This window comes from Muscardinus avellanarius, assembly GCF_963383645.1.
Source record: "Muscardinus avellanarius genome assembly, chromosome: 6".
NCBI lineage: Eukaryota > Metazoa > Chordata > Mammalia > Rodentia > Gliridae > Muscardinus > Muscardinus avellanarius.
The window spans coordinates 101,607,172-101,679,260 of NC_137791.1; the positions used below are offsets into that span (position 1 = coordinate 101,607,172).

Consider the following 72,089-nt stretch of genomic DNA (forward strand, 5'->3'; position numbering starts at 1 on the left):
AGCTGTGCAGCTCTAGTAGTATACAAGTTGCCACCCTGCCCTGCAATCCTGGGATTTATGTTTAGCGGTTAACCCCCCCCCCACCCCCCCAAGGGATGCACAACTGAAATGAATCAGCACCTGAGGGAAGGACTGACTGGTGGCTATTTTTTTTTTTTAATTTTTTTTTTTTAATGCCATCTGGTCATGATGCCAGAGAGTTCCTTGGCGCCACAGCAGTTTGGATCTCCAAGGACTGGCAAAAGCCAGAAATGGCAAAATGTATAGACCCCTCCCCTCCCCCCCGTGAGTTGATTCATTTAGGATATTTGGAGGTAAACTCTGCCCTCTGAACAGTTTTAAGAAAGCAAACAAAAACTTGCTCTTACCTTGGTCTGAGAGACTTGCTAGAAACTTTGCAATGAAAAGTACGATGTTTTCTTCCAAATTTAATACAATTTTAAGAATTGCCTGTGATATTTGTATAGATTCCTTGGGCTGTTTCAGATCCATTGAAACACTGTTCAGGGATAGGGATGTGAGAACGTCTTTTTTAAAACAAGCATCTTAAGTGATTCTTAATCAGAAAGGGGTTATTTAGAGCATGGTTCTTTGAATCAGACATACTAGTTTTAAATACAGCTCCCTGTAAAATTTAATAGCTTTATAACTTCAGCACCAAACTTCTACATCTGAAAATGGATTGTAATTTCAATGTCAAAAATTGTGAAATTAGTCTTATACCATTTAGTAATAGAGTCCTTATCTTAACCATATTTGTGTCTGTAGAACCTACCATAGCACTTAGCATAGAGTATATCCTTATAAGTATATCGAACTGAAGAAAGACATAGTATGCCCAGGATGTAGAAGACACTTGACAAAAAAAGGATTGAATCCTTTTATTTTTATTAATCAGTTTTCTGAACATTTTTATTAGAAGTAAGTATGTCTTTAGTGGTCATAACATCCAGCAATTGTTTTTTATTATTTGGTGCAACTAAAATTATTTTTCATATTATTGATATACTTCAGTGGAAGCTGAGTTCATTTGTTGGGCTTAATTTGTAAATGCTATTTATCCCTTGTTACTGTGTCAGAATTCTAGAGTATAGTGAGCATAATTTTTATTATTTTGCCAGAATTCTAAATCATTATGTTCTTAAGTACATCACTTAAATTCTATGTATTCATTGTAATAAGACCCTCTACTTCCATTAATTTAAAACATTTGACTTAATGCTCTCTTCAAAGTGTGTGGGTACAGAACTCTGAAAAGCTCCCGTGTGATGAAACAATTGGTGTTGGTGACCCACCCATTTAAATAAAAATCTAAGAATTAAAACTTGAGAATCGTGTTTATAGAATACAGTGTAAATTATATAAATCTTGACAATATAACGTTTCTTACAAAATGGTAACTTTTACATAAATCAGATGTGAATTAGTGTAAGAATTCTAAAGCCCACATCTTTAATAGTAGTGGGTTAGTCCACAATTCTCATCTCTTAATATTCAGATAATTGTTTCTTTACCTTGAGTGATCTTTTAGAAATTAAAATTGCTATAAAATTGAATAAGTTTTCTTCCAAAGAGCAACAGTTTCTTTACTTTGCTTTCTTTTTCTTCTGTTGAATTAATGTGTGTGTGTGTGTGTGTGTGTGTGTGTGTGTGTGTGTGTGTAGTATTGGGGATTGTACTCAGGGTTATTCTACTTCTGAGCTATACACCCAGCCCTATTTTTTATACTTTATTTTGAAACAGGGTCTCACTAAGTTGTGGAGGGCCTCACTAAGTAGCAGAGGTTGGCTGCGAACCTGTGATACTTCTCTCTCAACCTCCCAAGTACATGTGCTACCATACCTGGCTTTTGATTAAAAGCATGTCTGCTATTATCTTATTCTGAAAATTGTTTCTGTACAAACTATATGTATGCATTAGATATATGGAATAATCTATATCTAGTTAATAATGAGAATTACTTCTGAGTGGTGGGGGATGGACATTGTTTAATGGAGGGTAGATTTGATTATTACATTATTTATAGAGGAGGAGAGTTTTACTAAACAACCTAAAAGTTACTTAGTTATCATTATTTCCATTAACTTAAAATCAACAAATGACTGAGGCTTTGTTTCTAGTTAGGATTGTTTTAGTAAGGTTATCTCTTATACCTCTATACAAGGTAGAGTGATACTTTTGTAGAAAGAATGCATAAATCTGAACTCTTGCTTTGTCATTCCTTAGGTGATCTTAAATTTTGTGAGTCTATTTTATCATAATAAACTGGGCATTTTAAAGCCAGGTGTGGTGGCTTGTAATCCCAGCATTTGGGAGTCTGAGACAGGATGATCTGGGTTCCTGGCTAGTTTCAGGTCCTTAGTGAGGCCCTTTGCAACTCAGTGAGTCTCTGTTTCAAAAAAAATATATATATATATATGGCTGGGGGCATAGCTTGGAGGTAGAATGATCCTGGGCTCCATCCTAGGTACCACAAAAAAATAAAAATAAAAAAATAAAGCCAAGTGTGATGCTGCATGCTTATAATCCCAGCATTCAGGAGGCTAACACAGGAAGATTGTGGTTTGAGGACAGCTTCAGCTACTTAGTGAGGTCCTTTGCAACTCAGACCCTGTTTCAAAATAAAGAATAAAAAATAGGGCTGGGGGTGTAGCTTGAAAGTAGAATGCCACTGGGTTCCATTCCTAGTACCACAAGGGGCAAAAATGGGTATTTTATTTACTTCACAATAAAAGACCTCACCCATTGCCTAAATCCACAGTCAGCTCAAAAAAGAACAGCTATCATTAATTCTATGAAAGTACAGATCATATTTTTATATGTGCATGCCTTTCTTATTAATGTCCTTTTAAAAATTATCAGTATATTTACATTTCTGTTTGTCTTTAAATGACTTACAGTGCTCTCTGTAATGACATTTCTTCAGGTTTGAACTTCTTGTGCTGAAAGCTGTGTACCACAATGAGGCTTGTAATTCTCGATAACTATGACTTGGCTAGTGAATGGGCAGCCAAATACATCTGTAATCGCATCGTTCAGTTCAAACCTGGACAGGACAGATATTTCACACTGGGCTTACCAACAGGTAGTAAACTACATTTTCTTTTTTATATATGCAGGTTATCTAAGGTTGTGGAATTGTCAGTTTTCTCTTAGTAAAATGTTTTTCTTATTCATTTCTCATTATAATATTTATTGAACATATTAGTATATAAAGTCATAAATTTAGAAATTATATATATAATCTATTATCTACATGTTTTTACTAGTTCTTGCATTAAGATTCTGTTTCACCCAATACTCTAAAAATGCATAGGAAATTTCCTAACTTAAATGATGGTTATAAGTTTTTTTTTTTTTTTTTAGTGATACCTTTTTCTAAAAGTCTTTGTTTTTAGGGGCACTGTTTTCACTGTTAATATTTCTTCATGTTTTACCTTTCTCATTAATCATCAGATGTATCAAAGTATATACTACTGCCTCCATTTCACCTCACCTGCCTTACACACTCTCATCTTATTAGCCTTTTATTATTTATTTCCTGTCTATTATAGAAGTACTGAAAGGGGAACTTTTTTGGACTTCTATTTATTTACTACAGGATAAATATATGCTTTAATTACATATTTTGTTGGATTTAGTTTTCTGTTTGGAATTGTCTTCAAAAATGACCAGGTAATGCCATTTGATCTTAAGGCACTTTATGTGACATTGTGAGCTTTAGAAAAGGGTATTAGATGTAAAATTAGAATTGCTTCTTGGTTATTGCAAGGCATTTATTCTTTATACCTGTGCCTTGGTTTTCTTACCTATAAAGATAATGATAATAATAATTTAAAATGCTGTTTTCAGGCTCAAGTAAGATAGTTTATAGAGCCAGGTGTGGTGGCACATCCTTGTAATCCCAGTATTTGGGAGGCTGAGAAAGGATGATTGTGGTTTGCAGCCTTAACTACTTAGGCCCTTTGCAAATCAGTGAGACCTTGTTTAAAAATAAAGAATTAAAAGAAAAATAGGGTTGGAGGTATAATTCAGAGGTAGAATGCCCCTGGCTTCCATCCCCAGTATCACACACACACATCCACAAAAGATAGTTTATATGCAGGTCCCCTGTGTACTGTAAATACTGTATGAATTCAATGTTCTCATCAGTGTTTTATTTAGGAACAGACTATTTCTGTTCCTCCCCCTAAGCATTCCAACTACGTAAAAGTTATGCATAACTTTTTTCTGCTTGGGTGACTTACATGAATGAGGTTCTTCAGGTTGACTTTGTTTGTTGTTTTTGCCTTTTCTCTTTTGGTCTGGAGCATTAAATCTTGATGAGAATAGTAAAGAGGGATTTTTATGAATTAGGCACATCCATATTATATATCCACAACAATACCCTCAGTTCTGTGATGTGGACTGTGGTGGCTGAACATGTCTTTTGCATCCATTTTCATACTATTATTGACCTGGGTTACACTCAGCCTCTCTGTGTCAACTGCAGTGCCTTCATTGTGATGCAGAAATAAATAGTAATTTGAGTGTGGGGACAGATAGGCTTCAGAATCCTAAATGCTAGCAGTGGCAAACATGTTTTTATTTACTTAGATCTGCAATTTTAGCTTTCTTTTTGGTATTATAACTGCTTAGTAATATGCTAATGAAGTATCTCTGGAAAACCTTTATTGACATTTTCTGCTTTTCTTCTTCATTGACAATATTGTTTCCTTCTCTCTGAATCTTGAGTATGTGTATTTATGATTATAGGCAACATGCTGTATCATAATTATTCTCCCATCAAGCACTATTTTTGGAGAATAGCTGTTCAGTATATATTTATTAAAGTGATCTCAGTGAGCTTGAGATTTAAAGGCTTGTGTGCAGTGTGCTTGACCTTTCTTCCAGGCATATTCCTATCATTCCTGTACACTGAGTTGAACTAAGTAAATTGGACTGCTTGCAGTTCAAAGAATAGACCTGAGATTGCTGGCTTCTTTGCTTTGTTTTCACTCATATCTTGTTACATAGTGAAATGTATGTGTTTTGAAACTAGGCAAATCTAGACTTAAATCTTTGACTTTACTACCATTTGATATTTTGCAAATTCTTTAATCTTTTTGGCACATGGTACATATACAAATGTCATCTTTGGAATTTTTTCCCAGCCATTTATCAGTTTCCAATTCCAGCCCTTATTCAAGGCTCAACTGAAATGCCATCTTCTTTGATCCTTCCCAACAAACAAGATTGTAGTCATTTTTGACTGACTGCAGTATTTCGGATTTCCTTCTTTCTTTCTTTTTTTTTTTTTTTTTTTTTTTTTTTTTGTGTGTGTGTGTGTGTGTGGTACTGGGGATGGAACCCAGGGGTATTCTACCTCAGAGATACACCCCAGCCATATTTTTTGTTCTTTATTTTCAAGCAGGGACTCACTGAGTTGCAGAGGACCTCACTAAGTAGTAACTGAGGCTGTCCACGAACCGCAATCCTCCTGTCTCAGTTTCCCAAATGCTGGGATTATAAGCGTGCGCCACCACGCCTGGCACTCCAAATCTTTTAGATTATGTTTTTCTTTGTGTCAAGGTTATTTTTATTATCACAATATTATATATGAGTTCCTATTAGGCAGAAAAAGTCCTGATAACCTTTGTTATATCTGACTCATAGTAAACATTTGATAAATGATACTTATGCTAGTGAATGACTATTATAAATATGAAGTTAAATTTAAGCAGTTCACTCTGTACTATAAATTTCATTTTTTCTTTATTTACATTCATCAAAAAGTAGAAAATTGTTTGTTGTCATCACTGTTGTGACAGCTTGTCACTTTTTTATTCATATATCTTCAAATTGAGGGGTGCTTCTAGAAAGAAAGAAAAAATATATATCATTTAGATAGTTTTCATGTTAGTGGGCTATAGTTCTCTAAGGAAAGATTTAAGGGCATAATTTTTATATAGCCACTTGTATCATTCTGACATCTCATATTAGTCAGTTTTTTAACTGTTTCTGAATTTCCTTTTTATTATTTATTTTTTTATTTTTTATTGGTGCATTATATTCATACATCATATTGGAGTAAGAAACTTGTGTGTACATACATGTCACATCACTAATTTAACCCCTACCCAATTCCCACCCCATTCCCTCCCCATCCATCCTTCCCTTGCTTGACTTAGTGGATGACTTCGATATGTTTAAGTACATTGTGTGTTTTAGAGATTTTCCTCTTCCCACCTCCTTTCTCCTCCTTTAGGTTGCCTTGTTTGCTCCTCTATAGGATTTCCTTTTTCATCTAGAGTTCCTCCTATGACCCATTTCTCCCTAACTCTCATATATTAGGGAAAGCATCTGATTTCTTATTTTTTGTGACTGACTAATCTCACTTAGCATAATGTCCTCCAGTTCCATCCATTTCCCTGAAAATGATGTAATTAAGTTTTCTTTAATGGCTGAGTAAAATCCCACAGTTTTGTAATCCATTCATCTGTTGATGGACATCTTGGCTGGTTCCATAGTTTGGCTATGGTGAATTGTGCAGCTATGAACATAGATACACATGCATTAGTTTAGTAGTTTGGTTTTCTTTCTTTTGGGTAGATACCCAGAAATGGTATTGCTTGATCAAATGGTAGATTTGTTCCCATTCTTCTGAGGATTCTTCATACTGGTTTCCAGAGTGGTTGCACTAATTTGCAATCGCACCAACAATGTCTAGAGTTCCCACTTCACATCCTTGCCAGCATTTGTTGTTGTTTGTGTTTTGAAGGATGGCCATTCTAATTGGAGTTGGGTGAAGTCTCAGAGTAGTTTTGATTTTCATCTCTCTGATTGCCAGTGATGTTGAGCATTTTTTCATGCATTTATTGGCCATTTGAATTTCTTCTTTTGTGAAGTGTTTATTTAGTTCGTTTTCCCATTTTGTTATTGGATGCTTTGTTTTCTTAGTGTTAGGTTTCTTGAGTTCTCTGTATATTCTAGATATTAGTCCTCTATCGGTGGTGTAGGTGGCAAAAATCTTCTCCCATTCTGTTGGCTCTCGATTGAGGTTGTTGATAGTTTCCTTTGCTGAACAGAAGCTCTGCAGTTTCATGTAATCCCACATATTGATTCGCCTTTTAATTTGTTGTGCCTTTGGGGTCTTGTTGAGAAAGTGTTTATCTGTGCCTGTGTGTTGCAGTGTTGGACCTATGCCCTCTTCAAGGAGCTTCAAGGTCTCTGGTTTGATTTGCAAGTCTTTGATCCATCTTGAATTGACTTTTGTACAGGGTGAAAAAGTGGGATTAATTTCCAATTTTCTGCATATGGTTAACCAGTTTTGCCAACACCATTTATTGAACAGGCTATCTTTTCTCCAATGTATGTTTTTGGCCCCTTTGTCAAAAATCAATTGGCTGAAAGGGTGTGGACTTGTTTCTGGGTCTTCTATTCTGTTCCATTGGTCTATGTATCTTTTTTTTTTTTGCCAGTACCATGCTGTTTTTATTACAATGGCTTTGTAGTATAGTTTAGAACTACCTTGGCTATTCTGGGCTTTTTGTTATTCCAGATAAATTTAAGGACTGATTTTTCTATGTCTGTGAGGAATGATCTTGGTAGTTTAATGGGCATTGCATTAAATCTGGAGATCACTTTTGGAAGGATGGCCATTTTAATGATATTTATTCTGCCAATCTATGAACATGGATCCTTGCATCTTCTAAGATCTTCTATTTCTTTTTTCAGTGTTTTATAATTTTCTTTGTAGAGATCTTTTACCTCCTTGGTCAAGTTTATTCCTAAGTATTTTATTTTTTTGTGGGAGATCCTGAGTGGAAGTGTTTTCTGAATTTCTTTTTCAGTGGATTTATGGTTGGTGTACAGCAAATCGTCTCATTTTTTAAGATTGATTTTGTATCCAGATACTTTGCTGAATTTGTTGATCAGTTCTATAAGTCTTTTGGTTGAGTTTGTTGGGTTTTCTAAATATAGTATCATGTCATCTGAAAATAGTGAAAGTTTGAGTTCTTCTTTTCCTATTTGTACTCCTCTGATTTCCTTTTCTTGCCTTATTGCTCTGGCTAGGGTCTCTAGTACTATATTGAAGAAAAGTGGAGATGATGGGCATCCTTGTCTCGTTCCTGTTTTTAGGGGGAATTTTTGAAGTTTTTCCCCATTTAATATGATATTGGCAGTGGGCTTATTGTAGATTGCCTTAATAATGTTGAGATATGTTCCTTCAGTTCTCTGCAGTGTTTTGATCATAAATGGATGTTGAATTTTAACAAATGCTTTTTCAGTGTCTATTGAAATGATCATGTGATTTTTGTCCTTGGTTCTGCTTATATGGTGAATTACATGGATTGATTTTCGTATGTTGAACCAGCCTTGCATCCCTGGGATGAACCCTACCTGGTCATGGTGTATGATTTTCTTGATGTGGTTTTGAATGTGTGTTGCTAGTATTTTGTTTAATAGTTTTGCATCCAAGTTCATCAGAGATATAGGCCTGTAGTTTTCCTTCCTTGAACTGTCTTTATTCGGTTTGGGTATTAGTGTGATGTTGGCTTCATAGAATGTATTTGGGAGAGTCCCGTTTTTTTCTATTTCACGAAATAGTTTGAGGAGTATTGGGGGGTTAGCTCTTCTATAAAGGTTTAATATCATTCACTTGGGAAACCATCGGATCCTGGGCTTTTCTTTGATGGTAAGCTCTTTATTGCTGTTTCATCTCTTTGATTGTTATTTGTTGGTTTAAGAGTTCTATATCTTCTTGACTCAGTTTAGGAAGGTTGTATTTATCTAGGAAGTTGTCGATTTCCTCCAGATTTTCCATTTTGTTGGAGTATAGTTTTTCAAAGTAGTTTCTGATAATCTTCTGGATTTCTACACTGTCATAAGTAATTTCTCCTTTTTCATCCCTTATCTTCATAATTTGGGTTGATTATCTCTCTTTTTTTTTTTTGTTAGGTTGGCTAGTGGTTTATCAATCATGTTAATTTTTTCAAGAAACCAGCTTTTGGTTTTGTTGATTTTCTGTATTTTTTTTATTCTCTATTTCATTAATTTCTGCTCTCATTTTAATAATTTCCTGTCTTCTACTGGCTCTGGGGTTCAGTTGTTCCTGCTTTTCAAGCGCTTTGAGGTATGTTGTTAGGTTATTTATTTGAAGATTTTCTGTTTTACTTATGTGAACACTCAGTGCTATAAATTTTCCTTTAATACTGCCTTCAAAATGTCCCAGAGGTTTTGATATGTTGTATCTATTTTCATTTGTTTCTAGAAATTTCTTGATTTCACCTCTTACATCTTCTATGACCCATTCTTCATTCAGAAGTGTGGTGTTTAGTCTCCAGACTTTTATGTTGTTTCTCTGGGTCTTATTATAGTTGATTTCTAGTTTCATTCCATTATGGACTGAAATGACACAGGGAAGTATGTAACATTTTTTAAATTTGCTAGTGCTCATTTTGTGTCCCAGGATGTGATATATTTTGGAGAAGGTTCCGTGGAATATGTTACTCCAAGCCCTTCTGGCTTTTATGACTTGTTTTGGGAAGTCTGGAGTGATTCTAATTGGTTTGCCTCTGAATATCAATTGGCCTTTTGTTTTTGTTGCCTTTAAGATTCTCTGCTTGGCTTCCACATTGGTCATTTTGACAATTATGTGGCGTGGGGAACCTCTTCTCTGATCCTGTGTAAAGGAGTTCTATAAGTTTCCTGGACCTGTGTATCAACCTCTTGCTCTATGTTTTGAAAATTTTCTGCTATTACTTCTTTGAAGATATTATTGATCCCTTTGGTTTCACCTTTTTTTCCCTCCTCTATTCTGATTATTCTTAGGTTAGCTTTCTTAAAATGGGCCCTATTTCTTCAGTGTCAGATTCCTGCTGCCGGATTTTTTTTTTTTCTCAATTAGAGACTGTGCCCTCAATTTTGGAGTGATCTCTTCTAGGAGCGAGATTCTATTCTCCATGTGGTCTAATTGGTTGTTTATATTTTGAATTGAGGCCTTTACTTCAATGTTTGCATCTTTATCTCTTTTTGACTCTCTGAATTCTTTTCGAAAGTCCTGTATTATTTCGACAGTTATATTCCTGATTTGATCTTCTGGAGATCTCTGAATTTCTGTGTTATCAGGTTCTGATGTTGTGGGGTTGTGGGCATTCATTTCTCCATTGTTATTTCTCTTTCCCATGATTTCGGAAGTTTGTGCCTTCTCTGGGTTTTTTCCTGGGTCACTATGACTTCACTTAAGGTGCTCTGGATCTCGAGTCTGTGGTATCTCAGTCTCCACTACTCCTTTACTGGGTTGTATTGCAAAGTCTCAGACCCAGGGAGTCAATCGAGGTTGCTTTAGACCATGGGGATGCCAGGCTGGGCCTTCTCCCAAGGGAAGCTGCAACTATGTTGTGATATCTCTGCCACCACCACTCCCCCACTGGCTTGGACTGCAAAAATCTCCTACCCAGGAAGACTATCTGCGCAAGTCCCTGGGAGTGCAGTACTGTGATTTCTCCTCTAGGGGCCACGATTTGACTCACTGTTATTGAATGCGCTGATGGAGCTGTAGTGGACTCAGTGAACTCGCTGCTGCCGCCGCTGGCAGTATAACACTGCTGCCACGCCCTGGGCCATGAGGCTGGCGTATTTCTTCTCTGGTTTTGAGTTCCGCTCTGAGTCCCTGCAGGGTGTGCTGAGCCCGGCTCCTGGGAGCTTTAGACGCTCCTTGTGCTGAAAAAACAGTTGAATTCCACCCCGTTGTTCTGCAGCTGCTCATCTCAGCTCACTGTCCACCCCTCCTCTCTGGAGCCTGGTGGGTTGTTGAGTGAGCTGATCTGGAGGCGTCTGGTGAATTTGCCGCTGCCACAGGCAATATGGCGCTGCTGCTGCATCCTCGGCTGTGAGGCTGGCGTATCTCCTCTCTGGTTTTGAGTCCCCCTCCTCTCTGGACCCTGGTGCTGCAAGGGAAGATGGTGCTGGCGCGGCTCTGCGCCACGGCTCCGGCTGCGGCACTGCAGGCTGGTTTCTTTTCTGGTATCTGGTTGTTCTTCCAGCTCTCTTTTTCTCTGTCCCTTATATTTACAGTTTTTATTTCTCTGCTGATAGTGTTTTATGGCTATGAAAGGTGCTGCTTTTGTGGTAACAGAGATTGATTGTTAGCGGCACTCGTAAATGCCACTTTTTTCTGTCGCCATCTTCCCGGAAGTCCCTGAATTTCCTTTTTTAAATTTTGGTTAGAGACTAGTTCTAGAAAACTTCTATGTGCTACTTGAGTAGATATATTGTATGTAGGCTTCATTTTATAAACTTAAAATAAGATAAAATACTCAAATAAGTATCTGATGCCAGATTCCATTACCTAAAATTTTTTATCTTAAATAACACTTCTCTCTTTTTTTTTTTATTTACACACTTTACCTAATAGATACTGAAGGCAACATGAAAGGAGAACTGGAAGCTCCAGTTGAAAAGCTGTAGGGCTTAAAATTCCTCATTCAATCTTTGTCAGTTTCAGAGTCAAGTATGATGGTAGGGGCAATATTTAAATTTAGCTCTGGTTTTTCTTTTGATTTGGTATATGGTCAACATAACTTATTTACATATTATTTACTTATCATTTATACTAGAACTAATTTTTTTTAAATGGTGTGTTTATTTTTTCAATTCATATGTGCTATCTAGAAGATTGTAGTCTCAGAATTTGAAGTAACAATTTTAAATAATCAATTCAGGAATAATTTTCCAAAGTTAATTTTTATTGACAGATTTCCAGCCTTACTTAGCAAATGCTGGTTTATTAAATTTTCAAGATTCCTTGTAAAGAAACAGATTCAATATATATTTGTTAATCAAATATATAATTAAATTGTTTGCTTAATAAATTAGAGATGTAAATTATTAAGAAAATTTTTGTGTGTGTGTGGTACTGGGGGTGGAGCCCAGGGGCTTTTCTACTTCTAGGCTATACTCCTAGACCTTTTTTATACTTATTTGGAAACAGGGTCTCACTAATTAGCTGAGGCTGGCTTCAAACCTGTGTGATCCTCCTGTCTCAGGCTCCCAAGTGCTGGGATTACAAGCAAGCGCCACCACACCTGGCAAAGAAAATGTTTTTTAAAATAGATTTCAAGTTACATTATAAAATGGAATCTTCATCTGTTTCAGGGAGTACACCTTTAGGATGTTATAAAAAACTAATAGAATATCACAAGAATGGAGATCTTTCTTTTAAGTATGTGAAGACATTTAACATGGATGAATATGTAGGTAAGCTGTATTTTAAATATACTAAATTTTTAATTTGAAAATGTTATACTTTGAACAAAATGAATGTATATTATTTGAATTTATTTTGATTATAATATGAATATATTTCTAGAATGTACTATAGTGTTTTGTTATAATATTCAAAATTTATTTTAAAAAATCAGTATGTTTAGCCGGGTGTGGTGGCGCACGCTTGTAATCCCCGCGCTTGGGAGGCAGAGACAGGAGGATTGCGCAGGTTCGAAGCCAGCGGTGCGCGCTGGCTTAGGAGACCCTGTTTCCAAATAAAAATATAAAATACGTCTGGGAGTGTAGCCTGGAGGTTCAAGGGCTTCCAGGAACCCCAGTACCACCAAAAAAAAAAAAAATCAGTATGTTTGCGGTGATAGCACAGTATAATGGAAAGAATACAGGATGAGAAATAAAAAAAAAATCTGCATTAATTCTGGTCTCTGCCACTTACCTATCATGTATCTTTGAACCAATCTACTTATATTTCTCATTCTCTCTTCTTCTTTTTTTTCTCTAAGGCACCAGTACTACTGACTGGTCTTGTAGGGATAAATTAAGTAATATATATGTAAATATAGTGAGTAAATTTTTTTAAAATTAAAGACTGTATAATAGATGTGAAGCTTTTATAATTTTTTGAGTGTTAATGTTTTTAACTAGAAGTTCTCTGATTTGTAGAGATTCTGTGTTAAAATATAAATATAGATATACTTTTTCTTTTCAAAGACTGTATCTTTCTAGGTTATAGGCTGGGCTTGAACTTGTGATCCTTCTGCCTCAGCCTCTCAAGTAGCTGAGATTATAGGCATGCACACTGTGTCTGGTAGGAATACATTTTGAACAGTAAAATGATAGCCAAAAAACATTATGAGTCGGTATACTTTGCACACATATAAGAAGAATAGAGGAGGAACATGCCCAGTAGAGGAGGAGCATGCCCAACAGAGGAGGAGCATGCCCAATAGAGGAGGAGCATGCCCAACATTTCAGTTGAGCAGTTCATTTCCTTTGAGTGTGTTATATAAATCAGTTCCATTGGTGAACATCTTGTGCATTTGAGAAGTGTGTAGTGATTACAGCACACAAACTAGACTTACTGTGTTTGCAGTCCAGGCCCTTTGAGCTATATGACCTTGGGAAAAGTTCTATTTTTACTTGCTCTACTATAAAATGGAATGATAACAGTATTTCCATGGATTTTTTATAAACTATGTTATTACATATACATAAGGTGATAGAATTCTGGACATATATTTTTCACATTTTAATTTCTTAAATATGGTATAGAAAAATTAGATTTACTTCTATAAATAGTTACATTTTTATTTATTAACTTTATATTTAGGACTTCCAAGAAACCATCCTGAAAGCTACCATTCTTATATGTGGAATAACTTTTTTAAGCATATTGATATAGATCCTAATAATGCTCATATCCTTGATGGGAATGCTGCAGATTTACAAGCAGAATGTGATGCATTTGAGAAGAAAATAAAAGAAGCTGGAGGAATAGATCTTTTTGTTGGAGGTATGTAACCCGATTTTGTTAAAAATCATTTGTTTGCAAATATCTGAATTGGGTGTTATAAAGTTTAAAAAGTCTTACATTTCAGCAATGCAAAGGATACTTAGATTTATATATAATACCCAGGTATAAAAATAAAAATAGACTGATTTTCATTTTACTTTATTTTCATCAAAAAATAATCTTAAAATTCTAACTTAACCACAAGAATTGCATAGATACTCTAGTACAGCCTGCTTATCAAATTATATTGGAATCTAAAAGTTTTCATGAGAAACAGGTAGATTTAGCTAATTATATAATTGCTTTATTGCATTGAGAATAATCAGTTAAGAATGACATAAGACTTTTTGTTTATCAACCTTTAGTGTTAGCTAAATTGTAAATGGTCTTAATAAATTCCAGAGTGAATGAATATTTAATTGACCAAATTCCACTTGCAATTTATGTGCACATACTCATATATATATGCATATATATACTTATATATACACACATACCCACACAAATGCGTCTGTACATGTGTGTGTGTAATGTACTAAAAGTAAATGAACTTTATTTCTTTGTATTAACAACATGGCTTTCTATTATAAATACAAAGCATCTGTGACATAGTTAATTGCCATCAAGGTACTATAATAGCAGCTAAACTAAAGCCAGAGTTTTTTGCCAGATTACTTAATATTTAGCTAAAAACAATACTGTAAATTAACATTAAATATCTATGTATCTTATAATTTATTAGAAAACTCAGTTTCATGAATTAGAACTATATTGAAGTCAATTTATAATTCAAGTGGCTATGTTACAGGTAGGTAGTAAGTTATTCTTTAGGAAAATTGGGGTTTTGTAGTCAGACATAAATTTATATGTTGTTTTAGCCATCTGCTATCTGTATGTCTTTGATAAGTTTATTGAAGTTGAATATAAGCAAATCACTTGTAAAACAGTACTAATTTAACCATTCCAAAAATCTGTGAACATTAACCACACTGTGACATGTTTAAAATGCCAAAAAGCAGTGGTTGGTATATAGTTCATAATCTAAATGTTACTGCAGTCTTGTCCTTGAGAAGTTTTTTTATCCCTCTATAGCAGAGACAGTACTATTTATTTTCTTGTGTAAATAGGATGATTATATGAGCAAAAACGCAAATTATCTTGTTTTTCAAAATAGAAAGTTATCTATGTTTTAAGCAAAATTCGCTAATATTATTTTATATTGTTAGAAAGCAGCTGCACACCAGTTTTTTTTATATAGCTTATTTTTTATATAATTTTTATTTGAGCCTGCTAGTGTTAAGGTTGAGACAGTTTGAGTATACTAACCACCAATACTTTAGATTTTCTAAACTTTATACCACAATGAAGTAAATTTGCTGACCTAAACTGTTTATCTTAATTTTTTTCAAGAATAATTCTCACTTATTGTTTGGCTAAAGAAAAGCATGTCAGTTGTTGGAGGTTGTTAAAAGTGGCACATTGAAAAGTATCTTCATTTGTGGATATTTTTTCTCCTTAATTTATTGAGGTTATGTAAGAATCCAGTGACAAACTCATTATAGATTTAGTGCCAGGGGGAATATTTATTGGGAGAATATACCTGATAGGGACTCTCTTTTTTTTTTTCCTTTGCCTACTTTCCAGTAAGTATTCATAGCTTAATGTAATTTTTAAGACTACAACTCTCTTATCCAAAATTTCTGCTAGAATTTTCTTCATTTTCTATAGCTCTAAGTCATTTCTCGTGTCTTTTTAGCTGTGTTTTTGGTATTTATTTATTTATTTATTTATTTATTTATTTATTTATTTATTTTGGTGGTACTGGGGTTCCTGGAAGCCCTTCTACCTCCGGGCTACATTCCCAGGCCTATTTTTACATTTTTATATGGAAACAGGGTCTCCTAAGCCAGCCACGCGGCTTCGAAGCTGCGCTATCCTCCTGTCTCTGCCTCCCAAGCACGGGGATTACAAGCGTGCGCCACCACACCTGGCCTTGGTATGCTTTGTTACTGTGAACCACCTCAGTTCTCTCTTCACAGTACATGGAGTAGACTCTTATTACTAAAAAGAACTTGACTTCGTTTTTTAAACCAATTTGTTTTAAGTTTCCTGTATGTAACTTTCTTCTTCCCACTTTACCTATTTTAAGAGTTTCATTGTCTCCTCCATTAACATCTTCACTGTATTCTGATGATCCAGGGTCTGACATTTTATATGCACCATCTGAAAAGAAATAATTACTCTCTGCATGGAGAGAGACAGGTCAGCTTATTACATTTTCTTTTCCTATTTGAGATAACCTGTTGATTGGCTGTACACTCCTGAAAGAATTTCATTTGATTCTTTGCATTTGTTGATCTATGTAAGTTTGTTATCATTGGATTTTTCAAAATGAGGCTTGGTAGCTAGGTCTTACCACTTGCCCTTCTTTTGTTCCAGGGTTTGGTTAATAAAAACACTAAGAACTGTGCCAAATGGGATCAAAATATCTGCTTTATTAAAGGTAAAGTTGGACTAGAGATTGCAGGTGGGCTTGAAGTCAGAATAGGGTTTTCCTCCCTGAACTGACAACAGACATAGAGCAGCTCAAGAATATTAAACTGCTGTTGCTCACCCTAAGAAATTAGAGCAGGAAGGGATTTTCTTCTTTTGGTAGAAAAAGAGAATGGAGAAACTAAATACCCTTCAAAGTTTTACTTCTCTAATGGCAAAAGTATTGAGAAAAAGAGTAAAGTATGTTATTAATTCTTAACTTCATCCCAGCAATAAACTACACAAACATGAAATTTTATAAATAAATATAAATATGTTAACTTAAAAATAACTTAAGGGATTTTGCTTTTGGAAAGTAAAGGCAGTGGGAAAACTTTAACTTTTTTTTTGTTTCTGTTACATGAGTAAACTCTTTGATTTGCTAGTAACATGAACTAGAACCAGAAGAAAATTAATTGGAATGATTCTGGAGTAACTGAAAAAACTGAAGGAAGATTTGAAACAATTGAGTCTTTGAAAGAATAAGAATCAGAGAACCTCAGATATCAGAAGCAGGAACTCATGCTACCATCTAGTGCCTCGGTTTTAAATGTCTTCTTTTTGTCTGTATCCCAGGTCTAGAGTCAGATTTGGATAGCAATTCCGAATGATTCATCTTGGGAAAATACTTATCTCTAGATTGCAATCACTTTTCCTTAAAGAGACATGGGGAAATATAATTGTTTGAAACTCTGTGGTGAGGGGAATAGAACAAAGAAGTGTTTGTAGATGTTAGAAAATATTGAGCCAACCAAAGAATAACAACCATCTCTTCATTTATCCAACCACTATTTATTAAGTGCCTACTATTGGTATTTTGTTCTCATGAACTTTGCTTTCTACTCAGAGGACTATAGTAACACAGAAAAGAACTGTAATTGAAATCTAAACATGAGTTTTTGACATGTTTCAGAGATACTGGTACTTTATATAAACTTTATATAATGCTCAGTAAACAATGCATTAGCTCTTTGTTTTCCTTCGTCATAATTTTAGCTTAGCTGTACACTTCTGTATGGTCTATATCACCAGTGAAAAAAACTAATGGTGCTCTTAGTAGACATCTTAATTTTTCCTGAGCTTGTACTTTCCTGATTCTATCCTTTCCACTTTACACGTGTAAAGAGAAATATAAATATTTGGACATATGTACATTTTTTGTGCTATAATGTTCTTTTATTTTGTAGTACTGGGGATGGAATCCAAGGGCATTTGACCTCCAAGCTATACCCCCAGCCCTATTTTTTAGTCTTTTTAAAATTTATTGGTGCATTGTAGTCATATATCTTAATGGGATAAACGACTTGTGTAGATATATATGCATACATCACCTAATTAGCCCTTACCAAGTCCCCAACCCAGTCCCTCCCCATCACTCCTTGCCATGCTTGGCTTAGTGATTGACTTTGATATGTTTAAGTACATGTGTGCTTTAGAGAGTTTCCCTCTTCCCCCTTCCCATCCCCTCAGGTCGCCTTATTTGCTCTTCTGTAGGATCTCCTTCTTCATCTAGAGTTTCTCCTACTACCCGTTTCTCCCTAGCTTTCACATATTAGGGAAATCATCTGATTTCTTCTTTTTTGTGACTGACTAATCTCACTTAGCATAATGTCCTCCAGTTCCATCCATTTTCCTGTAAATGATGTAATTGCTTTTTTATGGCTAAGTAAAATTCCATTGTGTACATATCACATAGTTTTGTAATCCACTTATCTGTTGATGGACATCTTGGCTGGTTACATAATTTGACAACGGTGAATTGTACAGCTCTGAACATAATATGCATGCATTAGTTTGGTAGTTTGGTTTTCTTTCTTTTGGGTAGATACCCAAAAGTGGTATTGCTAGATCAAATGGTAAATTTATTCTCATTCTTCTGGGGATCCTCCATACTGTTTTACAAAGTGGTTGCACTAATTTGCAATCCCACCAACAATGTCTTAGAGTTCAAACTTCTCTAAATTCTCGCCACCATTTGTTTTTATTAGTGTTTTGAAGGATTGCCATTCTAGTTGGAGTTAGGTGAAATCTCAGGGTAGTTTTGATTTGCATTTATCTGCCAATGATGTTAAGCATTTTTTCATGCATTTATTGGCCATTTGAATTTCTTTTTTCGTTAAGTGTTTAATCCACTTGCCCATTTTTTGATTGGGTTATTTGTTAGTGCTGCGTTTCTTGAGTTCTGTGAATATTCTAGATATTAGTCCTCTATCGAAGGAGTAGGTGGCAGAAAGGAGTAGGTGGCAGAAATCTTCCATTCTGTTGGTTCTTGATGAAGGTTCTTGACAGTTTCCTTTGCTGTACAGAAGCTCTTCAGTTTCATGCAATCCCATGTATTGATTCGCCTTTTAGTTTCTTTGTGCCTTCGGGTCTTGTTGAGAAAGTTTTTTTCTGTGCCTATGTGTTGCAGTGTTGGACCTATGCCCTTTTTTTTTTTTTTTTTTTTTTTTTTTTGGTGGTCCTGGGGTTCCTGGAAACCCTTCTACCTCTGGGCTACACTCCCAGACCTTTTTTATATTTTTATTTGGAAACAGGGTCTCTTAAGCCAGCAAGACTGACTTTGAACCTGAGCGATCCTCCTGTCTCCGCCTTCCAAGTATGGGGATTGTAAGTGTGCACAAACACGCCCAGCCTACCTATGCTCTCTTCAAGGAGCTTAAAGATATTGTCTAATTTCCAAGTCTTTTATCCATCTTGACTTGGCTCTTGTACAGAGTGAGAAAGTGGGATTTATTTTCATTTTTCTGCATATGGTTAACCAGTTTTGCCAACACCATTTGCTGAACAGGCTATCTTTTTCCAGTGTATGCTTTTGACCCCTTTGTCAAATATCAGTTGGTTGTAAGTGTGGAGATTTGTTTGAGTCTTCTGTTGTGCTCCATTGGTCTATGTATCTGTGCCAGTTTGTGCCAGTACCATGCTGTTTTTATTACTATAGCTTTGTAGTACAGTTTAAAGTCAGGTATTGTGATCCCTTCTGCATGGTTTTTGTTGTGGAGAACTACTTTGGCTATTCTACATTCATTGTTGTTCCAAGTGAATTTAAGAACTGATTTTTCTGTCTGTGAGGAATGATCTTGGAAATTTAATGGGTACTGTGTTGAATCTGTTGATCACTTATGGAATTGTGGCCATTTTGATGTTATTTACTCTGCCTATCCGTGAACAGTGTTTTATAATTTGTTTCGTAAAGGTCTTTTACCTCCTTGGTTAAGTTTATTTCTAAGCATTTCATTTTTTTGGGAGGGGAATCCTGAGTGGAATTGTTTTCTGAATTTCTTTTTCAGTGGATTTATGGTTGGTATACAGAAAAGCTTCCGATTTTTTAAGATTGATTTTGTATCCAGACACTTGCTGAATTTGTTGATCAGTTCTATAAGTGTTTTGGTTGAGTTTGTTGGGTCTTCTAAGTATAGTATCATTTCATCTGCAAATAGTGAAAGTTTGAGGTCTTTTCCTCTTTTTACCCCTTTGATTTCCTTTTCTTGCCTTATTGCTTTGGTTAGAGTCTCAAGTACTATATTGAAGAGAAATGTTAATAATGGACATCCTTGTCTTGTTCCTGTTTTTAGGGGGGAATTCTCAAAGTTTTTCTCCATTTAATATGATGTTACTGTGAGCCTATTGTAGATTGCCTTTATAATGTTGAGGTATGTTCCTTCTATTCCAATTCTCTGCAGTGCTTTTTATCATAAATAAATGTTGGATTTTATCAAATGCTTTTTTAGCATCTATTGAAATGATGTACATTTAGAAGGACAAACAATACTTTTTGCAAATCTAGAGATAGATATGTAGCTATAAATAAAACATATTTACAAATATATATACTTAATAGTGGAAAAAATCTATACATAGTAATTATATGTATGTCTCCACATTAAAAATTTCTACATTGTTGTGCTTCGGTAATCGTATTTTCTTTATAGAGTCATCATTTCTTCCCTTACTTTCACAACTAGGGTACCCTGTCATATTTTACCTTGTGTCCTGGAAAATTTTTATTCTTATTGTTTAATAAGTATCAGAAAATACACTTATCATCAATAAATATTCGAACATAAATGTAAAATATGTTTTAGTGACTTAGAAAATTCATAGTTTTAGTTTTTGACTAGTTACTATAAATCTTACTAACTACCAGAATAAATATATATAAAACTTGATTAATTTATTTTAGAGATTTTTATTTTGATTGTTAATTTTATGAAAAGAATTGCTTCTCATTTTTCTGAAATAATGAGCACCATATTTTATATATTTTAGAAGCAGTCTTTAAATATTAGAGTTGTGTATTTCCTTAAAGCAGTGTTTTTCAAAGTGTAGTTGTCATCCATTATTAAGTCACAAAGTCAATATAGCCAGTCACATCCAGAATTTTCTTTTGTTTATTTTGTTATTGGAATAGAATGTAGTAGGAAATAGCTTATGTGGCTCCTAGTAAGGCTAAATATAATTTTATGCAATTTTTTAAATTATATATATTTTTATTGTTCTATTTTATTTGCGGTACTGGGATTGGAACCCAGGGGCATTCTACTGCTGAGTGACACCACCAAGCCTAATTTTTTATATTTTATTTTTGAAATTGAGTTGCGAGGGGCCTCACTAAGCAGCTAAGACTGTCGACAAACCACAATCGTCTGGTCTCCGCCTCCTGAATTAGGGGATTAGAAGCGTGTGCCACCATGCCTCGCCCTGTTTTTTTAATGCATATTTTTAATTGAAAATAAATGGTATACATTTAAACTGTACTTGGTGTCCTCTCCCCGTTTTAATTATATTTTAGACAGACTGTGTGATGTGTAGTACTCAATTTAGTGTCAAAATATTTTTTGCAGTAAGCTGCAGCTCAAGAAGTTTAAAGAATTTCTGTACTTGTTCTTTTATCATCTTTTTTGATGTTTATTTATTTTGGAGTGATTATGATGCAGAATAAATGATATTTTAGTTGTATACTATTTGCAATAAAAATTTTTATTTAATGTACACATTTTTGTAAGTGAGGAAACTGCAATGAAGAAAGGCCCACTAATTAGTTATCCCATCTGGACTAGAACCAAGTAAATTAAAGTGTGAATCAGAAGACTAGACTTGAGACTATCTCCATATTTATTCTTGTGACCTTAAATGAGTCTCTTATTTGCCTTGAGCATCAAACGTTCCTTTTGTGTTAACAAAAAGATCAAAGAGATGAGGGAAATAGATGTGTGTAATCCTATCATTTTACAAGATTATTAAATATATTGGTTGGGAAGATGCATGGGAAAGTGCTTTTTAAACTATAAAGTGTTATATTAAGGTGATGCTTAATTTTATTACTATTATTAGAATCATGCCAGCTCAATCATATGTATATAAAAAATGTGGAAGTATTTTGTGGACTAAAATAAAGAAATATTTTAATGTAGCATTAGAAATTTACTTATCAACCAAGGTAAGTATTTATGATTATTTTTTGTTTATAAAACCATGTTGAACCTTGAGACAACTTATTCCCTATGTGTGAAAAACCTTAGTAAGTTTATATTTTTATGTGTGTGTGTATATATTTATTTCTTTTGAAAGGAATTGGTCCAGATGGACATATCGCTTTCAATGAGCCAGGATCCAGTTTAGTATCAAGGACAAGATTAAAAACTCTAGCAATGGACACCATTTTGGCAAATGCTAAATATTTTGATGGAGATTTATCAAAAGTACCAACTATGGCACTAACTGTTGGTGTGGGGACAGTGATGGATGCTAGAGAGGTAATAAGTGTTTTTTTTTTAAATCTTTTCTTTATTGTTCATATATTTTGGAGTGATTATGCCAAATAAGCATAATTTTGGTTGCATCTTTCTTGCAATGAAATTTTTTGTTTTCAGTCACTGACATGCTTAGAATCAGCCAACTTCAAGTCTTTTGGAGGTATAAACCAAAAATTAGGTGCTACCTTTTTTGACTGTGTAAACCTGGAATTAGGTACTATCTTTTTTGATGTATAACCAAGAATTAGGTATCACTTTATTTCAGGTTCTGCTTCACTTGCCTATTCCTGCTTCACAGTTTGAGGTCCTAAAATCTTACCAACCATATGGTTGTTTTGAATTGAAATAATCTTATGAAAGGACTGTTGGGACAAATATGCAATGCCATCATATATTACAATAGCTTTGCAGTCCTCAAATGCTTTAATATAGAGTGTTTCTTGACTATATTTAGAAAGATAACCTCGTTAGTGTCTAGCTGAAAAGGAAGCCGCCTAGGTCTGGATCTGTTAGAATCAGATGGCCTAAAGTTAGTGTTTCAAATAGTGTTTTGCTTTTCCCTTAAGAGAGACAGCTTTAAGTAAATCACATAAACCATATGATTCCCAGCTTTCCCTCATCTAGGAGAGTGTTGAAAATGGTACTGTTTCTACATTGTTATGCTTTGTAATAACTAATAGCTAGACATAGTCATCTGACATATTCACTGCAGAATTTGGCCCATGTAGATATTCAGTAAATGGCAATAATGATTAATAGTGCTGGTGCTGACTAGTCAGGTGTGACGTTGTAGGAAGCTGAGGAACAGCATGCAGGATAGGAATGTCGAAGTATCAGCTAAAGGCAGAAAAATAAAAATAAAGCAAATATATTGTTGTTGAAAAAAAAGAATGCACAAGCTCTGAACATTTTTTAAGTTTGTAGTTGAGCTGTTACTCCTTTCCTTGAGAGTAACAAGTTAAGAGTCGATTTATGATTATTTGTGGTTGTTTTATGGAAACCCAAACTCTTTTCTCTAGCAAGAATAGACAGGTTCAAAGAAAGAGGAGGACAGACAAGATAGGATGAATAAGTAATTATATTTGGATTTGAACTTACGTATCAAACTGTCACTTAAAAATATAGGAGTTTCTCATCTAAAAATCTCAAGTATTTGAAAAAAGACCTTTCAAGGACTGAAATTTTATAGTAAATCAGTTGGAAAAAATTTCAGGATCAATCCTATTTCTGAAATATAAAGCTGATGCTTTGCTTTGCTTTGCTTTGCTTTTGGTGGTACTGTGGTTCCTGGAAACCCATCTACCTCCAGGCTACACTCTGAGACACATTTTTATATTTTTATTTGGAAACAGGGTCTCTTAAGCCAGCGAGGCTGGCTTTGAACCTGCATGATCCTCCTGTCTCCGCCTCCCAAGGGCGGGGATTACAAGCGTGAGCCACCACGCCCGGCTAGGTTATTATTATTATTATTATTTTTTTTTTTTTTTTTTTTTTTGCGGGTCTGGGAATGGAACCCAGGGGCATTAGAGCTACATCCCTGCCCTATTTTTTATTCTCTATTTTGAAACTGGGTCTCACTGAGTTGCAGAGGGCCTCACTAAGTAGCTGAGGCTGTCTGTGAACTGCAATCCTTCAGTCTCAGCCTCCCGAAGGTTATTTCTTATATTTAATAAGATTTAAGTTTTAATGCAACTCTATACTAATTTTTGGAATAAACAAAATTATTCAAGTGTTTATTTTTTGGTTAAATATTCAAACAAAATTATAGCACCACTCACCTATCAGTATTTGTTCCAAAAAATAACTACAAGGAAAAGCATCATGGCAAAACTATTCTAGAGCTTCATCATTTTTCTAAGAACCTTTATTTTTTGTTTTTCCATAACATTCTTTTGAAGCAAGTTTTTATTATATTTATTGATTTTCCTGTCTTCAGTTGTAATAAGTCAATTGATACAGAATCTCTTTTGCAAGTGGTTTTAACTGTGATATGAACTGTTTTCAGTTATTTTAACAACACATATACTTTATTACATTTTGAATCTATGCCTGGAGAAGATGCTACAACTAAGTGGGAAGATTACAAAACTAAAGACCATACAAATGCCTTGAAGACTCACAACTCTGCTTTTGCAAGGCAGCCCTTTTGTTACTTTTCATTCTTCCAGGACTCTGGCATAAAAGGCTTTTCACTTAGTTGGTTTTCCCTATGCTGCATCCTTACCAAACTTCTAGCTTGTTATTGAATACAAAACAACTATTTGAAATTGCTCCCTTTACTTGGAGATTTTTATTTATTTGTAAATTTGGTTTTCAAGAAGAGATACTTCACAGCTTTTCTAAACTTGCCCAGAAAGTTTTACCTTTATGTCATAATTGTGTTTTATTACTCTATATTTATTGTACATGTTTATATCTTATACATTAAGTATAATAATTTGTTTATGTATCTGTTCAGGCTGGCATCATTGCCAATAAGGCTGTTTGGTAGGTGAAATCTTAAAACTTAACAGATAGAAATTCAGTATTTTCCACTTTCTAGCTTTTCACTTTAGGCAAAATCTTTAAGCCTTAATTTCCTCATTTATTAAAAATTTCATTTGATTTTAAAGTATCTACTAGGAAGGTATATAGAGTATTAAAAGTGTAGTTTTTGTAACCTGTTAAACAACTGCTCATTTGTACAATAATGGCTTAATTATGCACTGTCACTCTTAAAAATCAGCTTATCTCATAGCCCTTTAAAATATTATTGTAATACAGTTATTATTTAAGTAGCGTAAAGCTGTATCATTGCAACATATGCCTGAGCACTGGTTCTCAAACATCAGCACATGTATAAAAATCACCTGTAGTTTTTGCCAATAATCTGCTTTTGGGTTTTATTTTTAGTTCCTTCTATAACACATGTATCAGTCTTAAGACAAAAACTTTGGTTAATAATGTCCAGTAAGGAAATTAATTTACAAATTGTTTTTTTACCTTACTATATCATAGTTAATTTTTGTTTTAAAAGATTATTGCTTTTTATTAAAAGTGATAGCATATTAAATCTTTTTTGAACTTGGAAATCTTGGATCCCTATGCTTAAGAATAAGAAGTTATCAAAAGAGAATTAGTGGAAAGTCATGCATATCTTAATATATTCATGTACTTTGATTTAATAAAAATGTAACTTCATAGTGGAAATCAAATAGTGGATTATGTGAAAAAAAGTAATGTAATATCCTGATCCACTAACTTTCATTTCCTTTTGTTTTAGCTCTAGTTAGAAAATATGCATACCTAAGTCACACAAAATTTATGATTTTGAAAACTGCAACCACATTAACATTTATTTTTAACAACTAATAATAAAACATATGCTTAAAGATTTCCTTTTTTAAATCTCACATAACAGATTTACTTGTCTGATATCAAACTTTTGATCACTTAGAGATAACATTTCAATATTTCTTTTTGCTTTCTTTCTTACCAGAGGATATTTTTTTCTTTTTTTTTTTTTAAGGTGAAGCTATCATACCTTTTTTTCCAGAAAAAAACCTATCATAACACGAAAATTGAACTCTAAATACCCAAAACAATCTCGAAAAAGAACAAAGCTAGAAGACGTACATTTTCTGATTTCAAACCTTATAAAGCTACATTAATTGAAACAGTGTAGTACTACTATAAAGGCAGACATATAAACCAGTGGAGTAAAATAAAAAGCCTAGAAATAAATTCTTCCATATTTGGTCAGGTTATTTTTGACAAGGTTTCCAAGAACATTTGTGAAGGAAATAATGATCCTTTCACTAAATATTGTTGAAAAATAATAATTACATAAAAAAGAATAAAGTTGGATCCTTACCTAAAACCATATTTAAATATTAACTCAAAATAGATAAAAGACCTAACTGTAAATCTTAAGACTATAAGCTTTTAGAAGAAAACTTGGGTCATAACACTTCACAACATTGAAATTGGCAGTGATTTCTTAGATATATATTCAAAGGCAACAACAGAATAAACAAACAAACTTTCTAAAAAATAAAAATATTGTATATCCAAAGACATTGTAAACATAGTTAAAAGTTACTGAGAGAATGGGGTAAAATATTTCCAAATTCCATATCTGAAGGTATATTAATATTCCAAATAGAAATCCTAAAAATTAGCAACAATAAAAGCAAACAATACAATTTAGAAATAGGCAAAACACTAAAATAAATAATCTCCAAAGATTTTAACCAATAAACACATGAATATATTCTTCTTTGCTTAGTTGTCAGCTGGATAGAAAATCTTGTTTCTCTGGTTCTGGTGTGTATTACCTATTTCTTCTTTGTAGTTAATCTCTTTGAGTATTTTCTCTAGTGCTGGTTTTGAAGACATAAATTCCTTCAGTTTCTGTTTGTCACGGTAGCTTCTTATTTCCCCATTTAATTTGATAGATAGTTGTGCTGGGTAGGAAAATTTGGCTGGAAGTAGTTTTCTTTCATAGTTTGGAATATGTTACTCCAAGCCCTTCTGGCTTTCATGACTTGGTTTGGGAAGTCTGGAGTGATTCTAATTGGTTTGCCTCTGAATGTCAATTGGCCTTTTGTTTTTGTTGTCTTTAAGATTCTCTCCTTGGCTTCCACATTAGTCATTTTGACAATTATGTGGCGTGGGGAACCTCTTCTCTGATCCTGTCTAAAGGAGTTCTATAAGTTTCCTGGACCTGTGTATCAACCTCTTGCTCTATGTTTGGAAAATTTTCTGCTATTACTTCTTTGAAGATATTATTGATCCCTTTGGTTTCACCTTCTTTTCCCTCCTCTTTTCCAATTATTCTTAGGTTAGCTCTCTTAAAATGGGCCCATATTTCTTCAGTGTCAGATTCCTGCTGTCAGATTTTTTTTTCTAAGTTATAAATTATGCGTTCATTTTTGGAGTGATCCTCTTCTAGGAGCGAGATTCTATTCTCCATGTGGTCTAATTGATTGTTTATACTTTGAATTGAGGTCTTTACCTCAATGATTGCATCCTTTATGTCTTTTTGACTCTCTCTAAATTCTTTTCGAAGGTCCTGTATTATTTCAACAGTTATATTCCTGATTTGATCTTCTGGAGAACTCTGAATTTCTGTGTTATCAGGTTCTGGTAATATGGGGTTGTGGGCATTCATTGCTCTATTGTTGTTCCTCTTTCCCATGATTTCAGAAGTTTGTGCCTTCCCTGGATCACTATGACTTCACTTAGTGTGTTCTGTATCTTGAGTCTGTGGTAATCTCTGCCACCGCTACTCCTTCACTGTGTTGGACTGCAAAATCTTAGACTCAGGGAGATTATCAAAGCCCCTGGGCTGCTGCAGTACAGGGATTTCTCCTTTAGGGGCTGCAATTTCACTCACGGTTATTGTGTATGTTGATCAGGGGCTGTCAAGGGCGCGGTGAACTCACTGTTGCTGCTGGCAATATGGCGCTGCTGTCGCGCCCTAGGCCGTGAGGCTGTTAAATTTCTTTTCTGGGTTTAAGCTCTGTTCTGAGTCCCTGGAAGACGTGATGAGCTTGACCACTGGGAGTTTTAGACGTTCTTTGCGCTGAAAGAACTGCTTATGTTTTTTATTTCTCTGCTGATGGCATTTTCTGGCTATGAAAAGCGCTGATTTTGTGGCAATAGAGACTGAGTTTTAGCAGGGCTCCTAAACGCTGCTTTTCTCGGTAGCCATCTTCCTGGAAGTTCTTAAAGATTCCTAATATTATTCAATTTATTTGCATATTCTGAGTTGAAGAATGAGATTGGTTTACTCTTAAAAGATGATAATGGTAAGATTCATTCTGACAGGTGCATATTCACAATTTACATTAGAATATGTCTTTGAATTCTATGAGCTGTTGGGGATTTAGGACCAATAGCTTGGCTTTTCTGTAGATGGTAAGGGTGATCTCAGTCTTCTTCACTTAAAAGGCAGTCCCTGTGTTTAAGTAGATCCATAATCCTTTAAATTCAGTTTTTGTTGGAAACACCTTTGGATGATCATACAGGTAATTGATTTAGCATCTGTATTTATTGCATTAACAATAGTACGTCTTCCTGCTCATCTGAAAGATGTCTTGGCTATTATTTCACATTTGGTGTTCATGGATTTTCAGGTGATGATCCTCATAACAGGTGCACACAAGGCATTTGCCCTGTACAAAGCAATAGAAGAAGGAGTCAACCACATGTGGACTGTTTCAGCTTTCCAGCAGCATCCTCGAACTATTTTTGTATGTGATGAAGATGCTACTTTAGAATTAAGAGTGAAAACTGTAAAATACTTTAAAGGTGAGCATTGAATCTCAGAAGCAATGTGAGGTGTTTTGTTGTAGATGATGAAACTTTATATGACTGGGTTTAAATTCTACACTGTGGCTTATTAAAAACTGGCATTGTTCTGACACATGGCCAGTTTCTTCAAGAATAAAACTTCTCAGCTTGGGTAATGGTAGCTTTCAGAGCAGTTTCCTACTGTTTTTGTGAAGATAATCTGTTTATATTTTCAGTAAACAATTTTTCTTGAAATTCAAAATTTAATAAAAATATCTTACTTTCATATTGAATGTATACAAGATGTATAATCCAACAGGAACTGTATTTATGTCTTTTCTGAGTTTGTTTAATGTCTACCAGTCCCATCTCAACCCTCTACTAGAATGTAATCCATGTTAAAGATGCATCTGCCACTTCTGTCTTAATCTTTACAATTTCAAACAAATCTGTTGCCATTGAATTTTCCTTTCTCTTTTTTTCTTGTAGTCTAATTCAGTAATTCTCAAACCTTACCTTACCAGGTTGTGTATAAAACACACACACACACACACACACACACACATACACAGACACATCATATGCTTGACATAATGTGAAGTTTTGATTTCTAGGAATATTTGATTATACTAAATTTAGAAGCCATTCCCTGTATAATACTGAGCTCAAACCCAAGCACATTAGCAAGCATATAAACAGGCATTTCTTTGTAAGGCATCTATATATATATATAGGTGATACTGAAAATTACATAATTGGTTTTGCAGGAAGGTCAGTAATTCACAAAGTATATAGTATGCCTGCTACTTCTGCTACATAATTGAATAAACACTTATAATCTTTTACTGTAGTAACTGTATTTAACAATGGAAAAATGTACTGAACAAATCAAACCTATATTTCATCAATATCATTAAGACAAGAAAATTTCAGTATTTTAATTCCTCTAAGACACATTGATTTTGTCTGAAATTGGGATGTACATTAAAATTATTGTCATATCATAGCTTATCTGATAGCATTTTATTTTAGTGGTACATAAAATAATGGTGTCTTACAGTGTATAGCATTTTATACTCAGAAATAAAGTATGTATTCTTTAAAATTGTAATTCTGTTTAAAGAAAATCAGTAACCTAGTAGTTTATGTAAATGTTTAAATATGGCAAAAATATTGAAGGTGGGGTACAAGTGATTGAAGCTTGGCAAGCACTAGAAATAATCTCATTTTTAAAAATTTTTTAAATTTAAATTTTTATTTTTTGGTGGTACTGAGGTTCCTGGAAACCTTTCTACCTCCGGGATATACTCCCAGACCTATTTTATATTTTTATTTGGAAACAGGGTCTCTTAAGCCAGCGCAGCTGGCTTCGAAGTAGTGCGATTCTCCTGTTTCTGCCTCCCAAGTGCGGGGATTACAAGCATGCATCACCACGCCCTGCACATAATCTTATATTTTTAAAACAAAATTTTGATTATACTTTAGTTTTGTGTTGTATTATCTTTGTGAGAGCATTTTTTTGCTAAATATTCTTCAACAGCATTTTTAATGGATATGTAATCAAGCAGATATATCATAATTTAAACATTTTCCTATCGGTTAATACTTATTTCCTATTTTATACTTTTATCATTTAATTTACTAGTTTTTACCAAGCCACAGATAGATCTGCAGACACACACATTGTTGCCTTCTTTGTATTTGGCAGGTAGCAGTAGAGAGTGCCTCAGTAATGACCTGTGAGTAAGACAGAACTCTGGGACAGTAAGCCATGTATTTCCATGGAGTCTCAAGATTTCATACATACACTAGATTCCTTCAAGTTAATACAAGCAGCCCTCATTCTCTACAAATTTAATGCTGCTCTTAAGTCACTATCTTAAAACATGTCCATTTTCTAGCATCAGTAATCCTAAGATAAACCTATACTTGTCTGATTTTGTCACAATTTTTTATCACAGGATTTGTACTTATTGAATACTGAATAAGATATTTAATAACAGACATTTATATGACTAGTAACTATTCTCAATACATTATATTTATTGATTTACATAATTCTCATAGTACTGCTATGCGTTTTTATACTGTCATTTTCAAATGAATTAACAAACTTAACAGAGATGTTAATTCAGTTATCCAAAATCGCATAACTCATAGATAGAGTTGGGAAATTGAAATCAGCCTCATCTGAAATATAGGCTTTTTCAAAACTTGTTTACTGCCTCCCATAAGAGGAATAAGCACCAGGTATGATATCTAAGTCAAAGTATATTAGTCTTTTTTTTTTTACCATATCATAGTCATTATTTCCAATAATGCAGACATATATTAGATAATTTAAATTAGAAATCAGTGTTTATTTGTATTTAATCTCTTTATCTGTCTAAATTTTATTCTTCTGAAACATTTACAAGTATAGACTATTCATGAGAGGGTTATTTGGATAGTGTCCAATTAGACACTGTATTTTCCAATTTGGAAGTGTGTTTCTGAAGAGGTGTCAGGATATCAGTGCCTGATATCAAAATGGAATTGATATATTATTCTAGGTTATATATGCACTCAGAACTTTTATACAAAAATATTTTGATATAAAGTAGTATATTCATATACTTATACATACTTCATAGTTTTATCTATTTGGCATTTCTCATTAAATTATTATTGCATCACAGCAGAATATAGGATGGATAGTAATCCTGCTTGAAGTTATCTGTAATCTTTCAAATTCCATTGACATCATTGCCTCTGTCATCACTAAAAAGTTATCTATACCTTAATAAAGGTTCTAATTACCTAGTTCCTGAATAAGATAGGGGTTAACTAGGTCCAAAATTGTTAGTAAAAAGCTTATTTCACTGTATACCTTTTGAAACATAGAAGTTAATCAAAGGAAAAGTTTAATATCTGGGATTTCATTAATTTTAGCTTTTTGGTTCTTTAAATAGACTATATCTTTGAGGTATATTTTCATAACATCTATGGTGTTGAACTTTTTTTTTCTCTTACTAGCTCTTTTGGCCCCACCCCAACAGCTTGACAGAGTCCAATGAGTTCATATTGAGCCCAAAATGTAAAAGTTACTTTGTAAATATAGTTATATTTATAATCTCTGACATTTTAACATTTTCCTGGCAACATTTTTAGGAAGTCTGTTGTATTTTTATCAGTACTCAGGAATTTACTTTTTTATGCCTTAAGGAAGTTATTTATTCATAGACTTAATGCAGAAAGTTGCCAGTTTTTACTTAAAGTTATAATAAATTCTTAATCAGCTAAAAAGCAGTTAACAATTTTCAAAATAATTTCTGGTTTGGAAGCAGCACTCTTATGTATAAAAGATATATACAATGTATAGTTTTTTTTTTAAAAAAAAACCTTTTAAAGGAACTGGATTTTTAATGTTTATCTTATGTTCTAAGTTGTATGTATTTGAAAGCACTGTTCTTTCCATAATCAAAATTGTTAGCAAATAGTATATGGAAAAATTATCCTTTACAAGGTGATTCTCTAGACAATGAGGCATCTTCTTAGCTGAAATTACCCTTATCTGGGCCTTATAGGTTCAAAGTGCTCATTAAACTTTAAAGTAGGTTGCTGAGAAATTAATGTTCTGGCACTTTCAGTAGTAGAGAATGGAATACTTCCCCCTAGACTCCTCCTAGAGTTTTTTTCTTCTTTGCAGAAACTTTTCTGATCGCTCTTTAACTTATCCCCTAGAAGTATTGTCTCCCTTACAGTTTAGATTTTAGAGTGTTTCTTGTAGCACTGAGATGGAATATCTACTTACATACACCGTGTCTCCCTATTCTAGTAATATAATTTTTTGAGGAAACCAAGTTATGAGTGCCTTTCCTAGCCTCTTTGTTTATAATGACCTGGAAAATTTTATTTCTCTAACTTCTAATGTATAAAGTCTTTTTTTTTTCACTGATTGCAAAGACAAATCTTTTTAGATTTTTTTCTTTCAAAGAAACAGTACTTAAATATTGGGACATGAGTAGCTAAAAGATAATTTATCTCCTAAGAAGCCTTAATAGGTAAGAACAGTTCACAAGAAAACATATCCATCACAAAATGAAATTTATAATCTATAGAAATATAACATCTAAATTTCTGCTCTAAGTTAGTATTTAATATGACATCTTTTGTACATTTTTAGTAATTTTCCCTAAGTGTGTAATGGATAAGTTTATAATCAACCTTTTTTTGTAAATACACATTTCAAAATAGTGGAAAACAATTGGGCACTTGGATGCATGGGAACATACTGGAGGACCAAAGCTGTCTGACTGTAACAGTAGTATGGAGCACCTTGTAGTCTAGTAGATGAACTGCAGGAAGATCAAAATCAACATAGACCTCAGATGAAAGTAAAATTTACCAAATTATTTTCAGACTTGTTATCTCATCATACTGATGCTCTCTGAATATAAGAACTGCTCCCCTTTGTATAGTTATTCACAAAGTATCTGTACACATTCTAGAACAATACTGGTTCATAATTATAAATTGATATTTGCTATGTAGTTTAAATATTCTGGAACATTTTTCATTTTTTCAGTAAAATTATTGTGTATCAGATGGGAACCAGATATATTTAATGAATCTTATATATCATTTGTTTTCTAAAGTAAATGAGATGGTTCAAAATTAAGAAAAACACAACTAGAACTGTGCTTTTTTTCTTTAAGGTTTAATGCATGTGCACAATAAACTTGTGGATCCACTATACAGTATGAAAGAAGGAAATTGAAGGAGATTGAAGCAAAATTCTACTTGAAAGAAAGAACACTTTTTTTATTAGATGTATTTTCAGCTATGCAATATGATAAAACATGGGAAATTTTGAAGATTGTAATTTTCAAAACCCAGTATTTGTGTTAAACATTCCATATTTATAATGTATCTGTTTTACACTAGGGTTTAGGAGAAATACTTGGCTCTCAAAATTGGTTGGCTGTTTATTTTGAAGTACAGAAGCTACATAGCAATGTCTGCCTGTTTAAGTCATTTTAAAATGAAAGATTCTGCACAGCAGGTACCATTTGTGATGTGACTAGTGACATAATTGGTTTTTAATTTTTAATTACAAATAGACACTCCCAGACATCCAGGTATCAACTATCAGTGCGAACCTTCACTGTTGGAATGCTTTTTGGTTTTTGTGCATTACACACATGCTTTCCTGCACGTAGTTGCCTTAGTCACTTTCCTGCAGCAGCATCTGGACGTCAGAAGTCCTGCTGTATATTGTTGATGAAGGAAACTTGAGAGGTGAGTGCCTAAAAAGTAGTTTATATCCTTTTGGGAAAGTGTGTAAGGGCATGCTTTTTGCGCACTTCCTTCTATAGCACTTTTTTACAGAGATGCTCTTATTTTTATTTAATGCCTTGGGTTCATGTTCTTAATATAAGTATCCGGCAGTTATGAGCTTTATACCTAGCTGTTCTTTTGAAGAATATTTTCTGACTACTGTTAAACTTCATAAATGATGAGTTTTCTTATATACCTAAAATGATAATATGAAGTATATATAAAAGGAATTACTGTAAACTATTTTAAATTGACATGACAAATTTCATTGCATAATTAAATTACAAGTAAAAGCATATTGTTGCCTTCAACTCAAATAAAGCTTATAATAATAAATCATCCAAAGTTTATTTTCTGCAATGAAATAAAGAACATAAGCATTTGGGAGATTCCAACAATTAATAGTACCTGTGTACTTCCTTTTACTTTTGGACTTTTTGCTACCAAGCAATTAAGAGATTTAAAACAGTATCTGCCTATAGTTTCTCAGTGTTGATCCATGAAAAGTAAAAAAAAATACTCCCTGATCTTTGCATACTTTGCATTTTATAAGCCCTGTTGTAGAAGCCTTATTTGCTTAATTGTCTGTGGTTGAAATGTATTTAGTTAAGTTCCTTAAAATATTTAGCAAATAAATTAAAAATGAAATAAAAATTAAAACTTATATAAAATAATGTTGCTTTAATTCCAGATGATGACATCTTAATAGTTTTATTAATTGGTTTTAAACTAACCAGTAAATTAATAGTGTCCTGCACTGACAGTTATGGTAATTTTCTTTTTTAACTACAGAGTACCCAACTGACTTAGAACATGTGGTACCATAGTGAAAAAGTTAGACGTGTTTTTGTGTACCATTCACAGGTATTTCTGTACCTTAAAGGTCTAAGATATTTCATTACAGCCATTCTTAAAAGGATAATTTAGGTCCAGCTCCTTAAACCCTTCAGCACGCTGCTGCTCTCTGGCCACCATAGCTCCCTAACTCAGAAGGTGAGATGCTATTAAAGGAATTAGAAACCTATTGAAGACATGTCACAAGAAGCAATGGAGTTGTTGGGGGGGGGGGGGCACTGCTTGAATCCCAGTTCTGTAACTGTGACATTGGCAGTAAATGTCAGCTTCTTCTCTAAATGAAATGTCTGTTAAATAGACTGAAGGAAGCTTACAGAACTCAGCACAGAAGCTAACATATACTAAACTTAATAAAAGGTGGTTATTTTAAGTCATATAATTACAGAAATCTAAGCTAGTATGGAAAAAGTATATGCACCAATCATAAAGTAGGGATAAACAGGGTACTTCTCCACGATCTACACTTAAAATTAGCTAATAAAAATAAGATGTTTACTATAAAATTCATGACTGACAGTATTTTCCTGAAAAGACATTTTTCTAATTTAAGGTAAACCAATGACTAAATTATTTTATCTTGCTATGATATATCCTGCATGCTTTCACAAACTGTGTGAACATGGGAGTTCAGAGCACTGAATGTCTATTATCATTTACTGGTTGTGTGATCTCAGATATGAGTAACGTAGAAAAAAATTATAATAATAACTGCTTCTAATATCAAACATTTGTGACTTTGCATAAGATTTTGAATGTCAGAAATAAGACAGCCCTCCCTTAAATCTTAATTTATACATACTATTACAAGGCACTGAGTTTCAAACTAATACTTGTTAAAAATGTATAAACATAAAAGCTAGACATATATGTCCAAGTAGTAATATTATTTTTTACTGTTAAATAAGTAAATCATATATATAAAATGTTCCAGCTAAGAAATTTGGCACTTTAAGTGATTTTGAATATCCTTTAACTTAAGGTAGATGGGATCGTAAATAGGGGCCTTTAGTGTTCGTAAGGAAAAACACATGAAAACATGGTTAATTAACTTGCTTAACTGTATCATGTACTCCTCGAGAATATTTAAAATGTACTTCATTTAATCTTCACAATAATGTGTAGAGTTAGTAGTGTAATCTCAGTTTTACTAAACATCTAAAGGGTCATTGGCCAAGATTACTAACAGTTGGTGGAACAGAAATTTGAGACTAGGCCATAAGACTTTATACTCTTGTCCACCTACTATTCCCTTTCAAAGAAAATTTGGCAGGTTCCTCAAACTTCAAAACTCTGAAACAAATTTTTTCATTTTTCTTTTGTTGTCATAAGTTACTAAAGGTTTTTCATTTATTAAAACTCTTGTTTTCCACAAATTATTTATTTTAAATTATTTATTAATAATTACTCTTGAATATCTCAAATTATTTATTAGATTGTGTTTTCAGAACTTTTATAAAAGCATCTTTTGGAACTTCAATGTTGCCAATTTTCCTCAGCTTTTTTTTGCCTTCTGCTTGTCTCTTCAAAAGTTTCATTTTTCTTGTAATATCACCACCATACTGAAAAATATTTTTAAAAATTAGAAGTCCAAATAAGTACACAGAATAATAACCATACAATTAAATTGAAGCAACAATACAGTCATTACCAATCTTAGGAAAATTATCTGCAAAGTTCCCTGTTTAATCTCTTTATTGGCAGATCCTGATTTTACTGCCTTTTCAAAGAATTATACAGGCTTTATTATTTATTTATTTATTTATTTTAGGTGGAGATGAAGATCCTAACAGAAATTTAACACTAAAAGGAAGAATTAACATTCTCATTACTGGTTCAGGGCTTGGAATTTTGGGTTATATGGCTACAATGTAATGTAGAAACTTTTACTTATGCATTAATGTGCCAGAAACTATACTAGGCATTTAGATAACCATCTAGTATTAAGAGTAACTGAATTAATAATTGCTTAATAGCTGACATAGCAAATTGTGGATGTGGATTTCAGTTCTCATGCTCTTTAATAAACCATGTTGCCCAAATCATGAAAATAACTTAAAAATCCTCCCTTAGTGTTGCATATAAGAAATTTTTATAAGATTAAAAACTGCTCAAGAATGTATTCAAAATTAACAAATTCTGTGGTCAAGATGAAATTTATCCACTTAAAAAGAAAACTTGGAAAGCCAGGCATGATGGAGCACACTTGTAATCCCAGCATTTGGGAGGCTGAGACCTGGAGGATCACTGTTCACAGACAGCCTCTGCTACTTAGTGAGGCCCTCTGCCACTCAGTGAGACCCGGTTTCAAAATAAAGAATAAAAAATAGGGGAGGGGGTGTAGCTCCGAGGTCGAATGCCCCTGGGGTTCCATCCCCAGTCCCTCAAAAAAAGAAAAAGAAAAAAAAGAAAGAAAGAAAACTTGGAGATAAAGGGTGTATAAAACCTAACAATGGACGCCAATGTATTTATAGTTACTTTGATTTTAAACTCATAAACCAGAAATATTACAAAGTAGAATAAAATATTACAAATTAGATACGTACACATTTTGCCAAAACATTTTTTCTATAGGCTTTCACACTGTAAAAGAGAAAATGTTAAGTACAAAGTTTCATTATACTGTTTATTTCTAAAAGCAATTCCCTTTTTACTAAAATATTTTAATAATAGGTCATTACCTATGTAAAATTTCTATAAGCAAATCATTAGCTTAAATGTTCTTGTACTCATTTTTCTTAGCATAAGTTCATATTTGTCAACATGTATTTATTAAGAAAAAAAGGGTCAAGGTTTGTGATAGGCTTTTTTATGCCAAAGTTAGCATGATGTATCCTTGATCAAAGAATTAGATTAATTATGGCTCAACCTAGAAATACTACCACATCAAAAAAAACTGTTAACATATCTCAAAGCAAACTAATTTTAATATATTAATTCTATCAGTTATACCTATTATAGAGCTGAGAAATTTCCACATCCCTCTAATTTTGAAAAACAGCTTCCCTTTTTAGAGCTTTATTCTTTTCTTCCTTAAGGTAATCTCTTCCAACACAATTCTGGTAGAATGACCATCTGCTAACTAAACTGCATTTTCCATGATGTTCCCTGGTATTCAACTACATTCTTTTAATCTGTTTTTATGAAACACAAAATAATCGAAGCAAAATAGTGTTATAAAATCAGTTTCATTGCAAATAATGGGCATAAAATTTATTTCAAGTCTATATAGAAATGATGGCTGCATTTCACCATTTCTGATACTGTAGGTTTGGGTTAAGCTAGAATTTAGTAGTTATTTACAAATTTAATAACTGAAGAGGTATTTCTCATTTCCCAGAAGTCTTAGTATTAATAAGGTGGCAAAAAAGAAGTGCTACAAGAGATGCCCTGTGCTTGCTGTAAGGAAAAGAGCAAGGTACTCAGTGTTCTTATGTATACATTGCATTTCTTGAAAACAACTAGTTTCCTACAGAAATTAACCTATCTCCCATGTCTACTATAACCTACCTGAGATCCTTAATCTAAAATGCAAAACCCTAATATGATACATTCTATTCTGATGTTCAATCTCCAGAGCTCTAAGGAAGTGTTATCAAATGTATCCGGTGAACAAAATCCTAAGTTTGTCTTTCATTTTCAATTTCCATTACTTATAAACTACCTGAGTAAATTACGGTCTACCTAAATAAAACTTTAAAGAAACTCCTTGCCCAGGAAATTAAGTATACTCATTAAATGGATATAAGTGAAAATTCTTCAAACCCATATACATTAACTGCAACATTATCCAATGGTGTGTAAGTAATTCAAAGTTATGGTCATCATTTAAATCACTCAAACTGAGAGATAGTTCTTCATACTGTTATGAGGCTAAGGTTAAGATTTTCATTATTAAGTGGTACAACATCATTTCTAAAATCAGCCTTGGAACAAACAGGAATTTTTAGCTTACGTTTCTCTTGCAATGATTTTACTTCCAATGGCAGCTTGAATTGCTATCTCAAACAACTGTCTAGGAAGAGAATCTTTTAAACGTTCACATATGGTTTTGCCAAGAGATTGTGCTTTATCTCTGAGAAAGAAAAAAATACAACTATTTACATACCATAAATAAGAGCATTTAAAGTATTTTTGTAGTGTATGTTCTTAATCAATGGAATGGTAATTTGAGGCTGAAATAAAACTTATTAATAAGTAAAAAGGTAAGACATACTCTATGATTACTTAATATATTTATTACTCTGTTTACTTATTATAAACATATCCTAGTCTCTGAATTGTGAACAATATTTTTAATTTAAAAAGTAATATCCATTACAAAACATTTAGCAACAAAGAATAAAACCCATTCTGATGCCCCTTCCCTTGCCACAAAAACCAATTATTTTACTCAGCTATAAAGAAGAACAAAATTACATCATTCACAGGGCAATGGATGGAACTGGAGAATATTATGCTAAGAGATTAGTCAGTCAAAAAAATCAGATGCTCTCCCTAATATGCAGAAGAGCTAGGGAGAAAATGGATCATAAGAGAAACTCTAGACAAAGAAAGATAAACAATAGGTGAACAAATAAGGCAACCTAACTGAGGGGGGATAGGGGAGGAAGAGGGAAATTTCCTAATGTACTTGATGTATATTCGCAAAAATATCAGTCTTTCACTAAGCCAAACATGAGAAAGAGGGAGAGGGAGTAAACAGGGTGGAAAATGGGTAAGGGCTAGTTGGGCGATGTGTGCATGTATGCCTCCATCTTGTACTTCATTAAGATGTAAGACTACAATGCACCTATAAAAGAATTTAAAACAATTAAGATTTATTTTAACATAGATTATTCTAGTCATATTTCTGCATATACATTTACTTAATTTCAGTCATTGAACATATTTTCTTTTTACTTAATAGCCATTCTGTCACTAAATGCTAATTTACAGTATAATTTAGACATAAAATCATTATATAAAATAATATAATAGCAATATGAATGTTCCCATTTGTGAACATGTAGAAAACCTGATTTTTCATTAATGTAATTTTTATGAATATAAAAACATTTCTATTGTCAATCCTAATACCATAAATGTATTGTCTTTAATTTATTTTTTTATTTTCATTGGTGCACTATAATCTCACATATTTAGTTCATAATGAGCATGACATACATGCACAGAGTTTTCCCTGACTCCTTCCCGAAAGGTGTAAGTTTAAAGTTAAAAAAATTTACATAGTAAATAGTAAGGAACACATTTCTTTTTATGACACTATTTTGTTTTTGCTATTGTGATTCTATATTCTCTCTATAATTTTACTAATCTAGAAAGTGTAGAAAAAAGAATAGTAGGGTAAAAGCAATTTTTTTAAAAGTCTAATTGCTCAAATAAAAATGAGCAACTTATAATTAATGAAAAGTATCAAAAGCAATTATTTCATATTTCATATTTTACAATTAGTTTCTATCCAACTTACTTGTGTACAACAGTCACTAGCTCCTCTACAATATTTCCATTCAGTAGAATATCCATTTTTACAAGGTCTGCAGTCTGGTAACCTGCGTCTTCATAATCAAAACTAACAAGAAAAAAATGTCCAAATGATATACAGTATACCTTCCAGGAAATTAATATTTTCTTTACAAAATATCTTTTCCCCCTTTACTATCTCCAATCCCCCAAAACCTCAAGCTCTCCATATCAAAACAATACACATAGTTTCATGTGAATGGACCTAAATGTCCACAGTAAGTAATAAATTGTCTTATCTTTATAAAATAAGGGGCACAAACGAGGAGAATGTATCCAGAGAGAAAAGGAATAGAAAATGGTTAGTTCAAACTAGGAAAATGGGTCAATGAAGATAAATGTCACCTACTTCCCAATGTTCCTAGCAGCTGGTGGGCTTATGTCTCATTCTATATAGCAATAAGGCCGATCTCCAGACAATGAAAACCCTTTGTTTAAATAAATGCTATGGCACTGATAAACATCCATTAATAAAATTTCTGGGTTTCTTATATGGCTTTTCAGATTATATTTTTGTGAGCATTAAATGAGTTAACACGCATAAAGCTCCTAAAATAGTGCCTAATTCATGCTCTTAAGAACACAGCATAGGCTCACAGAGAAGCACTTAGTTCTAGCTACTACTGTCAAAAATAAGGTCAAGCTTACAACACAAACAGACAAATAATTTATAAAACTAACAAATCCCAATTACGCTTACAAATCCTCCCAATCTTAAAACATGGTATATTCTTATTAATTTTAAAAGTTAGTGTCAACAATTGTTAATATACTTGGTTTCTAAAAAAACTTTAACTGTAATACCAGATTGCCTGAAGTGTTACAAAAACACTTTATTCAGCAAATATCACTTACTAAAACTTAAAACAGTGGCACATACCTGTAGTCCCAGTATTTGGGAGGCTGAGACAGGAGCATAATAGGTTTGAGTCTGGCCTTAGCCACTTAGTGAAATTCCCAGCAACTTAACAAGACCCTATTTAAAAATAAGGCTTGGGCTATAGCTTGGAGATAGAATGCTTCTGGGTTTATCCTCCAGTACCATAAAAGAAAAACAGAACAAAAACCCTCACTATATGAAAAATACATGTTAAGTACTCTGTAGAATACAGAAATAACAAGACATAGTCTCTGATGTTACTTACAGCTCCAAATTTTGTATGTTCAGTTCCCCCAAATTTTAGAAATTAATTCATTTCTCCCCCAAAAGAAACCATTAAGCCAGGCCTGGTAGCACAAACCTGTAATCCCAGAATTTGGGAGGCTGAGAAAAGTATCATGAGTTCTAGGCCATCCTCAGGTCATAGGGAGCTCCTGATTCCAAGCCATCCTACGGGAAACCTAACTTCTGTTCACAACATTGGTATTCTAGTGTTACTTGAGAATAGGAGAACACATTTGGAAATCCACAAGGATATTAGTTTGAGGGACTGTTTAGTTTGGTAATGCCAAACTGCAGTATATTTTTGCCACACATGGTATAAAATAAAAATTTCCAGATGTCAATCCATGGAAGGCTTACGACCTTGTTTAGAGTGCCATGGACTATAATAAATTTATTATGTGTGGAACTGACTAAAACTTTGAAAAAACATCCATCTTGAACCTAAGAATTATCTTAATTTTAGAACCTAGAATATTTTTTATGTTGTTCAAAATCACAAAGTTTTCAAGCTAATTTTTTTAAGAAAACTTAGAAAGTATTACCCAAAGCCAAACTACAGTTGATACATTTCTTGCTAAAAATGTCCATAAACAATAGTAATTGTTTAGCATGCTACCTCAATTTAAATTCCATTATACTTACTTGCTCAAGGTCTTTCTCAAAGAAGACAAAAGAAAAAAATACAATAAGTGACAAAAGAAAAATTAAGTCCTCAATATGAGTACACTTAAGATGCTTTCCTTGGTATATAAAGAGTTATCCTCAATGCTGGCTCTCTTCGCTGAGAAGCTCATTTACCATAAAGTTAAACTGCCTAGGTCACTGTAGCATGCTGAATTATTGGAGTTCTTTGAATGCTAATTTGAAAATGCATAGCTTGTGATTTGCAGATAGATTCACTTTTTCTATCTACTTCCCCAGTATGTTTTGTATTTCTTTTATACTCTATTACATACTGTCCAATATAATGTTAAGATTTTTAATGTATTGAGATCATTAGAGTTTATTTGCACCAATGGAAAAGACTACCGGAATGCTTTTTTGTTACTTAAATATTATCTTTACTTTTATATGATTGTGCTACTATACTCCTATGGGATACATATGGTTTTTCTGATGTGGACCTTTATTCCTGGGAAAACCAAGTTATTCAAGTATTTATAAATAAGAGTATACATCTATTTACTGACTGAATACCTATTTTTTCAAATGTGAAAAAGATACACCTGGGATCAAATAACATAGAAATATGTGTTAAAAGTACCAGTAAAGTCATAGTAGCTTTAAAAAATTATGTACAATTCTTTTTTGTGTGTGATACTGGGGATTAAACCTAGAGGCATTCTACCTCAGAGCTACACCCCCAGCCTTATTTTTTATTCTTTATGTTGAAACAGGGTCTCACAAAGTTGCAGAGGGCCTTACTAAGTTGCTGGAGCTGAGAACCCAGAATTCTACTGTCTCTGCTTCCCAAGTCCTGGAATTACAAGCATGTACCACCACTGGCTGTAAAATTCTTAAGAGAGGGATTACAAATCTTTTCATGAAGAGGGTGATGTTATTTTATTTTTATTGAAAGAGAATAGTTTTGAATCAAGAGAATTTTTCTCCTGTAAACAAATCACAAGTATGTTATCTAATACCTACAATATTTTTCTAATCCTTTCTAACTTTAGAGTATGACTTTCAACTACTATTCAAGACAGTTGAGATTACTAAATAGGTGGAATAGTAACACATTCTTATCAATATTTCAAAAAGTTACCCAGGAATCTAAATCTCTCCATTACTTTTTTTTACCTTGCATATCCAGAAGACAGGGATTTCAAAGAGTCATAAAAATCTACCACAATTTCATTCAAAGGGAAGAGGTATTTAAGCATAACTCTATTTTGATCAATAAACATCATGTTTTTCTGAACTGCTCTTCGAGCCTAAAAAGAAAAAAGTGTTCAATGATCACCAACTCAAATGTTGATCTAAACTGACAGGTATCAATTACCGGGTTATAAATCTTACTAATAGTGGATAAGATGAATGAATATTTCTTTCATAGCCTAGTAAAAACTGATGAGCAGTATTTTTTAGTACAAGAGGAACCTTTTGGCATTTTGGTTACATTATGCTTCCTACCAAAGCTTTTAGTGCCTTGTGTTTGTCTAACAGTTTTAACTTTAAAAGTATGCATCATTCATTAAGCATTAAATCAAATGTAACTATAGATGAAGAAATCAAAGTGCCAATTTCTTTATTAGTACAGAAATTTGTTCCAGAGAAATTGAATGACCAAAATTTTAGCCTAGTTTTATGATAACAGAATTAAAACTCAAGTCACCTTTTTATTATTAGACACACTTTACAATATCAATTTCAAGTAGGTGGTTTTAAGGAATTTGATTTTATCTACCACGTATAAAGTAGTACAATACAACAATATGACAAGAACTATAAAATAAAAGAGAATAATTTCCAATCTAGGGTCTCGAAGCTTTACAATTATCTTTCAAACTATTCAAAATTTCAACTGTTTAAAGAAGCTATGAGAAATCATATGTTTAGTCACTTCATGGTAAGTATTAAGTTTCCTTCCTCTTGGCTAAAATGTCAATTCAGTAAGTACCATAGATAGTCATAAATACTGACTACATTTTTCTTTACAATAGCTGTAAAAATACACATAAAACACACTCACATATATAACAATATCTTGTTAAGTTCAATCTGTTCATCAGAAGCAAATCTTTCATAACAAGTTGGAACCTACTTCAAAGGACTAAAACCTACTTTTATATTAAGTTGTATTCTATTTATACCTGGCAAAGCATTATTATTTTTCCCGTGTATTCATCTGGTGTGATAATAGTGCCCAAAACAAATGGCTCCAAATATTCTGTTACTTTTGATTTATCAGGGAATTGTGCAGGGTTGATGATTGTAATTTCTTTTTCTCTATATTCCTAAAATTAAGAAGCCAATGATAGTTAAAAAGGATTATTAACATAATAATTACAATATATCTTAAGTGTCTGCTTTTCACATGTAACATACTAGAGAACTTATTTCAATTAATAAAAACATTAAAATTCCTAAAGCTTAGAATTTTTTTCATATGCTTTTTAAAAAACAAAACCAAAAGCCGGGTGTGGTGGTGCACTTTTGTAATCCCGGCGCTTGAGAGGCGAAGACAGGAATATCGCGCAGGTTCGAAGCCAGCCGTGCTGGTTTAAGAAACCCTATTTCCAAATTTAAAAAAGTATAAAATAGGTCTGGGAGTGTAGCCCGGAGGTAGAAGGGCTTCCAGGAATCCCAGTACCACCAACAACCCCCCCCAAAAAAAGACTTCTAGTATAATCATTCAACATGACTAAAAATTACTACTAATGTATTTTTATTGAGATTTATTAAATACATTTATTAGACCACTTAGAAAAAGTATGGTATAAGTGTACATTTTAACTTGATCCTTATAAAGCATTATAATTACTTTGCTCAGTTAATTTAGATGAAATGTAATAGTTAATTTTAAGGTTAATAGTTGTTTCAAATTAATAAATTGCCATTTAGATGAAAAACAATATTGTCTCTATCATTAACTTTATTTTATTTATCTTTTGGTACTCAGGATTGAACCCAGGGACATTCTACAACTGAGCTATACATCCAGCCCTATTTTAATTTTTGCCTTGAAACAGGGTCTCACTAACTTACTGAGGCTGGCCTCAAACCTGAGATTCTGTCTCTGCCTCCTAAGTACTAGGTGTTAAGTAAAATAAAAAATGTGGGTACCAAACGTTAAGTAAAATAAAAAATATGGGTACGGTGGAGTGTGAAAAACAAGAGAGAAGTTCAGTACACGTGACATCCACTTTAATTGCATGGCCCTCCTGGGAATTGGGGTGAGGCAATTGCATGAGGCCCACGTGCCAGTCCGAGGCTAGAGGAGGCGGGTTCTCCTTTTCAAGGTATGCATCTTGCAAGATGGGGGATTTACACACAGGAATGCCCAATTCTTGAGGGGGTTTCGGCCTCCCCCCACCAGCGCAGAGGTCATGTGACACAGACGTCACATGAGTGCAGGACCTAATTTATCACTAGGATTACAGATGTGTGCCACTACACCTGCCTTATCATTAACTTTAAGCCTAAAATTTCCAACAACTTATTTTTTATAAGTAACTCATGGCCAAAACTACATTATTTATTTTTATCCTGTATTTAGAACAGTATTTTCATTATTCTGCTTTTTTACTGTCAGCAAAAGAATAGCTTTGATGATATGGAGATCAAATTAAGAAAAATAATGCATATATTAGTTTACAAAATGGTTCCTCATAACTAAGCATAAGACAATTCAATTTTTATTGCTGAAAAATCAATAAATAAGTTTTAATAGTTACTCAGCTATTAGTATATTAAAAAGTTTCTCTCACATTCTTCCTATACACACTTAGTTTTCTCTTTTATGCTAGTAAAACATTTTATATAAAATAATATTTAACATTATAGTACCTTTATCAACTTTGCTGATGAAAGAATAGCTTTATATGGAACAGTAGGGGTTGTCAAAATAACAGAAGCATTATATTCTTGCTCTAGTCGCTGGTTGAAAACTTCCATATGCAGAAGTCCAAGAAATCCCAACCTGAGGGAGAAAAAAAGCCAAACTCTAAAACTTTTATAGTTTGTGGACTCTTATTTTCTTTGATGAATTACTGTTACTTCGCAAAGGGGGTGTGAAAGCGGGAATTGTGTAAGCCATTTACCTAATGGTTAAAGGCTACTCTAATTTTATTAAACAAGATTCAGATCTCCCACTGAGACTATATTTTAAATTATCATAAAACTTACCTGTTTAACATTAGTACATACAGTAAAATAGACAGGCATAAAGTATTTTAGTTCATTTTACTAATAGGCATGTTTTGTTCATTTTACTAAGAATCTTCAAAAATGTTCCAAGAGCAATCCATTGAAATTTTACCTTTCTATAAAACTGACTCTACAATGTGAATGAATCTTACCTCCAGCCAGCACCCAGGGCAAGGCTACTATCTCGATGAACTGTCACACTGGAGTCATTTAAAGTCAGTTTTTCTATAGCACTCTTCAGGTTATTATATTCAGACTGATCTATAGGGTACATTCCTAGGGACATAAAGATTTTTACACGTGAAAAGCTACCTATAGATCAAACCTAGTTCACAGTGCTGTTGTCAAGTTCAGAATTATCCATTTAATTTTTTATTACTTTTGTATAGTCTATTAACCAAAATATTGGTTTAATAAAAATTTATGAATATTAAGTTAAATTGGTTGGTGGCATCTTACAAGGCATTAGCTTTAATGAATATACAATTGGATTCATACCACAATGTTTTTATGTGTTTGCAGAAATAAGCAAAATGAAAGACCCATGAGAATTTGGCCTACTAGGAAAAAAAATTCAAGTTGATTTAAAAAACAAAACTGAGCCAGGCGTGGTGGTGCATGCTTATAATCCCAACATTTGGGAGGCTAAGATGGAGGATCCGCGTTCACCAACAGCCTCAACTACTTAGTAAAGCCCTTTACAACTCAGTGAGACCCTGTTTCAAAGTAAAGAATAAAAAGATAGGGATGGGGGGTGTAGCTCAGCAGTAGAATGTCTCTGGGTTCCATCTCCAGTACCACAAATAAATGAATAAATAAGTAAATAAGTAAATAACAGAACTTTAAGATATCCTACAAGTATACTAAATATTTGCTGTATAGGTGCATATCTATTAATAGATATACATAGGAGCCAAAATGAAACTAAACTCCTTAATTCTTGAGGACAGCTTAACATTAAACCCTATTTTGTTTTAGCGATTTAATGACAAAAACTTGGGAGGTTCTACTGATTCATCAGATTCTTATATCACAACTATGAAGTCCACATGTTGCAAGTTGCCAAAACCCAAATGACTATCTGCTTAAAGTTGGAAGTAAACAAACTTCATAATTCCCAGTGAGATAAGGCTGTTGGAAAGAAAACCAAGAACAGATATTCAGTGCAGAGTAACTTGATGATCTTCAGACAGGTCTTTTTTTTTCTCTTCAAATATCTCTAAGATCACGTAGGAGTAAACAGTTCTGAAGTTACTTACTTGAGGCTATACTACCTTCTCCAATGTCTAAACTATCCTCTAGTATGTCTACAATAGTACAATACAACATTAAACAAAGCTAGGCTGAGAGGAGGGCATTCAGAAAATGTCTACTGATAATTAGTAATAAAAACATCCTAATTATAAAACTGTTTCAGACACAATAATGAATTAGCTCCCTAGAGAAACAAGAAGTAAATTCCTATTACAATGCTCTCCTACACATCAGCAATTTGTGTGTGTGTGTGTGTGTGTGTGGTAATTGGGGTGGAACCCAGGGGCTTTTCTACCTCCGGGCTATACTCCCAGACCTATTTTATACTTTATTTGGAAAAGGTCACTAAATTGCTGAGAGCATCACTAAGTAACAGAGGCTGGCTTTGAACCTGTGCGATCCTCCGGTCTCAGCCTCCCAAGTGCTGGGATTACAAGCGTGCGCCACCACTCCTGGATTTAGCATTTTTCTTAATAGCATATTTTCTTAAGGAGTTCTAAATGATTTTCCATATGAAATTCAGCCATATATATGAAATTATAAACTGATAAATACATGTAAATAGCACACACAAAACAGAATATCCTGGCATTAGTGATTTCTAAAAACAACCAGATTGTGTCTTTATATCTAGTCATTTTTCTTTCATTTCAGAGTCAAGACTTTTAGTTTAAAAATATTTTGGCCCTTCAAATTTGTGAGCTCCTCACCTGCAAATACCATTGGTTTCGCGGATTTAAACCCAGGCAAGGGCTCCACTGGATGATTATGTAAATATAATGTATCTCCTATTTGTGCTTCAGTGACATTTTTCATCCCAGCAATCAGATAGCCCACCTGTCCTGCATACCTGAATAAAATTATTATATGCAAATATATACTGCTTTAACAGTTCAAGTGCATATTCCCAATTAGTTCAGCCATCCCAGAAAACTATCACATACTTTCCAAACAAAGTGTCATCAAACCACAAATAAGTGCCACATAACAATTTTCAACTACTAAGGTTTCCCAACAAAGGAACACACTTTTTTTTTTATCAAGTACCCAAAAACCTCTACACAGGCCTAAAGCCTTCTCCTATGACTGCTCATTTTTGCAAATTTAACAGTGGCTTCTAAAATGTAATGTAAATGCAGTGATATCTGATTATGAAGTTATGTGTTCTTCAACAAAGGGGGGAAAAGGTCAGTTTTTAACCAAGGAGAAAAATATGAACTCTCAACAAACCTGACATCTGTCTGATATTCATCATATAGGTAAAGAGCAAACTCCAATATTTCAGAGTTTTAGTTTAGTATTAAAAAATTCCCTGCACAATAACTAATTTACATGTAGGATGAGGTCCAAGAACCTTAAATGAAGATGCAATAATGTTCAAAATATGTAAGCCAACTTTAGAAATAGTTCAGTAAAATAAAACTTTCTTACAAAAAAATGTAATAAGCAACATAATACTTTAGGTACACGATATTAATCCTTCAAGTGTGAACTTCGTAGTCATCTGGTTTTTACATAGAGGAAACAGAACCTTAGAAATCTCAAACCATGGGCCAGAAGTCATGTCCAATCAGTAACATTGATCAGTCACACTTATAAAATTATTTTATAAGCAATCTCAGATCGATTTTTCTGGTGCATACTACCTAACTAATCCTCCTCATGAATTTTAGCTAATCAAGGTTTCACACCAAAAAAAAAAAAAGAATGAACAAAGTCTGCACATTACCTTTATACTGGAAAAACTAGTTGGAATGAAATTAAATGTCCCCTTAAAATATTAAATATGATTGCATACAAAGAACCAATTGTCCCACTGAAGACACCAATACAGGGCCCAATTACTATGATTAGTCATGAAGAATAAAAACCTATCAATTATATTTTACATTCATAGAAATTTCTACACTCCTTTACAGCTAAGATACTTTTGACAGAGCATTTGTTGTATAGGTTTGCATTAAATAATTTTATTTGTTAACTTACTAAATTGAGATCATTCTAAGCATAGCAAGTTGAGAAAGAAGCAGAAATATAAGCATAAACATATTTTAAAAGTATTACATATTACTTACAATTTATGGGTTGGCTGTTCATTTGGATTCAAAACTCCTACTTCATTAACTTCATATATCTTTTGAGTATATGCAGACACAATTTTATCTCCTTTGGAAACCACTCCATCAAATAATGCTACATTGGCTATCACACCTCTATACTGGTCAAAAGTGGAGTCAAATACCAAAGCTCTCAGAGGATTTTTGCGAAGTGCTTTAGGGCTATTAAATATAAGTAAAAAAAAGAAAAAATACATACTAAACTAAAGTCTTAACACTTATTTTCAACTTAGTGTGTTTTCCTTATTCTAGAGAAAGGTTGATACCCAACAGCCAAAACAAAAGAATCTTTCTATACAAATGGTATGCTAGATTTAATTCAGCTTCCAGTTTTAAATAAATGGCCATTCATAATTATTTATGAATGTATTTTTTATTATAGAACTAAGAAAAATTGTGAATGAAGTCCCTTAACTATGACTGTCAAGAATAAATCTCTGAGCCGGGCGTGGTGGCGCATGCTTGTAGTCCCAGCATTCAGGAGGCTGAAACCTGAGGATCACAGTCCGCGGATAACCTCAGCTACTTAGTGAGGCCCTCTGCAACTCAGTGAGACCCGGTTGAATAAAAAATAGGGCAGGAGGTGTAGCTCGGAGGTCGAATGCTCCTGGGTTCCACACCCAGACCCGAAAAAAAAAAAAAAAAAAAAAAAAAAAGAAATCTCTATTGTTCTTACATTTTTTATTTTACTGTATTATATTTGCCTTCTGTATATTACTAAAACAAGAAATTTATTCTTACTGCAAGAACATTTGCATATTCACAGGTAATAATAACAAATTGTTGGTCTCAGAACTCTTAAATATTAAGTAACTAGTGTAAAAAACAGCAAAATACTCACGGGGGTATTCTTTCAATAACAGCCTGAAGAACACTTTCAACATTTGTTCCAAGTTTAGCAGAAATCTAAAAATATACAGGTGGAAAAACAAACATTTAGAGTTAAGACTAAGTTTTCCACTGATGACTTGTACTTTATGATCAAAAAGCAGAATTCTAATAGCTAACAGTTTAACAGCAAAGGAAAAGCATAAAGCAAATAGTAAACTGACAAAAAATTTCTTTCCATTATAGTTAGGTTCTATGGTTCTAAGATTGAATTCAAAGAGCATTTTTATTATGTTGTTGAGAAAACAGTGGACTGAGTTGAAAAAATGAAAAGTAACAATGATGATGTCTTTGCATGGAATGTACGACTTTTGCCAATACCAATTTTCTTGAGTAATCCCTGCACTTGGGAGTAATCCCCGCTTGTAATCCCCGCACTTGGGAGGCGGAGACAGGAGGATCGCACAGGTTCAAAGCCAGCCATGCTGGCTTAAGACCCTGTTTCCAAATAAAAAGGTATTAAAAGAAAAGGTCTAGGAATGTAGTCCAGAGGTCAAAGGGTTCTCAGGAACCCCAGTACCACCAAAAACAAACAAAAAAAAGGAACATATACATTCATCCTAAATCTCAAAGATGTTGGGTGGATAACATATGAGGATGGCACACAAGTGTTCAATCCAAGACTCAAATCATATGCCTATGAATCACCTCTGTCAACATTTACAAAAAAAATGAACTATCTCAGAAATCTTGATTTCAAAATCCATTTCATAAACCAAAATATTTCAACCTCAGCCATGCTGTCATTTTGGGCCAGAAAATCTTTTGAGACTGCTGTGTACACTGTAGAATCCAGGCATCCATCTACTCAGCAGCACTCCTCTAGCCCCTCCCCACTGAGAACCACAGCTCTGGACTGCAGTGCTCTTTGCAACAGAGTACTTAATTTGTCCTTAATTTCTGATCTACTGAATATACTCTTATCCATTAGGCCCCTCACCTGTTCCATCCTTTCCCAGGTGGGAATCAAGGTCCACTGTTCACAATCACTGTACAACCACTTTCTATTATCTCCCTATCATAAGCACATGACAAAACCTCAACTTTTTTTTTAAAATTTTTTTTTTATTGGTGCCTTATATTCATACAACTTATTGGGGTAAAAAACTTGTGTGTACAAACATGTACTCATCGCTGACTTAACCCCTACCCAAATCCCACTCCATTCCCTCCCCGTCCCTCCCTCCCTTGCTTGGCTTAGTGATTGACTTCGATATGTTTAAGTACATTTTGAGCTTTAGAGATTTTCCTCTTCCCCCCTCCTTTCTCCTCCTTTAGGTTGTCTTGTTTGCTCCACTTTTCTTCCTAACTCTCACATATTAGGGAAAGCATCTGATTTCTTATTTTATGTGCCTGACTAATCTCACTTAGCATAATGTCCTCCAGTTCCATCCATTTCCCTGAAAATGATGTTATTGAGTTTTTTTTGATGGCTGAGTAAAATTCCATTGTGTATATATCCCACAGTTTTGTAATCCATTCATCTGTTGATGGACATCTTGGCTGGTTCCATAGTTTGGCTATGGTGAATTGTGCAGCTATGAACATAGATACACATGCATTAGTTTGGTAGTTTGGTTTCTTTTCTTTTGGGTAGATACCCAACAGTGGTATTGCTGGATAAAACCTCAACTTTGACTGCATCCAGTTTTGTGCTTTTTCTATTTATATATACAGACCAGCTTAACATTACTGGAAACTAGTCTGGCTTGTTTAAGTCAGGATTGTTAGCTCTCAGTACATAGTTAATTCTTACTGGTAGTCCCAACACAAGCCTCCTAGTAATCTCACATCACTAGAGCATCTTTTTACACCACCTTCCTTTCAACCCACACATTTTTTGACCCTGGTCAGTTCTCAGTTGATGACTGTGCTCAATTAATAAAAGCAACAGAAAGCATTACAAACTCCCTTATGCCAGGCGTGGTGGCACACTCCTGTAATCCTAATACTTGGGAGGCTGAGACAGGAGGATTGCAGGACTGAGGCCAGCCTCAACGACCCAATAAGACCCTCAGCAACTCAGCAAGACTCAAAAAGGTTGTAGTAGTATGCCACTGGGTTCAATCCCAGGGAGGGAGGGCGGGGGAATCATCCAAATCATAAACCAATCTGCACCAGACCTATGACCCATATATTACCTATCTGCGTTTACTTGTTACAATATAAAAAATATTTCCCTTCTCTACAAAGGCAATCCTTTCATACTTCCCAAATCCTATTCTCTGTAAAGTTTATCCAATTCTTACTCCTAACACCCTGACAATAATAAAGCCTGACTTCTAGGACCTCTTCTTTAATTACATTTTCCTCCCTGTGAAATGACATGTTTCCATTGCTTTGAATACCCACCATATGCTGATCGCGCCTAAATCTCTCCCTTTCACCGACATTTCCATGAAAGACAGAATTATGTATCCATGCAGCACCTCTAACTGGACGCATAGAGGACAATTCAAACTCACTACATCAAAGGGCTCTTTGTTCTCCCCGCTAGATCTTTTCTTCCTCCAGTCCTCTACATATTAGTAAGCAATAACATTCAACATCACTCACTTTGAGCTGTTCAAACCCAAAGCCCTCTCTTTTACTTGACACACAAGAAGTCATGCTACCACGACAGAAGGCCCGGTTAATCCTGGCATACTGGCTAACTGGACCTGTTATCTTAGAAAAGTGATAAATCCTTTCAACTCTGTTTCTTTAAATGAAACGAAGCAATGATTTCTATCTGTCCTAACAATATTAAATAGGTTTCTGGTGAGAATCAAATGGAATAACAATAAATGGACATAATAAAACTATAAAAACATTCTACAATACCAGGCAATCAAATTCTATGTTTATCCAGGCACAGTGGCGCAGACTTGTAATCCCAGCATTTGGGAAGCTGAGACATGAGGATCTTGTTTCTCGGGAAGCCTCAGCTACTTAGTGAGGACCTTTGCAATTCAGTGAGACCCTGTTTCAAAATAAAGGATAAAAAATAGGGATAGAAGGTGTAGCTCGGATGGAGAATGCCCCTGAATTCAATTCCCAGTACTGGGGGGAAAAAAATTCACTTATGCCCAATAATCTAAGATTGTTTAAAGTGTAATCATAAAACTGTAAAAACAGTCTACAATGCCAGGCAATCAAATTTCACTTATGCCCAATAACCCGAGATTGTTAAAATCAATAAATAGTTTTTATAAAAGGTATTTTACCTTAATACATTCATCACTTGGAATATCAAATACTTTTTCAATTTGTTTTTCAACCCTTTCTGGATCAGCATTCTTCAGATCTATCTTAAAATAAAATATGTTACATATTAGCAGTATGTGAAGATGATTAAAAGCTTATCTTTTATTCCAACTGATCCCACCATGAATTTTATCCCCAAAATTAAAATTACATAGAAGAATAACTATTTTAAGCATGCAAAAAAATATAAGCAGGGCAAAACTTCAGGAGTAAATCATCAGCACCATGTACATTTTTTTCTTTAAACTCTTATTGGTGCATCGTAGCCAAACATCATAATGAAGTTCAGAGCAAAAGGGACAATATGCACACATCACTTCTTATGTAAACTGATTTTTAAAGTTAAACAGCATGGATCTGATAACAAGCTGTTTTGCTTATTGGCAGCCTTGTTTCCCTTAATCCTAATATCAAGAAACCTAATTTAATGCAATACATATTTTAAAATTAAGATCCTGAATTTATTAATTTTAAAATATGAAATAGATTTATATTCAGAGCTCAATTTAGCAATGAACTGTTGCATGGGTTATACTGTTTTCTCTTAGATCATGAGTCCCTTTTCTTTTTCTATGAGTGGTTTAACATGACAAGTTTTGTCTGCTCTACTTCCCTTTTCTAGAGAAATAGCCCTCCCTTAGCACATGCAATTAAGAGGAACTACTTCCTTAGCTAGATGCAAGAGTGTGGGAGTTTGACCTGTCATCTTATCACATGCAACTCAAAGAGATTAATCCCAAAAACATACTGAATAAAGAGCTAGAGAACCCACAAATAAAAAAAAAAACATATTTCACATTTATATACTAAATATGCTTATAGAAAGAGAAATAGCAAATAATATCGTTGTCCTATTTTTACTTACTTTGTTTATAATTGGAATTACTGATAGCTGTGCTTCAAAGGCAAGAAAGAAATTTGCTACTGTTTGGGCCTGAATACCCTGGAAATATCAAGACAGAGAGACAGGTGACCATTCTATTTTCTATCATAAAACTTATAATTGAAGACCATTCAATACGTCTTTATAAAAATTGAGGTTTTACATCACTGTAAAAAGAATAAAATGGCAGATAACCACCAGCTACAATTTGGATATTGAAAGACCCCACTTCCCAAGCCCAGGTTCCCAAGAGGCTGGTCCCCAGGGTTACATTATTAGGGGCATCACAGGGCCCAGTGGGGTGATCTTAGGTCACTGGAGGTATGCCCTTGAAGAGGATTGTGGGATACTGGCCCCTTCTTACTCTCTTTTGCTTCCTAGATGATGAGGTCAACAGTTTGCTTTAGCACACACCACTGCTATGATGTGCTTACCACAGACTCAATTAACAGGGCCATGAACTGGAACCTCCAAAACTGAGCCAAAATAAACTTCTATATAAGTTAATTACCTCAGGCATTTCACAACAGTAATAGAAAGCTGACCACCAGTTCTTTTCCTACTATTTTCCCCAGCTTATGTCTAGGAGGTTAAAATAGATCACTGATGGTAAAGCAACAGCCTGTCAAGTAGGGTGAGCCAAAAGACATTCTATTAAGTTTGACACAGGGAGCTGCAGGCAGAGGTTTTACAAAGAAAACTATGGTGTACACATTTCCATGCATCTGGATCATTCTCTGTGATAATTCCTTTCAGTTCTGAAAACATTTATTGGAGGCCCTTCTTTGAGCCAGGAATTGTGTCAGGACAAATATGAAACATGGATTGTCCTCTGCGATCTCAAAACTTACTACAGGACACATAATGTGATGAAATTCATGAAGCCCGCTACCATGTAAAGCAGAGACTGACTTTCCTTGACAAGATTAAGAAACCATACAGTAATAGTAACAATAGCCAAAAATACCTCTGGGTTTTTAATAAAACTTATATAAGAAACTGAGAGATATCAAAAGCTTACTTTAGTGTATCATAGCTCTTATGCTGAATATGCTCTTGTGATTTATGTTTAAACCACAGAAGAACATAGAAATGTTATTAATTATTGCTTTAAACTTAACACTTTCTAAGTTACTGCCATAAAAATCACCTAAAAACTAAGGATTTTCAAGTTCTGTTAAAAAACTGACAAGGAAACCTCAGGGTAAGAAATACTAAAATCGCCAGGGCATTGGGGACATTGACAGGATATATTAGTTAGGATATCATACTTTAACAAAAAATACAATCTTTTGAGCAACGCCTTTGATTAGCTTAAAAACTTAAAAAATGAACTAAATTCTATTAAATGCTTTACTTGGTACAATAAAACTTCAAGTTAACAATATTAAAGAATATAGCTTTGAGTATTATAATAAATCTGCTTCTTCATTCCAACATAAAAATTCTATTTTCAAAATACACTTTGAGGAAAACCTCCTGAAACAACCAAATGGACAAGTCACACATAAAATAAAAAAGTCCTACCTCGTTTGCATCAACCACCAGCAAAACGCCTTGACAAGCAGAGAGTGATCTGGATACTTCATAACTAAAATCAACATGGCCCTAAGAAACAAAATATTGGTACCTTTAAGTATTAGCTATAATTTTCTTGGGGAGAATTATGGTAAATCTATTGACTCTATCGATATAGAGTTGTTAAAATATAGGTTTATGTTTCACTGCATATTTTAAATAAGTTACTACAATAACAAAAGAACAATGAGGAAAAAAACAGCAAAGGTACATATTTAAAATTAGTTAAAAATAAGTTTTTTGGCACTATTAATGTAAAGCTGACTAACAATCTATGCAACGTTAATAAACTTACTGGTGTATCAATGAGATTTAAAAGATACTGTTTTCCTTCAAAACTGTAAAAAAGAGATGCTGTCTGTGCTTTAACAGTGATTCCTCTTTCTCGTTCCACTTGTAATTTATCAAGAACCTGCTTATTATTCTTCGTTTTATCAATTGTTCCTAGAAAGAGAAACACTTGATATTTCTCCAGATTAAAAAAAAATACTATGAATAAAATTTAAAAGCAAATTTGAGAGCATAATAAAAGTAAAATCCCAATTACTCAGTGCAATTAAGTATATAACATAAAATGAAAATACCTGTTAGTTCTAGGAGCCTGTCAGCTAATGTACTTTTGCCATGATCCACATGTGCAATGATACTGAAGTTCCTAATATCTTCAACAGGAAATTTAGACATGTCAGGTTTTTCCTAGAAAGAAAAAAGAAATAGCACATCTAGGAGTATAAATTTTACATGATATGAAACAAGCATACTGACCCAAAGAATATTGTTTTAATAGTCAAACGACTTACTTTCTAACATTTATAGTGTTTATATTTTTTTGACAACAGAGATATACTAACTAAGCTCAAATTACAAAGAACGTATTATACGAGGACTCTGCAAATACATTAGTTTCATAGTCAAGGGTGACCATCCACATAATTAAAAGACCCTTACTTAATGAATGCTTCCACCATTTATAGGAACAAAGAGAAACTGAATTTATTTTTACAAGTGCAGACCACAAATTGTCTGAAATGCACGGTATCCAAAAGCTTTTAAGGTGAAGGACTGCAAAAAAAATTGAAAGGATGAAAGGGAATGCTCTGGCCCTATCACACATTGATCAGGCATACCTGGAAATCAGTGTTCCTAACAAAGCCTTCAAAATTTTAATTTTGATAAAAAATTCTGGTACTGTGCAACTTCTCTAGAGAAATAGATTTCATTAACAATCATCAAAAATGGCTTTTAGCCCGAAACTTTCGTTTTTCTTGCACACATCTTTAACATTTCACTGGGATACATCACAAACAGATGAAAACTGGCATTCGAGTAAAAAAATTTTTTTTTACTCTAAAAACATTTTTCTCCCAATCTAATCAGTATTTCATATCTAGCAAACAACGTGAAATTATAATGAATATAAATTTTGCCTTAAATCTTTTCTTTTTATAACTGCCACAAGGGAGAAAAAAGAACAACCATATCTTAAATCTGCAACTAAATAAAACATATTTGCAGTGTGGATTTTTTCCATTTTTCAAAGGTATACAGAACTGTACCATTCATAAAAACACTGAATTGTAATACTTATAACACCCTACTTTAAAAACCACCAGCATCTTAGAAAAGTCCAAAGTAGATCAATCAGACACAGCTTTATTTTTCCACTTAACTCATAACTTGTCCCTATTTTTCTGTCTAAACTTTATCTCCTCACAGATACCAGTGTATTTCCTAGAATTGCTGAATCCCCAACTTCTCCAACCACAGAAACAGTCAAAATTATTCAGCCTGGGTAAAATGAAACAAACGGAAGCTAAAGAGAAACAGCACTTCTTGCATTCTTAATCCTTTATACTAAAAAGTTCCAGGCCTTACAATGCAGAAACTTCGAAAACAGTTATTGGATGTTTAGCACCTCAACTCAACAAAAAGGGTCACAAACATCAAGTCACTAGCTCTCATTACAAAGCTAACACACTGCAGGGCTGCAGGGCAATGGGGGCGATATTGGCAGCTTTCTCGGGCGGCTTTTAGGATTAAACCTAGGAAGGCAAATGACTTGCCCAGGGTCACGGCCAGCAGGGCCGCGTGGGTCCCCTCCAGAGCAGCTGTCACCTTGAGCTCGGCGCCATAGCACCTGGCGGCGGCCCCGGGGACCCGCGCGGCCCGCGACCTGGGCAGCAGGGGCGGTGCGGGCACGCGTGTCCACCACCAGCCCCGACCCGCGAGGGCCCACATGCCCTGGGCGCGGCGGGGTCAGCAGCGGGGCCGGGGAGACGAGGGCGCCATCGCTGGAGGCTCAGCTGAGCCCACCGCTAGGGCCTGCGACTTGCACCCCAGCAGCCCAGGTGCTCAGATGATGCAAAGCGATGCCCAAGTCGCAGGCGGTGACGCGAGGCGGCGGGACCCGGCGCCGGTCAGTGACGACACACGTCCAGGGCGCCCTGACGTCAGCGCGTCTGGGGCTGGGGGTGAGGAGGTCACGTGGGCTGGCCTGTCACTCTTACAAGTAGGCTGACCTTAGTCGCCAAACAGTCGGCCACTGCGTTCCTAGGTTGGGGGCTAAGTGCCGTTCTCGCTGTCGTTCTCCCTCCCCAAAGCTGTCCCGCGGTCTCTGTCCTGTCAGTTGCCTAACCCACACCTGATGGCCCCGCAGCACGCAGGTGGGGAGTGCTGGGGCAGCCTCAGAGTTTATTTCTAGCCCTGCTCACACCCCGAAGGGAGAGCAATTGGAGGACCCCAGGGGGAGGATAAGAGGCCCAAAGATGTGGCTGGGAGCCAGAGGTTTGGAGTTAGCCTTCTACTTAATGGCAGTGCAATCATGGAACTTTAAAATCCGGGAGTTGACGTACATCCCTGAGTAGTCAGTTATTGCACAAACACTGAAGTGCCTCAGAAAGGAAAGCGGTCATGTCATTGGCTGCAAAAGTGAGTCTAAAAAAGTTTGAGCAAGAGGTGAAAATGGAAAAAATGAAAATAGAGTGCCTACTGACCACTATCTTCAAGTTACCTCTTCATCAAATGTTTACCTTAGGGTGGGGGTAAAGACAGCTAGTGAGAACTGAATAGCATCCTAGTACTCAAGTCACCATTATGATTGAAATCTTCAATATTATTTCCAAATATTTTGAACATTTTTGGGGGGATTTATTAGGATCAAACATTCTGTTACAGGCTTCTTTCTTGGAAATGTTATAATTTAATGCAGTCCTTGTTACATGACTAATTCCACTGTCACTTTTGTTAGAGAATACCTATGGTGAAAAGTAATGAGTATAATACTTTAAGTCAGTGTTACGCAGGCCCACGAGGGTCGACATTGCCTGGGTGGTGGGAGGGGTCAGGAGAGGGGCCTGAGAGGCAAGGATGCCATAGGCTGAGGCATGTTTGATTCAAAGTGCCTCACAGGGGCACATGGTCAGGTTGGGTCTTCACAATAATGATTTATTATCCCCACTGATTATTATCATATCTTTTTGTGATGGTTAATCTGGATTGCCCACTTGACTAGATTAAGAAGCATTTAGGATTATGTTCCTTGGAGTGTCTTAAGGGGAGACTCGGCATGTGCAGTAGTGGACTGAGGGGACAGTTCTAACTTGAATATGAGCAGCACTAATAGGCTGGAGGCCTGGATAGAACCAAAGGTATAAGGAATAAAAGGTGTGAAGAAATAGCTCCATCCTTCCTGAGTGCAGGTGTGCTCCTCTAGCCTAAAGATAGCTGCCATCAGCTCCTTGATTCTCTGGGGAGCTTTCTGGCTTTCCTATCTTGGACTAGGACTACTAGCTCATTGGTCACTCTTATTCTTGGACTCCAGCTCTTGAACTGCTTGACCAGTTTCTGGTATAGATGACCACTTGGGATTTCATGGCTTCTGAGGGTAGGCTGATTTGATACATCGTCTTTTAAAATATACATATCCTGGCTATTATGTTTCTCTGGAAAGCCTTGACTAATAAGCCCATGAAAGATAAAAAAAAAAAAAAAACAGACAGTAGTTGATGTGATACGATAGAGTGTAAATAGTAACATATTACTCCAATAGGGAAGATGATCCAGAGTGAAAAAAAAAACAATTTGAACTTGTACAGAGATGATGGTGCATTTTAAGGGGACATTAGGAAGTAGGAAAAGGGAACAGCTGGACTTGAGGAGTCAGGGAAGTGCAAAGGTATAAAAGAGTGAAGAAAGCCCATGGAAAGCCCATCTGGGCTTATAACTGGTACTTATGGAAATTGGGCTGCTCTCCCTCCCACAGACACTGAGAGACCAAGCCCATATCCTCTGGTGTTGGCTACAACAAACAGCAAATTCTTTTGGCAGCCTTGAGCTTTCTCAGACAGAAACTTAAAAGAGGCTGGAATCATCACTTTCTGAACACATCATTGACCTGTTAGAATCTATCTTTGTGTTGAGTCAGATATTTTGGTATGTGTTGAGGTGGATGAAATAATTGCTGCAGAGAATCTCTAGATATTATGGGCCAAGTTATGAACTTTTGCATGGGAAGAGAGCTTAAAGAAGACTGGCTAGAGTTAGATCTTTGTCAATCCTCATACCACTATTGTATACTTATATGTAACCTTATCATTAGAGTTAACTTACATTTTATATGTAAATGAATTTGTTTTTAAAAGAAAACGTTATTGATAAGGATAAATGGTAAGAACACAACAACCTGCACAAATAAATACTAACAGTAAATGTCAGAGTAATGAGTAAAAAATGTGATTTGACTTAGGGTTTGGTCTGTCTTGATTAAAAAGGGGAAATTAGCTGGGTGTGGTGGCACACGCTTGTAATCCCAACACTTGGGAGGCTGAGACAGGAGGATCACAGAGGTTCAAAGCCAGCTTCAGCTACTTAGTGAGGCTCTCAGCAACTTAGTGAGACCCTGTTTCCAAATAAAATAGAAAATAGGTCTGGGAGTATAGCCCGGAGATAGAAAGCCCCTGGGTTCCACCCCCAGTACCACCAAAAAGAAAAAAGGTGGGGGATTGGGGGAGATTACCAAGCACTAGAAAATAATTTTTAAATTTTCTCACCAAACAGATATCTTACTCTTTGATCTAATCAGAAGGATTATATTCAAATTAAAAGAAGATTTTCTTCTATATGATTCAGTGTCCTTAATGTTACACCAATTTCTCACCTAAACCTATTTTATACTTCCACAGGTTGTAGGACCATTGCAACATCTTATGAGGCTGACATGATGTTTCCCACCCTACAACTGAAAATTATATTAATTAGGAAAAAATCAAGCACCACTGTGTCAAGTAGTAATGCATTAGTTTTGGAAACTTGAAGAAATTAAGCAAATCATTTTAAATTTGATATGGTTTCAATGTGGATTGAGTGTGTCCTCCAAAGGTGTTCATGCGTTGGAAGCTTGGTCCCCAGCATAATGCTGTTGAGGTGGTACAGATAATTAGAAGGTGGGACATCACCCTCAGAAGGGATTAATGTAGTTATCCCAATATTGGTGTAGTTCCAGAAGGCAGTTTATCATCAGAGAGCAAACCTTGATCAAGATCTCTTGATTCTTCAGTCACACATGTGAACTCTTCCTCTTAATTCCAGCCATGTGACACTATCCACCAGGAGGTCCTCACTAGAAGCTGTTTGCAGTACCGTATCTTTGGACCTCAAGAACTGTGAGCCAAATAAATAAATAAACTTATTTATTTATTTATTTATTTATTTATTTATTTATTTATTTACTGTGGTACTGCGGATTTAACCCAGGGACATTCTACTTCTGAGCTATACCCCCCAGCCCTATTTTTTGTTCTATATTTTGTGTGTGTGGTACTAGGGGTGGAACCCAGGGGCTTTCTTCCTCTGGGCTACACCCCCAGCCCTATTTTTTTATATAATTTATTTGGAAACAGGGTCTCACTCAGCTGCTGAGAGCCTCACTAAGTAGCTGAGGCTGGCTTCAAACTCGTGCGATCCTCCTATGTCAACCTGCCAAGCGCTGGGATTGCAAGTGTGCGCCACCACACCCAGCTTTGTTCTATATTTTGAAGCAGAGTCTCACTAAATTGCGAAGGGCCTCACCAGGTAGCTGAGACAGGCAACAAAACTGCCATCCTTCTGTCTTAGCCTCACAAGTACATGGATTACAAGCATGTGCCACTATGCCCAGCTCAACATTTTTCATTTATAAAGTATTCATCTTCAGATATCTTACTGTAGCCATACATAATGTACTGAGAGAATGGATAAAAAGAAAAATTTATGTTTGAATCCAGTTTGTTAGAAACAAAAGCTTGTATCTCTGGAATATTTTTAAGAGCACAAATTTTTATACGCAACCTGAGAAGGGGTGAAGTCACTAAAGATACCATTTTTTCTGTGACTTAAATGATAAGTACATTTTTCCCCACGTAGATAACTGTAGCCTAATGAAGCAGAGGAACTATCAACAGAAAATCACATTTTCTCTGTTCTGAGTAATATTCTAAAGACTTTTATGTATCAACTAATTTAATCCTTATAGAGCCTTCTAATGTAGTTATACTATTATTCTTGTTGCATAGATATCTAAGAAAAATGTAGCCCAGGTATTTTAAATAACTGCATAATCACACAGTTAGTGATAGAGCCTAGTTATAAACCCAAGCAGTCTGAGTCTAGTACTGTATCCTTAGTCACCCCGTTAGAATGGGCTCTACTGAGCAAGGGTAAAAATGAGTAAAACTATAAGACATATTGTTTGAGTTGGCAGAAGATCATGACCAAAATTCGGGACAGTGATATTTGAGGCAAAAAATTCTATTTCATGAAATAGTTTGAGGAGTATTGGAATTAGTTCTTCTATAAAGGTTTTATAAAATTCACTTGGGAAACCATCTGGTCCCTGGGGTTTTCTTTGATGGTAAGCTCTTTATTGTTGTTTCAATCTCTTTGATTGCTATTGGTTGGTTTAAATTTTCTATATCTTTTTGACTCAGTTTAAGCAAGTTGTATTTATCTAGAAAGTTGTCATTTTCCTTCAGATTTTCTCTTTTGTTGGAGTATAGTTTTTCAAAGTAGTTTCTGATAATCCTCTGGATTTCTGCACTGTCAGTAGTGATATCTCTATTTTTTTTTTTTTTTTTTTGGTGGTAGTGGGGTTCCTGGAAGCCCTTCTAACTCCAGGCTACACTCCCAGACCTATTTTATATTTTTATTTGGAAACAGGGTCTTTTAAGCCAGCATGGCTGGCTTCAAACCTGCACAACCCTCCTTGTCTCCGCCTCCCAAGCGTGGGGATTACAAGCGTGCGCCACCATGCCCAGCTGTGATACCTCATTTTTAATCCCCTATTTTCATAATTTGGGTTGATTCATTCTCTCTCTCTCTCTCTCTCTCTCTCTCTCTCTCTCTCTCTCTCTTTTTGCTTAGGTTTGCTAGTAGTTTATCTATCTTGTTAATTTTTATGAGAAACCAGCTTTTGGTTTTGTTGATTTTTTGTATTGTTTCTTATATTCTCTACTTTGTTGATTTCTGCTCTGATTTTAATAATTTCTGTCTTCTACTGACTTTTGGATTATATTGTTCCTGTTTTTCTTTATTATTATTATTATTATTATTATTATTATTATTATTATTATTATTAGTTTTTGTAGTCATACATCACTTTGGAATACAAGACTTGAGAGGATATACAAGCACATATCATCCAATAAGCCCGCATCCAATCCCCATCCCATTCCCTCCCCCTCTCTCAATCCCATGCTTAATTGGTGATTATCTTTGATATAATTGTTTATGCACCTCATGAGTTTTAAAGAGATTTCATCCTCCCCCATCCCCTCCCCTCTGATTGGTCACCTTAACTGCTTCTCAATAGGGCCCTTTCTACTACTCGACCTCCTCCTATTGTTAAGGTCCAAGAGTCACCCCTTCCCCAACAACAGAGAACTCACCAGAAGCTGTAAATCATAGCCAGGGTTTATTGCTGGTATACTAGAGTCAAATCTCCTTAACCAGCACACAGGCCAGTCCTCAGAGAAGAGACCCCGACCACATTTCAAGCTCTACATTTATAGTCACAGAAGAGGTATTCATGTGGGGTTCGTATCTATTCAAGAAAGCTTGGGAAAGGATGTCAAGAGAGCTCGGATAGGATGTTAGGATGTTACCTCCCTTTGTACCCGGTGTGAGCCCAGATAAGGGAGCAACACAGGCAATATTTTCTAATGATAAAGCAGGTATGGAATGAGCAAACAGTTCTACAGAAGCAGTTTATCATGCCAATAAGTTTCCTGGGAGATGTCTATGCCAGGGAAGGACCTTCAGCGAGAGGGCTGGGGCTGCTTCCCGACCTTGAAGGTCATTTGGCAAGACTCATAGCTCACTGATTAAAGTATGCTTGCCTCCCAGCTTGGCATTACAAGCTGCTTCTCAGGAGTCAGAGTTGCTTTGTTAACCCTTTAAGCAGAAGCCTGCATCTCAGTACTTTTACAATATATGATTACAATTCACTAATTAAAAGGGGAGGGGGCTGGCTCTCACAGGCAGCACTCTTACACTATTACCCCTTTCCTCCTAGTTCTTGCTAATTAGGGGAAGCATCTGGATTTTATTTTCTGTGCTATTTCTCTGTGTATGCCACATTGCAAGTTCTGATCCCACTCTTGATGACCCCAGTAGTGGCCTGGTCACATGGAGGACTCTGATCCCAACCTTGCTGGCTCCAGCACCGACCTTGCCTCATGGGAGGCCCCGATCCTGGCTTCGCTGGCCCCCGCACCAAACTAACTCCTCAGCTGGCTCCTCTCCCAGCCTCAGAGTCCCCAGCACTGGCCTAGCCGCATGACAGGCTCCGATTCCAGCTTCGCTGACCCTGGCACCAGCCTAACCACGCGGCAGGCTCCTATCCTGGTCTCACAAGTCCCAGCTCTGTCCTTGCCTCACAGCAGTTTCCGATCCCGGCCTTGCTGGCCTCAGCACTGGTCTTACCCCTCAGCAGAATCCGAGCCTGGTCTCATAAGTCCCAGCACCGGTCTTGCCTCACGGCAGGCTCCAATCCTGACCTTGCTAGCCCCGGCACCAGCCTAACCCATTGGCTAGTGCCAATCCCTGCCTTGAAGGCCTCATTAGCGGCCTTGCCTCACAGCAGGCTCCGATACTAGCCTCGTTGGCCCTGGCACTGAATTCACCCCTCAGCAGGCTCTGATCCCGGCCTCGGAGGCCCCAGCACCGGTCATACCTCAAGGCAGGCTCCGATCCCGGTCTCGCTGACCCTGGCACCGGCCTAACCCCTCAGCAGGCTTCGATTCCATCCTTGGAGGCCCCAGCACCGGCATTGCCTCATGGCAGGCTCCAATCCTGGCCTCGTTGGCCCCGGCACTGGCCTAACCGCTCGGCAGGCTCCAACCCAGCTTCGGAGGCCCCAGCACTGGCCATGTCTCACGGCAGGCTCCAATCCCAGCCTCCCTGGCCCCAGCACTGACCCAAACCCTTGGCAGGCTCCAATCCTGGCCTTGGAGGCCCTAGCACCTGCCTTGCCTCAGGGCAGGCTCCGATCCTGGCCTAGCTGACCCCAGGACAGGCCTTGCCTCACAGCATGCTCTGATCCTGGCCTCACTGGCTCCGGGACTGGCCTCACCCCTCAGCCAGCTCCGATCCGAACACCCTCTTCACCCAGCAGGTTGTCCCATATCCCCAAGGGTGCGTGGTGGTAGTATTCGGCTTCTGAGGTAATTTCTTCAAAAGTTCCAGGTGTATTACGTCATATCTCTGCCTCCCCTGAGTACTTGTTGCTGCCAGTGCGACTGTCTCCATCACTTCAAATCTTTCCCAAGCTCTTTTCCCATACCGCATAATGTCCAGTGTTCCTAAGCATGCGTGACAGTAGCATTCGACCTTTGGGGTAATTTATTCAGAGGATCGGGATGGGTTGGATCAGATGTCTGCCTCTCCCAAATCCAAGTCTCCACTGCCATCTCGGCCACTGCTGCCGCCACTGCCTTCCTCCTAGGTCTCTGCTAGACTCTCTCCTTACAGGTGATGTCCAGGATTCTTAACGATGTAGAGAAGCAGCAGTCCTCCTTTGTGGGGAATTTTTCCAGTTCAGATAGATATGTTTTGTCTGCATCTCCAATATTCTAGCTGCTGCCAGGGCCACCTTAACCCCTCTCGAATATTTTTCTTTTTTCGTTTCCCTTTTATTTTTTTTAATAAGAGAGGAGAGTATGTGTGGTTTGGGGAGGGTGTGGGATCAGGCACTCAGTAGCAATGAAAATTTTTTTTCTTTCTGGGTGGGAGGGGGTCTCATAAGGGTGCCCCGCCTGGGCCTGTCCACCCTTCTGTGTTGGGACCTCCAGGGCCTTCCAGGTGGGGGGTGTTGCCTAAGGGAGCCCTGCCCACACCCACCCACCTGCCCGGGGTCCTTGTTCCTGTTTTTCAAGGGCTTTGAGGTGTATCATTAAGTAATTTATTTCATGCTTTTCTGTTTTTCTTATGTGAGCACTCAGTGCTATGAATTTTCCTCTTAATACTGCCTTCAAAGTGTCCCAGAGGTTTTGATATGTTGTGTCTGCATTTTCATTTGTTTCTAGAAATTTCTTGATTTCACCCCTTACTTCTTTTATGACCCATTCTTCATTCAGAAGTGTGGTGTTCAGTCTCCAGACTTTTATGTGGTTTCTCTGGGTCTTCTTATAGTTGATTTCTAGTTTCATTTCATTATGGTCTGAAAAGACACAGGGAAGTATGTCACATTTTTTTTTAATTTGATAGTACTCACATTGTGGTTCAGGATGTGATTTATTTTGGAGAAGTTTCCATAAGCAGGTTAGAAAAATATGAACTGTACTGTAGTTGGATGGAATAGTCTATATGTGTCTAGCAGGTCAATTTGATTCATGGTATTTTTTTAGTCTAAGACATCTTTACTGACCTTTTGTCTAGAAGATCGGTCTAATGGTATAAGAGAGGTGTTGAAGTCTCCCAGTATTATTGTATTGGGATTTATGTGTGACTTAATGTCACAAAGAGTTTGTTTTATGAAAGTAGCAGCACCTATGTTTGGGGGATAGATGTTGACTTTAGTTATTTCCTCTTGCTGTATTGTTCCTTTTACCAGTAAAAAAGGACCGTCTTTGTCTCTTCTAATAAGCTTCAGCTTAAAGTCTAACTTGTCTGATCATAGTTGCTACTCCTGCGTGTCTTTAAGTCCGTTGGCATGGCTTAACTTGCTCTAGCCTTTAGCTTATGTTTTTCACTACCTTTACTTGAAAAATGTATTTCTTGCAGGCAGATGATAGATGAATTCTGGCTTTTAATCCATTTTGCCACCTTATGTTTTTTATTGGGGAGTTGAGGACATTTATGTTCAGTGTGATTATTGAAAATGATTTTTAAAAAGAACAAAACTTTCCCAAATACATGTTATGAACCCAACATCACATTAGTACCAAAACCAAGTAAAGACAGTTCAAGAAAGGAAAACTACAGGCTTATATCTTTGATGGACTTGGATGCAAAACTGCTAAGAAAATACTAGCAAATGAATTCAAAACCACATCAAGAAAATAATACACCATGACTAGGTAGGGTTAATCTCAGGGATGCAAAGCTGGTTCAGCATATGAAAATCAATCCATATAATTCATCATATAAACAAAACCAAAGATAAAATCCACATGATCATTTCAATAGATGCTGAAAAAGCACTTGATAACATCCAACATCCATTTATGATTAAAAACACTGCAAAAAATAGGAATAGAAGGAACATCACTCAACATTTTAAAGGCAATCTACAATAGGCCCACAGTCAACATCATATTAAGTGGGGAAAAACTTTGAGAATTCCCCCTAAAAACAGGAACAAGACAATGATGTCCATTATCACCACTGCTCTTCAATGTAGTACTTAAGACTCTAGCGAGAGCATAAGGCAAGAAAAAAAAATCAAAGGAGTACAAAAAAGGAAAAGAAGAACTCAAACTTTCACTATTTGCAGATAACGTGGTACTCGACTTAGAAGACCTAACAAACTCAACCAAAAGGCTTATAGAACTGATAAACAATTTCAGCAAAGTCTCTGTATACAAAATCAATCTTTAAAAAATCAGAAGCTTTTCTCTACACTAACCATAAAGCCACTGAAAAAGAAATTCAGAAAACACTTCCAGTCAGGATTTCTTACAAAAATGAAATACTTAGGACTAAACTTAACCAAGCAGGTAAAAGACCTCTACAAAGAAAATTCTTGAAAAAAGAAATTAAAGAAGATATTAGAAGATGGAAAAATCTGCTATCCTCATGGATAGGCAGAATAAATATTATCAAAATGGTCATACTTCCAAAAGTGATCTACAGTTTCAATGCAATACTCATTAAACTACCAAGATCATTCTTTATAGACATAGAAAAGGCAGTCCTTAAGTCCATTTGAAACAAACTAACAAAAAAAAAACAAAACAAAACAAAAAAAAAAAAAAACAGAACACCCAAAGTAGTTCTCCGCAACAAAAACCATGCAGGAGGAATCACAATATCTGACTTTAAACTATACTACAAAGCCATAGTAATAAAAATAGCACGGTACTGGCACAAAAATGGAGCAGTGGAGCAGAATAGAAGACTCAGAAATAAAACCACAAACACATAGCCAATTGATTTTTGAAAAAGGGGCCAAAAATATACACTGGAAAAAGATAGCCTCTTCAACAAATGGTGTTGGCAAAACTAGTTAACCATATGCAGAAAATGGAAATAAATCCCACTTTCTCACCCTACACAAGAGTCAATTAAAGACTTGGAAATTAGCTGGGCATGGTGACACATGCTTGTAATCCCTGTGCCTGGGAGGTGGAGACAGGAGGATCCTGCTGGTTCGGAGCCAGCCTCGTTGGCTTAAGAGACCCTGTTTCCAAATAAAAAAATATAAAATAGGTCTGGGAGCATAGCCCAGAGGAAGAAGGGCTTCCAGGAACCCTAGTACCACCAAAAAAAAAAAGACTTGGAAATTAAAGCAGAGATCTTGAGGCTCCTGGAAGAGGGCATAAGTTCAACACTGCAACACATAGGCACAGATAAAAAAAAACAAAAAACAAACAAAAAACAAAACAAAACAAAAAAAAACCTTCTCAACAAGACCCTGAAAGCACAAGAAACTAAAAGGCGAATCAATACATGGGATTGCATGAAAACTGAAGAGCTTCTTTTCAGCAAAGGAAACTGTCAAGAACCTCAACTGAGAACCACCAGAATGGGAGAAGATTTTTACCAACTACTCCTCTGATAGAGAAGTAATATCTAGAATATACAGAGAACTCAAGAAATTCAGCACTAAGAAAACAACTAACCCAATCAAAATATGGGCACATTAATTAATTAGGAACTCCATGAAGGAATAAATTCAAGTGGCCAATAAATGCATGAAAAAATGCTCAACATGATTGGCAAACAGAGAGATGCAAATCAAAACTACCCTGAGATTTCACCTAACTCTAACTAGAATGGCAATCATTCAAAACACAAACAACAACATATGCTGGTGAGAATGCGGAGATGTGGGAACTCTAAAACATTGTTGGTGGGATTGCAAATTAGTGCAACCACTTTGGAAAACAATATGGTGGATCCTCAGAAGAATGGGAATGAACTTACCATATGATCCAGCAATACCAGTTCTGGGTATTTGCCCAGAAGAAAGGAAACCAAACTTCTAGACTAATGCATGCATATCTATGTTCAAAGCTGCACAATTCACCATAGCCAAACTATGGAACCAGCAAAGATGTCCATCAACAAATAAATGGATTACAAAGCTGTGGAATTTACACAGTGGAATTTTACTCATCCATAAAGAAAAACACAATTATATCCTTTACAGGGAAATGGATGGAACTGAAGGACATTATGCTAAGTGATATTAGTCACAAAAACTAAGAAATCAGATGTTTTACCTAATATGCAAAAGCTAAGGAGAAATGGGTAACAGGAGGAACTTGGATGGAGAGTCTATGGATGAGCAAATAAGGTGACCAAACTGAGGAGATGGGAGGGGGGAAGAGGGAAATTCTCTAAAGCACATGATGTACTTTAGTAAATATATCAAAGTCAATCACTAAGCCAAGCATGAGAAGGAGGGATGGGGAGGGAAGGGGATGGAAAATGGGTAATGGCTAATTGAGTGATGTGTGCATGTATGTTTCCACCATATTTTATCCCATTAAGCTGTATAACTACAATGCACCACTTAAAAAGAATTTATGAAAGCTTATAATTTTAAAACTCTTCATGATTTATTTCCTGCTTTAATAATGGTACAATAGGAAGACTATAGTTTCATGGATCCACAACCATTATACTTATGTTTTCATACATATTGAAGTATATTTTAATTTGGGCTGCAAAGTACAGCACACTGGGTGAGTCAGCACAAATTTATTTTCTCATGCTTCTGGAGGCTAGAAATCCAGTACCAAGGTGTCTGCTCAGTCAGTTTCTTCTCAGACCACTCTCCTTGGCTCATAGGTCTCTGCCTTCTTACTCTTTCCTTTATGCATGGTCTTTCCTTTATGCATGTCTGTGTTCTTACTTTCTCTTCTTCCAATGATATCAGACATATTTGATTTAGAGCTATGAAAATGCCTGCATTTCAACATTTTAACCTAATTACTTCTTTAAGGACCACCATCTCCAAATACAGTGACATTCTAGGGGGCTCTGGCATCAATATGTAAATATTAGCTGGGGTAGGGGGAGCTTGTACACTTCAACCCATAATAAAGGAAATGAGAAACATAAACACAGTAGTAATAACTTTACCACTTCCAACTTCAATTTCAAGGTTACTGATATTTTGAAGCTCTTTAGCTCTAGCAATATCAGTTTTTAACATATCAATGGTCATTAAAATCACGAACACAATCTTAAAGCATACTTAGGCAATGTTAAAGGATCTCTACTTTTGCTGTTCTGCTCATAAAATGGTGCCATCATGTGTCTACAGTGTTAAATACAACTCAGAGCTCATTTTGGGTGTGGGATTTTAAATTCTGGCATTTGGGGACTCTTAGGGTTTTTTTTTTCAAACTTGAAAACAAACTGAGGGCTTTATAACTGGGTCTTTTATTACAAATAGAAAGTACAAGGGGAGAAGAAGCATTGGCATGACTTCTATATAAAAAGAATAGTTAAAGCCAGTCTGTGAAAGGCATTGAGAATGGTTTTGTTTAACATTTTACATTATCCTGTGCTTAGAAATGAAATAACACATCAGGTTTTTTGCTTTAGAAAGCTTACTCTGAAAATGTTTTGTAAAACTTATTGAGAAGGAACACTAATGAGGTGAAGAGGCAGAGAAAGAGATTTGCTTAAGTGTATGTTGGTGGATGGTAATTATGCATCATAATGAGGTTCAATGTGATACAAAAATCCACATATCACTTGATGTGATTACCTCTGGATCCCACTCAGCTCCCCCCACACGCTAGTGAGATTGGTAGTGATACCTTCATGCATGGGCATGACATTCTTTGAATTGTATCCTTTCTCAAGGCCCCCCCCCAATATTTTTTCACAATTCTACTAGTCTCTCTCTTCATTTATCTGAAGTCCCTTTTGCTTCCTGATTTCTCTATAGCATCCACATGTGGCAGAAAACATAAGACACTTGACTTTATGAGACTGAATGATCTCACTTAGCATAATATTCTCTAGAGACAGGATATTTTTATTTTAATAATCTAGGCGAGACATAGCAAGGTTTTAGGTAAATTAGTGGCAAACAATAAGAATGAAAGGTAAATTGACAAACATGTTGAAGATAGAATCAACAAGGTTAATTTGAGGTAGAAAAAGATGGATAAGTCCAGGATAACTCAATTTTCTAGCTAGGTAGATTGAAGAATAACATTGCTGTTTACCAATAATATGAGATTTAGATATTTAATAATATTCAACAGGTAGTTATAAACAGATTCTGGGGAAAAGTACAGGACTATAGTTTGGAAGCTATTTTTGAATAGACAAAACCTGTGGTGTTGGATAGCATTTTGAAGTCAGGGGTAGGAAATTAAATTTTTAAAGAGAGAACATT

The 72,089-nt window shown here is 35.2% G+C and overlaps 2 protein-coding genes across 3 annotated transcripts; one reads left to right on the forward strand and one right to left on the reverse strand.

Moving 5' to 3' along the window:
• Positions 1-2,961: 2,961 nt before the first annotated feature.
• GNPDA2 (glucosamine-6-phosphate deaminase 2) lies at positions 2,962-33,100 on the forward strand (the record flags this gene model as incomplete). Of its 2 annotated transcripts, XM_080697862.1 has the most annotated exons (6): positions 2,962-3,085; positions 12,139-12,240; positions 13,598-13,780; positions 21,881-22,065; positions 28,185-28,359; positions 33,039-33,100. In XM_080697862.1, the coding sequence occupies 6 exons, from the start codon at positions 2,962-2,964 to the stop codon at positions 33,098-33,100; spliced, it is 831 nt and encodes a 276-aa protein (XP_080553988.1). The 2 variants fall into 2 exon arrangements, with proteins under 2 accessions (XP_080553988.1, XP_080553989.1); XM_080697863.1 differs by lacking the exon at positions 12,139-12,240.
• A 2,836-nt stretch (positions 33,101-35,936) lies between these two features.
• On the reverse strand, positions 35,937-56,719 carry GUF1 (GTP binding elongation factor GUF1; the record flags this gene model as incomplete). Its single annotated transcript, XM_080697965.1, has 16 exons — positions 35,937-36,074; positions 37,059-37,095; positions 38,468-38,587; positions 39,983-40,084; positions 43,001-43,134; positions 44,014-44,157; positions 45,710-45,842; positions 46,222-46,345; positions 48,034-48,173; positions 49,399-49,602; positions 50,282-50,346; positions 53,535-53,614; positions 54,436-54,517; positions 55,985-56,065; positions 56,331-56,479; positions 56,620-56,719. The coding sequence occupies 16 exons, from the start codon at positions 56,717-56,719 to the stop codon at positions 35,937-35,939; spliced, it is 1,833 nt and encodes a 610-aa protein (XP_080554091.1).
• Between the last annotated feature and the right edge of the window lie 15,370 nt (positions 56,720-72,089).